The following is a 71,087-nucleotide window of genomic DNA, read 5'->3' on the forward strand; positions in this document are numbered from 1 at the left end:
CTCTGTCCTTCACTTGTTACCTGTATTAATGGCACCTGTTTGAACTCGTTATCAGTATAAAAGACACCTGTCCACAACCTCAAACAGTCAGACTCCAAACTCCACTATGGCCAAGAGCAAAGAACTGTCAAAGGACACCAGAAACAAAATTGTAGACCTGCACCAGGCTGGGAAGACTGAATCTGCAGCTTGGTGTGAATAAATCAACTGTGGGAGCAATTATTAGAAAATGGAAGACATACAAGACCAATGATAATCTCCCTCGATCTGGGGCTCCACGCAAGATCTCACCCCGTGGGGTCAAAATGATCACAAGAACAGTGAGCAAAACTCCCAGAACCACACGGGGGGACCTAGTGAATGACCTGCAGAGAGCTGGGACTAAAGTAACAAAGGCTACCATCAGTAACACACTACGCCGCCAGGGACTCAAATCCTGCAGTGCTAGACGTGTCCCCCTGCTTAAGCCAGTACATGTCCGAGCCCGTCTGAAGTATGCTAGAGAGCATTTGGATAATCCAGTAGAGGACTGGGAGAATGTCATATGGTCAGATGAAATCAAAATAGAACTTATTGGTAAAAACTCAACTTGTGTTTAGAGGAGAAAGAAACGAGTTTATTAGACGGACAGCGCATGTAGGACGTTTTGGAGACAAGATGAGGGAGGTGTGATTGAGATGGTTTGGACATGTGCAGAGGAGGGACATGGGGTATATCGGTAGGAGGATGCTGAGGATGGAGCCACCAGGAAGGAGGAAAAGAGGAAGACCAAGGTTTATGGATCTGGTGAGGGAATGTATAGATGTACAAGACAGGGGGGTGTGGAGACAGATGATCCGCTGTGGTGACCCATAATGGAAGAAGCCGGAAGAAGAAGAAGAAGTGTTCTAGTTAAAACTACACCAACGCTTTCTCTCTCACATTACTCCTCATGTTTCTCCACGTTCCTGCAAGAGATGTAATCAGCAGTACATCTTTATGCTGGATGGTTTTGTCGATGAGCACCTTCATACCTACAATAACGGGTTTAACTTTGAATAGTTTTTCCTTTAAACTTTAAGTCAAGTCAAGTCAAGTCAAGTTTATTTGTATAGCGCTTTTCACAACAGACATTGTCTCAAAGCAGCTTTACAGAAAACAACAGTGAAGGTGAATGGTGTGCGTTTGTCCCTGATGAGCAGCCGTGGCGACAGTGGCAAGGAAAAACTCCCTTCGATGATATGAGGAAGAAACCTTGAGAGGAACCAGACTCAAAGGGGAACCCAACCTCATATGGGTGACATCAAGAGTTTGATCATAAATCTTCAACAATACAGAACAGTTTGTGATCATCATAGATCCAGCATCAGCTTCTCCATGCCAGGGCCTTTAAACACTCGGCATCTACTTCTCCATGATCATCCATAGCTCCATAATCTTCACGAGGTGGGACGTGACTGGATGGAGCTGGCCAAAACTCAGGATGCCTCGGGATGGGGAGAGAAAGAGAAGCAGTGGAGAGGAATTAGCGTAGCTGCTGTTCATGATATTTACAGCACAAGTTGATAATGTGCATGTGATCACATATTCTGGAGCACAAGGTTGTGATGTGATGTGTGTGATGTGTGTTATGTGTAGGCTTTGGTAAAAAGATATGTTTTTAATCTACACTTAAACTGGGAGAGTGTATCTGAGCCCCGAACACTGTCAGGGAGACTATTCCAGAGTTTAGGAGCGAAATGTGAGAATGATCTACCACCTTTAGTGGACTTTGCTATTCTAGGAACTACTAGAAGCCCAGAGTTTTGAGATCTCAGGGAGCGTAAACCCAAACCTTTTCCAGCATTACAATGTCTCTGTGCCACTCCATTAAGCTCTGCTTTCCATAGGTTGGAGGATGTTGAAGATCTCCTGCTCTAGAGCTCCTCACCTTCTCACCGAGATCAGTGCCTGACACTGTTGTATTTGAAGGAGCAACCATCTCCAAAAAACCTAGTAGAACATCTAATCTAAGAGTGGAGCTTATGTTATGAGACGTTCAAAAAAGAAACATACCAATTTATGGTCAGGTGTCTGCAGGCTAACAAAGCAGCATGGATATTTTTATGGAGGACACCTAGATAATCTAGAAATACTAGTTCTTCAGTATTTAAAGAATTCGTCGAGTCGGGGATTTATCTGATTCGTGAAAAACGAAACTAAATTGACCAAGCAGGTTTATGATCTCACCAATATATCGACCAACACTGCAATGTTTGTGTATGAGCCATGACATGAAAAAAGCCCAGAAGCATCACGGCTTCAGACCTTCTGGCAGGGTTTATTTTTTTCCATCAGAAAACATTTGACTTTCTACATCCTCCATGAAAGTAAAAGAAAGTGAGAGAGAGAGAGAGAGAGAGAGAGAGAGAGAGAGAGAGAGAGAGAGAGAGCGAGAGAGAGACACCTCGCTGCAGCTGGCAACAGTGTGCATGATGCTTCGCTTTTCTAGCCGCAACAATGTGTGTGAGAGTATTACAGCACTGTGTGAAGATCTGTGTAGTTCTCAATCAAGGTGTGATAGAAAAGTGAGACCAACTGAGAAGGTTCTTCAGATGTTCCACCTAGATATTAAAATGCAGGGTGTGAAAAAGCAAAAGCAAATGGTTGCTGATTTACAAAATAAGGACAAGAGCTTCTGTTTCAGAAAATAGTTCAAAATATAACTTCTTGGTAAAAACTCAACTTGTGTTTAAAGGAGAAAGAATGCTGCGTTACATTCAAAGAACACCATACCTACTGTGAAGCATGGGGGTGGAAACATCATGCTTTGTGGCTGTTTTTCTGCAAAGGGACCAGGATGACTGATCCGTGTAAAAGAAAGAATGAACGGGGCCATGTATCGTGAGATTTTGAGTGAAAACCTCCTTCCATCAGCAAAGGCATTTAACCTTGGCTGGGTCTTTCAGCATGACAATGATCCCAAACACACCACCCGAGCAACAAAGGAGTGGCTTCGTAAGAATCATTTCAAGGTCCTGGCATTGCCCAGCCAGTCTCCAGATCTCAACCCCATAGAAAATCTTTGGAGGGAGTTCAACATCCGTGTTGCCCAGCGACAGCCCCAAAACATCACTGCTCTAGAGGAGATCTGCATGGAGAAATGGGTCAAACTACCAGCAACAGTGTGTAAAAACCTTGTGGAGACTTAAAGAAAACGTTTGATCTGTCATTGCCAACTAAGGGTATATAACAAAGTATTGAGATGAACTTTTGTTATTGACCAAATACTTGTTTTCCACCAAAATGTGCAAATAAATTATTTAAAAATCAGGCAATGTGATTTTCTGGACTTTTTTTTTTCACATTTTGTCTCTCATAGTTGAAGTGTAGCTATGATGAAAATTACAGGCCTCTCTCATCTTTATAAGTGGGAGAACTTGCACAATTGGTGGCTGACTAAATACTTTTTTGCCCCACTGTATGCATATATATATATATATATATATATATATATATATATATATATATATATATATATATATATATATATATATATCGATCAGGCATTTCATTATGACATTTAATCATTATGAGCGGTGAAGTGAATCTCTCCATCATGACACCTGTTACTGGGTGGGATATATTTAGCCAGCAAGTAAAAATTTTGTCCTCAAAATTGATGTGTTAGAAGCAGGAAAAATGGGCAAGTGTAAGGAAAAGGGACAGTTTTGATGTCTAGATGTCTGGCTCAGAGCATCTTCAAAACTGCAGCTCTTGTGGGCTGTTCTTGGTCTGCATTAGTCAGTATCTATCAAAAGTGTTCCAAGGAAGGAACAGTGGTGAACCAGTGACAGTGTCATAGGGAGCTGAGGCTCATCGATGCACATCGGGAGCGAAGGCTGGTCCATGTGGTCCGATCCAGACAGCAGACGAGCTCCTGTAGCTCAAACTGCTGAAGAAGTTAATGGTGTTAATGCTGGATGGGTCAGAACTGTTTTTGCAGCAAAAAAGGCGACCAACACAATATTAGGCAGGTGGCCATAATGTTATATCTGATAAGTGTCTATTAATTTATGCCTGGTCGGGTGTGCTGTGCCTGCTTAAAGAAGCTCCTCCTCATTCTCTATCTGTGTTTTAGGAGCAGAAGCGCTTCCCTGAATGCAACAACAAAAATAAATAGTTGCTGATGTCCTTCACAATCTTCTTGGTCCTTGTCCAGCACCGCTTGCTGTAGATGCTCAGCTGACTGCACTACTCTTTGGAGGGCTCATCTGTCATGCATGGTGCAGTTCCAGAATCAGGAAGTGATGCTACCCATCAGGACGCTCTTAATTGTGCAGGTATAAAAAGTCTTTAGCACCTGAAAGGGTCCCTTAGGCGTCTCAGATGGTACAGACATTGCCGGGCCTTCTTCACCAAGGTGATATGAGCATTCTGTAACAAAAACTGTCCACTCTCTTCACTGAGGTCCCGTTGATGTTTATTGGTTGGTATGACCACTTATGCTTCGTGCTGAAGTCCACTATTAACTCCTTACTCTTGCTGACATTTAGGGGAAGACTGTTCTCCTGGCACCATCTGTCCAGGTTTTTGATTTTCTGTATGTAGGCCGTCTCCTCGTTGTTGGAGATCAGGCCTATCAGAACAGTGGAGGCGGAGTTGGAAGTGGTAACATAGTCATGTGTGTACAGTGAGAACAGAATAGGGCTCAGAACACAACCCTGAGGAGTTCCAGTGCTGAGGGTCAGGGAGGATGAGGTGTGTTTGCCCCCCCTTACCACTTGTAGTCTGTCTTTCAGGAAGTTGGAAATCCATTGACACAGGGGAAGGCTGAGTCCCAAGACCGCCAACTTTGAGGTATGCTTGGAGGGAATTATTGTTAAATGTTGAACTGTAGTTCACAAACAGCATTTTCACATAATTCCCTCTTCTGCAGTCCAGGTGGCACATTGTTGAATGGAGAAGATGCATAATGGCGTCATCAGTAGAGCAATTTTGGTGATACGTTAACTGTAGAGGATCCAAATCCAAATACACTCGATTACACCCCCACACCACCCAAGAGCCATTTGTGTTACCCCCTGTCTCTATAACACTGAGGATGAGGTTGCTTCTACACTATGTTGATCATGAGTCGACTCCAAAAAGATCCAGAGCAGAGAGTCGACTCGTGGGCGATCGGCACATGAAGACAACATGGCGGACAGGCTGACGCAGCTGCAGGATGCAGTGAACTCCGTAAGAGAATAAATGCTATTTTATGGTCGGATGCGGTTTAGTGAAACTGGTTTGATGAACAAAGTTAAAGTTTTAGTAGTTTTGTAGATTTTATTTATTTTAAACTGAGTTTTATTCGAGCAGAGGCGAATTACCGGCAAAACTAATGTGTATGGTTCTTACTGAGACTCTGATATGGCCGGGATGTGTTACTGTATATAGCGTTATACCCGGTCCCTACACCTGTATATAGCGTTATACCCGATTCCTACACCTGTATATAGCGTTATACCCGATTCCTACACCTGTATATAGCGTTATACCCGGTCCCTACACCTGTATATAGCGTTATACCCGGTCCCTACACCTGTATATAGCGTTATACCCGATTCCTACGCCATTATATGGCGTCATACCCGGTCCCTACGCCAGTATATGGCGTCATACCCGGTCCCTACGCCAGTATATGGCGTCATACCAGGTCCCTGCGCCAGTATATGGCGTCATACCCGGTCCCTGCGCCCGTGCGTGGCGTCATACCCGGTCCGTATGCTTGTAAAAGCTTTATAATGAGTGTGTACTGTTGTATATGTGTATATTGTAGTTGGCTGATCAGTTCTGTAATGCCATCGGAGTGCTGCAGCAGTGCGCCCCGCCCGCCTCTTTCAGCAACATCCAGACCGTCATCAACAAGGACCAACCGTCAAACCCCACAGAAGGTAAACACACCTGTGATTCATGTGGCCCCCATCGCCCCCCCGCAGGGTATCGGTTACGGTATATATTAATTCATATTAAGGATGTCCTCTGTGCTAAATCTACGTTGCACCGTGTTACAGAGTATGCTCAGCTTTTCGCCGCACTGATCGCAAGAACAGCGAAAGATGTCGACGTCTTGATTGACTCTTTGCCCAGTGAGGAATCCACAGCTGCCCTACAGGTATCACATTTACACTTCACATGTAAACATATCACAATTAATTTAACATTCAGGGAAACAAATGACTGTTTTACTGAACCGCGTCTTCCTCCTCCGTTCATTCACCAGGCCGCTAGTCTGAGGCAGCTGGAGGAGGAGAACCATGAAGCCGCATCTCGTCTGGAGGAGGTGGTGTACAGAGGAGATTTACTGCTGGAGAAGATACAGAGCGCTCTGGCCGACATCGCGCAATCGCAACTACGCACACGCAGCGGGACGTCCAGCCAACCGGCTGCCCCTGAACCCTGAATTGAAGCACTCAAATGGATACAGACAAAATGAAGTTCACAACAGGGACGTTCCTGCTCCATGTGTGAGATCGCAGTATGGAAACCACCACATGGATTAATCTGAATCTGAACTTTGAGGTGTTAATGTCTTCTGGACGTTTTTTTTCCCCAAGTTAAGTTGCAAGTGTTTTTTTTTTTTTTAAATAATGTATATTCAGAAATGTAAAAAAGGTCACAAATGGTGCATTTTTGTTTTCATAAAATAAAAAAAATCGTTTGCAGAATCGTTGTCCAAGCTTCGGAGTCTTAAATACGATGGATAAGTGCTCTGGATTTCCTCCAAAAACGGATTTTATTCTTCAGCTGTGTGGAAGTGCAGGTTTACCGCTACTTGGTTTGAAAAAGCAAATTTAGCACTTGGTTTAGGAAATTGCTAACAAGGTATTTGTGTTTTTGATGTTGTGATATAAACAATAAATGTAATTCTTAATGGTTTTAAAATGCTCCTAAAAAGTCCCTGTGGAACCTCCAGAAACCTTGTGCTTTAGAAAATAGTTTTTGAAACGAGTGCTTTGGGTTTACAGCAGGAGTCTATAACCTGAAGGTTACTGATATCTCATATATGTCAGTTGGCTTTCTTTTGAAACATCTCCCTTTTTCTGTTCACTATAACAGCCTTTCTCCAATTGTTTTTTTTTTCTTTTTGCAGCTGGAGACCTGCACAGTACAGATGTTTTGTATGTAGATATTTAAATGTACTCGATGTGGTATTATTGTGTGTGGTTATCTGAGCTTTTTAATTTCTGAACTTTCCATCAGCAGGTTAGATTTTATTTTTTTACTTTATCACTAAAAAGTGATTAAAAAATAATTTGAGATTTCCATGAAAATAAGAAATTATGGACCTCACTTATGCACCACCGCTATACTGATAAATTGCAATACGTTTTGATAAATATAACCCTAAATCAGAGCTGTAGTGGGGTCCGAGCCCTCTTTACAAATAACACAGAGCTTTTAAGAGATCCTACCCTTATATGTTTACTTACAATGTTCTGTGAATGAACTCCACCATGTTGTTGAAGACCACGCCCTGAAGTTGCACACCTTTTCAGAAAAGATCATCATTTACATTTGCAGCATTTGGCAGAAGTTATTATCCAGAGTTACAATTCTTCTCACTTATACAATCTTGCAGCTATGGGCCTTATTAAGGAGCCTGGGAGTGGCAGCTTTGTGTGGCTGGGATTTCAATTCATTTTTTATTTGTATTGCACTTTTAACAATGAACATTGTCTCAAAGCAGCTTTACCCAAATAATGTGGTGATGAATATGTTCTTTATTAATTTGTCCCTGATGAGCGAGCCGGTGGTGACTGCGTCAAGGAAAAACTCCCCGAGACGGCATAAGGAAGAAACCTTGAGAGGAACCAGACTCAAGAGGGAACCCATCCTCATCTGGGTTGCACCGAATTTCTATTTATTGCAGATATACGATGTTGCAGGGTGCAGTGATGGTGATCAGAAGCGAAACGTAGTCCTGAGTCGATGTAGCAGACTGTTGACATTAACTACAGTCCAAATCCATCCTCAACGCTCCCGTTCTTACTCCGGAATTCCGTGAAACCTCCCAAGGCGTTGATGAGAAACCGTCCCAAGCTGCACAGAGTGGCCTCAAAACGAAGTGGACACTATCCAGAGGCAGACCTGGACGAAGTGGGAAGATCCTGCAGGAATAGTGGTCAGTGGAACCTCAGGAGCATGTTTAACTCAACCGAGAGAGAGAGAGAAGAGGGGTGATGAAAGAGAAGGATATGGATTATTATGTGTCCTTATTGTTGTATGAAAGTTAATGTCACTGTGCAGTTTGGACTCCGGCAAGACTCGCTATGGCAGCATAACTGAAAGGGAGAACCAGAAGGTAATACAGACATGAGGGATCTCTGGGATAAAAGATGACCCACCACACCACCGTCAACAAACCTGTAACGTGTGAGAGTGAGGGGACGACAGCATACAAATATCCCAGTTCGCCAAACACTCGATATCCATGATCCCTCCAGATCTGCTCCTTTACCTAAGAAAAATCTACTGATAAAAGACTTGACAAAATAAATATTTTTTACAACCTCCGAGAAGGTAAACCTAGCTCCACCTCCACTCGCATTGATTGGCATTTGGAGGTCATTTTTATAAGTCCCCATGTGTAAATGTAGTAGATCTTAAGACCTGAGATGAGCAAACCAAAGTTGGCCCTTTGGTGATCTTTGATTTGGCCTGTCATGCTAGAAATGAGAAGGGTGGATGTAGATGACACAGATCTACATTTTTGGAAGGACCTCCCTCTGTGAGCAAACTTTCAGTCTGATGAACAAATATCCAGAGTCTGTCAGTAAATCAGCTGCAGCTCAGTCTAAAAGAATCTTTCACAATAACACGTCTCAATAACACTCATGGCAACTTTCATTTTAATATAATGCAGTTTGGTAAAATGTAACATTTACCTTTGGCCCACAAATTCAGATTTTTGGACCTTCGTAGGAAAACCTTTAGGCTTCTCTCTGCTTTAGATGCTGCAAAGTCACAACTCAACTGAAGTCAAAAATTTGAGCTTATGTTTGACTTGGTTGAATATGAACTCAGATTGTGCATTCAAGGTAGAAAAAAGAAAAAAGAAGAGAAAAACACATTGTTGTCTTTTAAAAACAAGAAGTGAATCGTGATGTGTATCCTCAAATTAGTGAACTGTGGAGTCAGTGTTATTGATTTAACAGGTAAATACACCTGCAGCTGCATCAATATCGATATTTTATACTCATGTATACAGTAGAGACTCATGTACAGTTAGAAGTGCTGCTGAGTTTCTTCTCCGTGCTGCGAGCCGCCTTTTGGATTTTGACATCTCTTTTGCTGAACACTCGGGTTGAAGAGATCGTCCTGAGTTATTTATTTATTAACAAAAACAAACAAATCTAGCCCAAGTTATGAACAAACAAATAAAAGGTAACATCTCGATTTAATGAAAAACTAAAAAGAGAAAGAGAGAAAGAAAGAAAGAGTAACCATCAGGAGTTAAACACACAAACAAATACATGTTAGTCACAATAATAAAGAAAGAAAGAAAGAAAGAAAGAAAGAAAGAAAGAAAGAAAGAAAGAAAGAAAGAAAGAAAGAAAGAAAGGAATAGTAACCATCACGAGTCAAAGAAAGAAAGAATGGAAAAGAAAGAAAGGAATAGTAACCTTCACGAGTCAAAGAAAGAAAGAAAGAGAGAAAGAAAGAAAGAAAGAAAGAAAGAGTAACCATCATGAGTTAAACACACAAACAAATACAAGTTAGTCACAATTTAATAAAGAAAGAAAGAAAGGAATAGTAACCATCACGAGTTAAAAAAAGAAAGAATGGAAAAGAAAGAAAGGAATAGTAACCTTCACGAGTCAAAAAAAGAAAGAATGGAAAAGAACGAAAGAAAGAAAAAAGAAAGAAAGAAAGAAAGGAATAGTAACCATCACGAGTCAAAAAACAAAGGAAAGAAAGAAAGAAAGAAAGAAAGAAAGAAAGAAAGAAAGAAAGAAAGGAATAGTAACCATCTCGAGTCATAAAACGAAAGAAAGAAAGAAAGAAAGAAAGAAAGAAAGAAAGAAAGAAAGAAAGAAAGGAATAGTAACCATCTCGAGTCATAAAACGAAAGAAAGAAAGAAAGAAAGAAAGAAAGAAAGAAAGAAAGAAAGAAAGAAAGAAAGAAAGAAAGAAAGAAAGGAATAGTAACCATCACAAGTCAAAAAACAAAGGAAAGAAAGAAAGAAAGAAAGAAAGAAAGAAAGAAAGAAAGAAAGAAAGAAAGAAAGGAGTAGTAACCATCACCAGTTAAACAAACAAACAATCAAATAAAGATTCCTGAGCTAAAAACAAACAAACAAAAAAACAAACAAACAAACAAAGAAGTAACCATCCCGATTTAATAAATAATAGTAACCATCACGAGTCAAACTAATAAATAAATAGTAACAATCACGAGTCAAAAAACAAAGGAAAGAAAGAAAGAAAGAAAGAAAGAAAGAAAGAAAGAAAGAAAGAAAGAAAGAAAGAAAGAAAGAAAGGAGTAGTAACCATCACCAGTTAAACAAACAAACAATCAAATAAAGATTCCTGAGCTAAAAACAAACAAACAAAAAAACAAACAAACAAACAAAGAAGTAACCATCCCGATTTAATAAATAATAGTAACCATCACGAGTCAAACTAATAAATAAATAGTAACAATCACGAGTCAAAAAACAAAGGAAAGAAAGAAAGAAAGAAAGAAAGAAAGAAAGAAAGAAAGAAAGAAAGAAAGAAAGGAATGGTAACCATCTCGAGTCATAAAACGAAAGAAAGAAAGAAAGAAAGAAAGAAAGAAAGAAAGAAAGAAAGAAAGAAAGAAAGAAAGAAAGAAAGAAAGAAAGAAAGAAAGGAATAGTAACCATCACGAGTCAAAAAACAAAGGAAAGAAAGAAAGAAAGAAAGAAAGAAAGAAAGAAAGAAAGAAAGAAAGAAAGAAAGAAAGAAAGGAGTAGTAACCATCACCAGTTAAACAAACAAACAAACAAACAAATAAAGATTCCTGAGCTAAAAACAAACAAACAAACAAACAAAGTAACCATCCCGATTTAATAAATAATAGTAACCATCACGAGTCAAACTAATAAATAAATATTAACAATCACGAGTTAAGCAAACAAACAAAAATAAATAATTAACCATCCTGGTTTAATAAATAAATAAATAGTAAACATCACAATTTAAACAAACAAACAATCGAATAAATTAATCCTGAGCTAAAAACAAATAAACAAACAAATAAGTAACCAACTGGAATTAATTAAGAAAGAAACAGTAACCACCATGTATCAAACAAACAAACAAATCAATAGTAACAAACAGGAGTCTAACAAACAAATAAATAATAAAAAACAATTTATTTTATTGGTTTATTTTAATTTATCCAAATGTATCTGAATACATTTATTTGGAATTAATTTGTTCACATTTTTAAAACAAATTCAAATTCAATTTAAATTTGAATTTGAAACAAACAAAGAAACAAACAAACAAATAAATAAATAAAAGTTAACCATTATAGTTTAAGAAGAAAAAAAAGAAAGCCATAGTAACCATCACGAGTTTAACAAACAAACAAACAAACAAACAAACAAACATAAATAAACAAACGAATGAATAAATAAATGAATCAATATTAACCACCCCGATTTAAGAAAGAAGGAAAATAAATAGTACACACCACGAGTCAAATAAACAAAATCAAACAAATAAATAAATAAATAAAATTAATAAATATAAAACCCACCAGGAGTTCCTAAATAGGAATTCCTAGGTGAGGATGAGTTTTCTTTGTATTTGTCCTGCGTGAAAATTACAAGTGAATTACAAGTTCCGCTATTTGTTCCGACGTCATTTCCGGCGGCGATGACGCACGAACACATGTAAACAAAATGGCGGCGCCTGTGCGGCTGTTCGGTGTAGCGGGAGGACATCTGGTGAAGAACCTGCTAAAGACAGGTCCACTTACACAGGTACCATTGGGACAAGGGAGCAGGACAAGTGTGGGAACCGGGGAGGAGAGAAGTGAGGGGTGACACTGTATATTCGACATAAAATTCGTTGTAAATGTTCCTGGTTAAGATGTTCTCATCCTTATCACCTTCATCACCATCATGATCTCTGCTGAAAACCAGCAGCATTAAACACTTACACACCTTGTAAATGTTATAATGGGAGTTTGGTAATTTTGTATTGGATAGGGTTGATAGAAAAAAAAATGGCTTTATCTAAATAAAATCTACATGACATCATAAAAATGCGACCTCTGATTGGTGACTCAGTATTTAGTTCAGACTTGTTAAGATCAGAACAGAAAAGTGATCCTTATGGTAAAAGGTGGTGAAGGTAAAAAAAAATTTCAGCTGGCAGCTTTTAAATAGGCGTCCGATAATTGATAAATAAATATTTGTTTACTGAATACTGTACCTTATAGTAAAGTAGTTTAGTAGGATCGTGATTTTATTACCATTACATGAATGACTACTGACACATAATATATTAATATATTTATGATTTACAATCAAATGATTAATCAGTTAGAAACTAGTTGATATGAATGCAGGTGGCATCAGTCGTTTTCTTATTAATGACTTGTTAAGATCAGAAGCTCCCTGTGACTGTGCGTGCAGCCCCGTGCTGCCATCTGTTGGCATGTCGCAAAACTCGTCTCAAACGTTTTGGATACCACCTCGTTCCCATTGAGGAGCAGCAGAAGACCTTGGGTGGCATGTAGATCACATGGTTTGCACTGGACTCCAGTAAAGACCATTCGAAACACCATCCAGGAATCTGCCTTTGGTTTGATGATGATGATGATTTAATGATGGAAGATCACACTTTAATGGAAACCATGTGGTGATAGATTTAATAGTTAACAGCTGATAAGTGTAATGTGTTTAATGAAAACCATTAGAATGTTTGTGATTTTTTATTTTTATTAATTTTTGACGTCTTTCTCTCTCGTTTTAGCGTTTCCGCCAGCGGGCCTCACAAGCTGCAGCTCAGGTAGCGCTCAATGTCCCGGAGACAAAGTTAACCACGCTGTCCAACGGCCTCCGAGTGACGTCTGAGGATTCTGGACTTCCAACCTGCACGGTAAACACTGCACCACAAACACTGTTTCATTATGGGATGTGCGGACACATGACCATTATGTTACCCTTAGTCTCTAGATGTATTCCCCTTTTATATTAATCTCCACTTTTCTGTGGAGGCTTGTTCCAGTTCATTCCTAAGATGGTGTGTGAAGGATGGATTAGAAGAACCTAATTTTCTTCCTCAACCTCACTGAACATGTCTTCATGGAGCTCCCTTTGTGTTGCACCATCATGCTGGAACACTGATCCTCATTGCTCCAGTAAAGGGAAATTATAGTACTACAGCATACAGAGACACTCTGTATGGTGGTATAGAAAGGTTTGAGAATAGTTTTGTAACATGCCAACAGGTGGCAGCACAAGGCTGCACGCACAGTCATAGGGAGCACCGAACTTTGAGTCAAAAGACATCGTCCTGCGCACATCACGAGCTGTGCAACCGGTGCTAACCCGATCACGTGCGTTACCACGTCTGTGATTTAATCATGAGGTAGAACATTGTTTAAACGTAAAATTCTGTGCGACTAGTTTGCTTTTGACATATCATATGTGCTGCTGCTGTACTTTTTTGAATGTTGAATGTGTTGAATGTTGCTGCAGGTCGGTCTGTGGATCGATGCTGGAAGTCGGTACGAGAACGACAGGAACAATGGCACGGCCCACTTCCTGGAGCACATGGCCTTCAAGGTGAGGAAACCTTTTTAATGAGTTTTAATTATAATTGATATTTTTGTTTTAATTTGAGAAATCTGCTATTTTTATTTAGGGTTTTATTTGCACGTACTTGCGTTTAAACAGTAGTACCATCATTGCTGGTCATTTACACATGAGAAGAACATGATGGACAATAATTTATATAAATAAATACACAGCGGGTAAAATAAGTATTAAACATCACCATTTTTCTTTTTTGGGACGCGTTACTCAGGTGTGATTTTGGCCCATTCTTCTACACAAACACTTGTCAACAAACAAATCTTGAAGGTTCAGGTCAGGTGATTGGCTGGACCATTCTAGCAGCTTTATTTTCTTTCACTGAAACCTGAGTTTCCTCAGCTGTGTGTTTGGGATCTTCATCTTGCTGAAATGTCCACCTACGTTTCATCTACATTTTTCTGGTAGATGGCAGCAGAATTAAAAAAAAAAATTTTTAAAGTGGAGGATATAAAAGCAAATTGGAACTAAATGTTAAATGGGATGTTCAAAAAGTAGCATATACCAATTTTCACCAATCAGGTGTCCACCTGGGTTTAATCTCACCTGGACACTATACAGAAAATCCCTTAAACATAGAGTGTAAGAGTGTGATCCCAGAGAGTGGAAGTTTAAAATCAGCAAAGATCTCAAGCCTGCTGCATTCTTTATATGTGTACCCTGTTTAATCCGAAGCGACAGCTCAGGGATTTGAACTAAAATCCATCTGTAGAATAAAACATTTGTCACTGAGCGATCAGGATGCACATGCATAGAGCAGGAGCTTCAGCTGAAGGCAGAAAAGCCAGGATCAGCTCAGTTCAGGTGTGTTATTTGTCATTGCGTGAGTTTTTAGCTTTGTTTTGTTTTCTAGGGCACGAGGAAGCGTTCACAGCTGGACCTGGAGCTTGAGATCGAGAACATGGGAGCGCACTTGAACGCTTACACCTCCCGAGAGCAGACCGTGTATTACGCCAAAGCCTTTTCTAAAGACCTTCCCAGAGGTATAGTAATTATTTTATTGTAAATAATATTAGAGGTCGACCGATAGCTAGGTTTGATCGTACTTTATAATGCTGAAACAAAAAACTACTGAATAATGGGAGCGTCAAATGAATAAATACGAATGTTAATTAATAAAAATAATTAAATAATGAATAAATTATAAATTAATAAATAAATAATATATAAATCATACAGCGCTCTCCGTGCAGTGCGCAGTCTCGTGTAAAAACAAAACAGCAGCTGGTGTCAGTGATTCACCTCTAGAGGCCGCACTCGTACACTATGTAACCCTGAAAAACTATCAGTATGGATTTTTGCTGATAGTTCCAACTAAATAGTAATAGTGATCCAACTAAAACTAATAGTGAATATTAATCAGCAAAAAGGATAAATTGGTCGACCTCTCATGATTTAATAAATAATCATACAGTGAGATACAGCCTCACTTGTCCCATTACACTTTTGGCATTTTTTTTATACTTTTGATAACTTTTGTGAGGTTTACTCAGGATCATGATGATGATTAAGATGCAAGTTTTTAGGAGGAGAAGTAAAAAAAACCCCACAATTTGACAAAATTTGATTTTAGAGACAGCGCTAGGCACAAATTTGGTCACAATGTTCCCTAGATGCTCCTCGATCAATGTGCCAAACACATTTTTTGTTTTATGTGTTGTAGAAGAAAATGTAGATCCTACCATGGGTTGCCTGTTCCCCTAATGATCATCATAATCATAATACTGATCGTTCTATTAAAAATTCTGCCTGACGTGTCCGTGTTGACCCCCAGCCGTGGAGATTCTTGCCGACATCATCCAGAACAGCATGCTGGGCGAAGCGGAGATCGAGCGAGAGCGTGGAGTCATCCTTCGAGAGATGCAGGAAGTGGAGACCAACTTACAGGAAGTGGTCTTTGACTATCTGCATGCTACAGCGTACCAAGACACAGCTTTGGGAAGAACCATTCTTGGACCTGCGGAGAACATCAGGTATGTATGTTCCATATGGACACGTTTTGTAGAGAGATTTGAATCCTCACGTGTAAAGTTCAGAGCTAAGCGTGACTGGTGTGTGTGTGTGTGAGACAGAACTATAAACAGGGCTGACCTAGTGGAGTATATTACAACTCACTACAAGGGGCCGAGAATCGTTCTTGCAGCCGCTGGAGGTAAACCACACACACACACACAGACACACACACACACACACACACACAGTGTGGTTTTTATAAAATAAATAAATAAAGACAGTAGATTTGTTTATGCTTTTTTGCCACTAGGAGTGTCCCACACTGAACTCATCGATTTGGCTACGTATCACTTTGGCAAGCTTCCAGCCAGGTACAGAGACGAGGCTCCAGCATTACCGCCGTGCAGATTCACAGGAAGTGAGGTATTTAGGAACTAAAAACTTTTTTCTTAAAGAATTGCGTCACGTTAGAAATGGCACATTTTCTTCTGACTCGCTTTCTCATGCAGAGCTAATTGGTGCATTCGGTGACACCCCCCAAAAAATCGATGTAAAGTTTACAGAGCTGAATTGAGTAAACGGCAGAAACTACTAGAGGTTGACCGAATAATCAGCACCAGCAGTAGTAATAAATAATATCGGTATCAGCAACTATAGCCAGTTAATCCATAGGGATAGTTTTTCCTGTTTGCGTTATTCATGAGAGCAGCCTCTAGAGGTGAATTACTGACGTGGCATGCTGTTTATTTAATTTATTGTGTTGATGAAATAATAAAACCTTTGATGAAGAACAAACAGAATATTTCTTTTGATTGATTGTAAACAGATCCGAGTCCGGGATAACAAAATGCCGCTGGCTCACATAGCGATCGCGGTGGAGGCGGTGGGTTGGTCTCACCCGGACACCATCCCTCTCATGGTGGCCAACACGCTTATCGGGAACTGGGACCGCTCGTTCGGCGGCGGAGTGGTCAGTATTCCCACCAGGCGATGTTCAGGATTCAGAAAATGTTATATTTTGTCTCAACGGCTCTAATGTCCTCTCCCAGAACCTGTCAAGCAGACTGGCGCAGATGGCATGTCAAGGGAACCTGTGCCATAGCTTCCAGTCGTTTAACACCTGCTACACGGACACAGGGCTGTGGGGAATCTACACCGTGTGTGAGCCGAACACCGTCAGCGACATGCTGCACTTTACACAGCTCGAGTGGTCCGTGACTCCTACTACAGTGTGTATTTTAAGCATTAATAATAGCCTTTGTTTAAACAGAGTGTGTGTGTTTTAGCAGGACGTCCCTGTGCACAAGTGTGACCGAGAGTGAAGTAGCGAGAGCAAAGAATCTCCTGAAGACCAACATGCTGCTCCATTTAGATGGTAAATCTGTTTCTGCGGTCATATGTACAAGATTTCGAGCCGGATACAACCCAATACTCACATTAACAACCACCAGCCAATCACAATTTACTATTCACACCTGACTATAAAATCGTACCCCTATTGTGCCCGTCAGGTTCCACACCCATTTGTGAAGACATCGGGAGGCAGATGTTGTGCTACGGACGCAGAATTCCGCTGCATGAACTAGAGGCCAGAATAGACGTAAGTCTTTATACTTGTACAAATAAACACTGCTGTTAAAGAATTCTGAACTGGAAACATGACTTGTGTCTCACCCGTGTTTGTTTCTACACCAAGGCCATCAACGCAGACACAATCAAAGAAGTATGTACTAAATACATTTACAACAAAGCTCCAGCTATCGCAGCTGTCGGTACGTACCACAGTGTTTTTTTTGTTTTAGTTTCATCTTCTAAAGCAAATTTTTCATCCTTTTTCTGGTGTCTTGTCAATAAATCGCCAATCGTAATGATTCCACAGAGCACATAGAGTTAACGCTAGCCAATCATGCATATCGACACTTCCACTGCTTTTCTGTCTCCTTTAATTCCACCACAAACATCTGGCTGGAGAACTGTGGGTGATGAAGCTATTTACCGTAATTTCCGGACTATTAAACGCACCCAAATATAAACCGCACCCACTGAATTTGACAAAGATTTTTATTTTGAACATAAACAAGCCGCACCTGTCTATAAGCTGCAGGTGTCTACACTGAAACTAATGAACTTTACACAGGCTTTAACCAAAGACAGTGTCTGTTACACGGCTTGTATCTAAACAGTAGCCTACCAAGAAAGTCATTGTTCACTGTGTTCCTCCTTCCTTTAACAACAATTTCTCTCAGGAGTTTTTCTTTTGGCATCGTCGTGGGTTTAAAAATCACCATCGGTAAAGCTTTTCTCCCGATGCCGTGCAGCTCAGAACACAGGTGCAGTGCGTGTTTTCATGCCCGGTTGTTTTCAGCGTGACGAATGATTCGCATTTCCTGTAGACAGTCCGAGTGAGCGACAGGTCAAACGTCAGAGGAACATCATCCATGTTTATGATTTGCTGCGGCCCAATTCAGTGGGAGCGCATCCGATTTAATATAAAGAGTTTCATTGGTTCACCTTAAGCCGTTCGGAAATTTCATTGGTCTAATATTATGGGGTTCAGCTTTTTGGCTTGAAGCTTGTGAAACCGGGAAAAACCAGGAAAAATCCATAAATTAGCGGCTTCGTTGTTTAAGCCGCAGGGTTCAAAGAGTGGGGGGAAGAAGCAGCGGCTTATAGTCTGGAAAATACGGTAGCAACTATTCCCATCTTTACTGATTTCATGGAACTGGTTTTGTGCACAGGGGCATAGTCATGGTTTGGGTCTTTTAATTCAAGAAGATTTAATGCTACCACATCCAAAGGCGTCCTACACGGTTGCGCAAACGGTTTTGAGAGCAGTGTGTCCCAATACTTTTGACCCTACATAGTATCTTGTGCGACTTACACTGCAGCTCGTCATGTTCTGGCTGGTGTAAGATCAGAGCTCTATATAGAGCACGGTGATGGTGATGTTTTTATATCTTGCATTAATATTGCAATCTGCTGCGTTTCAGGGCCGATCGATCAGCTTGCAGACTATAACCATATCAGAAGTGGGATGTGCTGGATGAGGACCTGAGCGAAACAAGGAGACGTTCACGCAAAATCACAAACCGGGAGGATTTGCTCTTTTTTTTTCTCTTTTATTATAAAATAAAGAACAACACAATAACATTAAAAGAACATGAGGTTGAGTATGGACATGTTTTTGTTTTTTTCTTCTTCTTGTGCTTCTGTCATTTTTTACTCTTAGCAGCAACTTGTTCCTGGGCCGCTTTCTTCGCTTTAATCATTTCCACGAGTTCCTGCGAAAGACAGAATCGTTAGGATTTGAACGCTTACAGCTGCTTGGCCTCACTCTGATCTGGAGCACTTACTTTATATCTCTTCATGCAGTCTTTCTTGGTACGGCCAGGTACTGTAGCAGCGATTTTGTCCCACCGCTCAGGTGTGTTCACGGGGTAGGTCTTCAGGGCCTGCTCCAGGAGCTTTTGCTCCTCCGTAGTCCAGGGTGCAGGATTAGTGTCGCTTGCTGATCCTGACCAGATTCAGAGATGATGATTAGATTCAATCGCATCAGCACAGGAAAGTGGAAGAGAGCGATGTAGATGTGTGATTTAGGGGTGGGCAATATTGACATTTTTTTGGGATTGTACAGACTTTTAGTCAATATTTTGCTCAGTGTGCTATTGTGTTGGTACCTTAAGGACCACGGACAGCAGCCTCAAAAATATTTTACTCTTTATACTTTGTGGTGGTCAGTTTACATCAGTGACAAACTTATTGGAAACAATTATTGTAAATTTAATTTTTACCTTAATAGGAATTTTTTTTTTTTACCTTTTACAGAGCCATTTTTTGTCATGACTTTAATCAAATTGTTAAATTTAATCAATTAGAATGAGACATTTTGACTGTAACCAAGAAAATGAAATCAGAATAAAAAAGTCATCTCTGCAATCCAGAGGGAAACAGAAGCTGCACTTAGATGTATTAACGCACTGTTTATTGAAGCTCAGAGGGACATGTGATGCTTTAACCTGCAGTTACAAACGCATTGATAATGTTTTGATATTTTAAAGATAAAGCGTTGAATACTGATAAAGATTTTCTTTTAAATAAAGATGACTCTTTAAATGCGAAATTAAGTAATTGAGTCACTGTTAGAAAGAGAGTCATTTGCAAATCATTTAAACGAGTGATTCATTTAAGAACAAAACTCCATCATGTTGCCTGTCGCAAAACAGTGCTTTGTTTTTGTTCGTTTTTTTGGTGGGGTCTAATATTAACTTCGATTTCTAAAAGAGATATCGCATTTGGATTCGTGCTGATTTTTGGAGGGAAAATATATTTATTGATAAATATATATTTTCTGGCCCATATCTTCATTTTAATGATCATTTTAAATGCATTTTAATAGACAGAATCATGCACACAAGTCTAACCTACTAGACTTGCATGCACTCACGTATGCGTAAAATTGTAGGTTTGTTCTGTTTGTGTTTTTGCGATTTACTTGGTCAAATCGCACGTCGTTATAACAGCAATTAGAATATTATCATAGCCGATAGATATATATATCGTACTTAAGGTGAAGTTCAAATCCCAGCCACACAAAGCTGTCCCTCCTGGGCCCCTGAGCAAGGCCCCTAACTCCTCAGTTGTATTAACGAGAGAAATGTAAGTCGCTCTGAATAAACGGTGTAAAAGAACGAAACCGACCTTCAAATCGCTCCGAAGGCACTGCGTTGTCGACAGTCGGAGGAACGGCAGAATGCTCCTTCTTAAACTTCTCGAAAGCCTTCTTGTTCACTTCTTCCTTTTGGTGAGGGTCTACAAGCAAAGAGAAGAAACCTTCAGATAATACGTTCTGCTCTCCAAAACAATGAAGACTTCAACTCGTGGAAGAGGAACTCACCGAGTTTTTGTAAAGTCTTGGCTTTATTGATGACGTCTTTGGCGGTTCTTTTGATGCCACTACTTGAGTGGAGGTTCATGTAGTTGGCGATGACTTCCCATCTACAGAAGGAGACAGGACAGAACTCAGCTGAAGCACAATCACAATGAGACTGTGCCTGTGTGTGCGTGTGTGGGACCTAACCTGGCGTTGGTTCCAGCAGGAAACAGGTTAACGGCTTTGATAAGTAGCTGTAGATCCTCCTCGTTCCAGCCTTTGCTCACACCGCTTCCGGCATTGCTGTTTTCCGAGCTGCGCGCCGCCTGCTGCGTCTTGACCTCAGCCTCTCGCTCGCGCTGCAGCTGCGCATTCACTTCCTGCACCTACACAAAACACATTTAAAGTGAAACCACCAAGTCGTGTGCTGCTGTAGAGCTGCGGTCAAAAGTTCACAAGGTTCAATCTCAGTTTTTCCACAAGTACTTTCATTTTACCACACAAGTCAATCAGGGCATAGAAATGGATTTGTTTTAGCTTTCGGTTACCACAGAAATGCTGTGTGAAGGTTTACATCCAGCATTTGGATGGACCACAAAGTCTGTATGACTCCAGAAATTCATGTCATGACTAAAAGCTTTTGTTTGGGCGATTTTATATAACAGACTTTTCAGTATACTTGTGGCTGGATTGTGTGCGTTTGTGTTTAGACTGTGTCAGTGTCTTCTTGCCCTGATACCACATCACTAGCTTCTCCTTTGAAAGCAATTTTGAAGCAATTAGAGGTCGACCGATTCTTTGGTTTTGCAGACTAATTTTGATTGATGGAACTATCGATAAAAGACAATACTGATAGTTTTTCCAGGTTGCATCTGTGATGGATGAGGTTCACTGTCATTATACGGTACGAGAGCGGCCTCTAGAGGCGAATCACTGATGCCACGTGTTTGTTTTGAAACTCAGTACCTCATTTATGTCAGTTAATAGTGCATTAACTTAAATTAACATTAATAAATATTAGTATATGTTTTAATTAACAATGCATAAATTATATAAAGCATTTATTAACTTCAGTTAATGTTACAAATGGATTTACGTTAAAGGAGTTACCATTTCACATTAATCCAGTCATGCTTAAAATAGCCATCTTTAAATCTCTTCCCAAAGGCCAGAGAATTAAAATTACATTTATTTTTCATTTTTGAAATAAAGCTCTGTACAGGTTTACATGGAGTGTTCGTTCGTTCTTTTCTTTTTTTATCCAGTATCCATTTAAAAAACTACCGGTGGATTTATCAGCTAATGGAAAGTACAATCCAACCCGGCTATTAGTATCGATAAAATCCACTATTTTTTGACTGCTACAAACAACTGTATGCAAATAGAAACAATTTTACAACCGCATAGACACTGCAGTGTTACAGATGCGTTACAGATGCACATTAACCATCAATGACGTGTTTGTCTAAACCCAAAGGCGACACCAGGTAGTGGAAGTGGTGACTTTGAGGTATCAGGTATGAACCTCAAAGAATGAATTATAGTAATATGAATTATCTTTTATAATGCAGAAAAGTTGCCCGGAAACGTTAATGTTACATAACTTCTTTTTGTTTAAGGTTGCCACTTGCGGCGTTGCCGCTCCTCAGGTTTCCACACGTACCTGCTTTTCTATGGCGGCTCTGCTCTCCTCCTTACTGCCCGAAGCTAAAACCTCATTTAATGTCTGTAAGCTAGAAAAGGAAAGTAGTCATTGTTTGAATCACCAATGCATTTTCTATGAATGAAAGAAAAACGCTCTGCATCAATAACAAGATATTAGAAAGCAGTGCTACCTTATAAGTTCAAGTCGATCGCATAACTTTTCAACGTCTTCCATCATCTTTACACTCTCCACCTCGCTATCCACAAAGTAGTTACAGTTCTGGGGGAAAAAAAAAACAAAAAAAACCAGTTAATGTTACTATAAAGGGGCAATCTGAGGGGTCCAAGCACCTTTTGTGAATATAAGCCCAGTCACATAGCATTGTGATACAGCACACAGAATTTTTACTTCAGACGGTTCCTGGTAGATATTTTAGAAAGTAGGGTTAAAAATATTATGTAAATGATTGGCTAAAACTATAAAATTAAACTACAAACAATCTGTAAAGACTTGTAAGTGCTAAAACCTAAACAGCGCCCTCTTCTGGCACTCTTTTCTTCACTTCTCTAACACACTCTTGATTACTTTGCACTGTTGACCCCAGGTACCTGAACACCTCCACCTTCTCCACCTCTTCTCCCTGCAACCGCACCCCTCCACTGCCCTCCCTCTCATTCACACACATGTACTCTGTCTTACTCCTACTGACTTTCATTCCCCTTCTCTCTAGCACGTACCTCCACCTCTCCCGTCTCTTCTCAACCTGCTCACTACTCTCACCACAAATCACAAGATCATCCACAAACATCATAGTCCAGGGAGACTCCTGTCTGACCTCGTCCGTCAACCTGTCCATCACCACTGCAAACAGGAAAGGGCTCAGGGCCAATCCTTGATGCAGTCCAACCTCCACCATGAACCAGTCTGTCGATCCTTCTGCACACTTCACTGCTGTCACACTGTCCTCATACATGTCCTGCACCACCCTCACATACTTCTCTCACACACCTGACTTCCTCATACAATACCACAACTCCTCTCTCAGCACCCTGTTGTACACTTTCTCTAAATCCACAAACACACAATGCAACTCCTTATGACCTTCTCTATACTTCTCCATCAACATTCTCAAAGCAAATAATGAGTCTGTGGTGCTATTACGACAAGTTATTGAATGATTGAGCATGATTTTTGTGCAGACTCTAACCTTGCACGTTGTCCTAAGTTTCTGTCTCTCTTTCTTGATCGCTTTCTTCTGAGCCTCTTTCTCTTTCTTGGCCTGCTGCGCCACCTGTTTGGCCTCCTCTTCCTCCTTCTCTCTGGCCAACCGCGCCGCTTCCATCTCCGCCTGTCGAACCTGCAGTGATGCAAATATTTATAAATAAATCTTTTTTTTTAATTATTATCTCTTTAATAGTCTAGAAAAATAAATCACTGAAGAAGGGTCTGGAACACATTTTTCTGACATTACAGAAAAACATTCACCATCTTTATATAGTCAGGATTTTATATATATATATATATATATATATATATATATATATATATATATATATATATATATATATATATATATATATAGTCATAAGTATTTGGACAGTGATTTTTGCCTCTTTAGACCATATTATTGGATTTTAAATTAAGCACCTGAGATGTGATTGATAAAAAAAAATAAGTTTTTCACTGACCCGTTCCTTTTCCTTCTGCTCCTTCATTTTAGCTTCAGCTTTGGCCTTCTTCTCCGACTCCTTCCTGGCTTTCTCCTCCTCTTTAAACTTTTTTATCCTTGGGTCACAGCTGTAAGCCGTATCTACGACAACATCGGTCAGAACGATACGTTAAGAATCGATAAGAATCAATACGTTAGGAGCCTTTTGGCTGAGCTGCTATAATCACAATGATGATGATGGCAAAAAAAAAACCCCAAAAAAACCCAACCATCCACATCTTGGCCGAGTGGCTCTTTATCCTCACGTGAGAATGGGCGGGGCTTCTCAGGTGATCACGTGACAAAGTTTAAATTCAAACAAACAATGGTGAAAGGAAACCACATACTCCAATTGAGGAATGAATTATGGAGCCGGAGACATGAAGGATATTCGGACGTTGTTTTTTTTTTTTAAATCCACGTGACGTCAAATGAGGGCGCCAATACTTTTAGTCTTGTGAGCTTTGCTTCGTGTCCTATCTCTCATTAAACCCTTTATAATCTTATCCTTTCAAGTTTTTTTTTTTATCCATCCATGTAAGTGCTCATCAGGTGCTGGGGATGTGTGTAAATTAGACTCCACCCCCTGGAATTGATTGGCAAGTGATGGCCATTTTGTTCAGGAAGATCATGTTTTGGATAATTACTGATTTCCAGTCAGGGGATTTTAATGTCGTACCTACGAGGGTTCGTATCCTGTTCATTTCTTCTTTTTTCCTTTGAGCTCTTGACGCACGGTTCTGCTTCTCGATCCATCGACGCTCATCTCGGCTGGTTAAAAAAAACAAAAAGGAAAAAAAAAACAAAAAAAAAACACGTCCTTAAACACGTTGCCTAACGAGATCTATAGCTTGTGAAATGCAAAATGAAAAAAATAAAATAAAATACCATTCAGCTTTTTCTTTCTCCTCTTCATCCAAGTATGAAAACTCTCTCCAAGAATCGAAGTTGTACCTAAAGAACAGAATATGAGAAATCGACGTCAGCGCCAACGTCAGTTTTGTGTGTAATAGAACCTAACATACAGCCCCAAATCCAAAAAGTTGAGACACTAATGAAATGTAAAATAAAACCAGAAGGCAACGATTTGCAAATCTCATGAACCCATATATTATCCAAATAGAACATAGAAAACAGTGTTTAAACTTAGAATAATGTACCATAAAAATAAAAAAGGTCATTTTGAATTTGATGGCTTCAACACGTCTAAAAAAGTTGGGACAGCACCATATGTCCCACTGTGAAGCATCACGTCTTCGGTCTGGATACATCTGGAAACTGAGGAGACCAATTGCCGAAGTTTTGCGAGAGGAATGCCGTCCCGTATGTTTCTGATACAGGATTGTAACTCCTCAACAGTTCCGGGTGTCCTTTGTTGTATTGTTCGTTTGAGATTTCTCCAGATTCTTTGAAACTTTTGATATATCATGTACTGTATATGATGACATATTCAACTGCAAATTTATGTGGGACATTATTCTAAAAATGTTCCCCAATTTGTAGCCACAGTCACAGATTGGTTAAACTCTGCCCATTTTTACTTCCGAGATCCACGAAAAATCCTACTGACCTGTTTACAAGTTCCTCAATTTAAACATTTAATTTGTCTTTTATGTTCTATTGTGAATAAAATATTTGTTTGCGATTTGAAAATTTTTGCATTCTGTCAAGTGTCCCAACACTACTACAATTGGGGCTGTAGATGACGTGAACATATTGAGGGAATAAAATTTGTACATTATGAATTTAAGAAACGCTGCAGCGACACCACCACGACACCTCATGCAGGAGTGTATTACTGGTGTAATATTGACACTTTTGTGTGTGGGGGGGGGGGATTGGGCAATTTGACTTTAATCAACTTTTCCGAAAAAGATACTCAGGTGTTATTCGTTAGTCAAAAAGCACTAAACTTTACATAGGATTTCCCATGTAAAAAATCCATATCTCCCTTGACTACACATGCTCCTGAGATACCATTGATCAAGTCCCTTTTTGCTCTCCTGACCTGCCTGATCTACCCTGATGCCCTACATCAGTAGTTTTCTTTAACTGCAGGCCACTTGGTGCAGCTGAAGATGGTTCCACAGATGAGGTTGCTGTGGAGGATTACATTTGGAAATCATAAAGATGGATTTGAAATTAGTGTGGATGGCTTCAGGGCTACAATAAACTGCTTTACAGCCAGTGAACAGCCTGAAGATCCATGAAGTTACTGTGGAGTTAAAACTCAAAAACCATGAAGATGATCTTGACTGTAATCAATCTAATAAGAATTAAGTAATATAAACTGATACAGTGGTTTAGCAGCTGCTTTGAGCAGATTTGCATTCAAGTCTCCATCAGTGTGCATATGATAATCTTAATGATGGAACTGTAATGAATGGACATTGATGAGGAGAGGTTCCCTTCTGAGGTTTTTTTTTCCTCAGGGATAGGAAATTCTGCAGTGTCTCGACACTCTACAGGAGGGGAAAGAAAAAAAAGGAAAAAGACTTACCAAAATGAATAGAAATTATCCACTTCCTCGAAAGTGGAGTCCAGGGTCCCGAAGTGGGGGACGTGCTTTTTAGTGACAGACCACCTGTAAATCACAATCACATAAATCACCTGCCAGGGGCAAATTTTGTACTAATTTATAAACAATAAATAAATAACAATGCAAAAATACAAATAAATTAAACATTTTCACCAGAACGCAAATAAATTCTGGTTAATTTGTAATAAAATAAAAATAAATAAACTGACAGGTAGACACACACACACACACACACACACACACACACACGGCGAGCAAGCTAAAAACAAATAATTAAAAAATATATGTAAATAGGTAGACAGAAAGCCAGACAGACATACAAATGGTACAGTGATAAACAATGTCTGATGAAAAGCATGTTGTTAAATTATTGATCATGATATCGCTGTGCTCCTGCTAGCGTTAGTATTTTAGCTCTATACAGGAGAGGAGACGATACAGACCTGGCGTTGCGTTCGAACACGGGAGCGAACACCTCAAAGAACTTCTCTTTGCCTTCTGCCTTGGAGGGCACGTTGTTGTCGAAAGTGGGGTCCACACTGTCGAAGGCTCGTCTCTTCACAGGGTCCGACAGAATCTCTATTGCTGCGATTACAGGCGACAAAACAATGTACAATCTCGTTACCATGGGAACACAGCGACAGGCGGAGCAGTTCGGAACAAGAGCGAGTGGAAAACCAACCTTTTGTTATGCAGGTGAAATAATCGTTATCTCCTTTCACAATCTGCTCTCCAGCTGCTTTCCTCTTGTCAGGGTGATGTTTTAGCACCATCGCTTTATCTGTTCCAAAAAAAAGCCACCATGTACATCAGGACACAAGCATTCACTTAATAAACCAGCAGAAAGAACCTCAGAATGATGATAATTATTGTGTGTGTGAGAACTTACGAGCAGCTTTAATCTGTTTCTGAGTCGCCTTGTACCTCATATGAGCTAAACCCAGTACAGCATAATGATCCTGATTCTGTCAGACAGAAAAAAAGAATGAACCTGATCATGGACGTGTCCACATTTACTACAAAAAACAAACAAATATATAAATACAGCTGAATCCATTAATATATGGACAGCTTCTATAATTTTCTATCTTATTTCCCTGCGTGTTCGCAAACGCATCAGTGCCTATCCGTATGTTCTGAATTGTTCATGCACGGCTTCTATTTTCTGCTTCATATAGTGTAGGCAATAAAATGCGTAAATGCGTCAGATATTCAGTTTATGCTCTCGACACCTTCCAATCTTTGGGGTCCAGTGTTTTCAGCATGGGATATTCCTCGAGCTGTAATTCCTCGTCTGCTTCCTCCTCAGAGAGCTCCTCCTCCTCCTCCAGCTCCTGGAACGAAGCGGATACATTTCGATCCCTGCGCTTCAGAAAGGCTTCGAACCACCGACCTACCGGCTCTACCTGCACCTGCACGGAACCTGCGGAGAGGGGGATAGGGAGGGAGAGGAAGAAGTTATTTTAATAAGAATTTAATTAAACTGGTAAATAATAAAGCCATTAAATACTTTTAGCAGACAGACAATCAATTATATTATATTACATAAATATTATATAAGAAAATCTACCTCCAGCCAGACATACTTAAAAAAGAGAAAAGGCATGAAGAAGTAATCATGATCCAAAACACCAAAGCAAAAAGTGTGAGAGTGTGGGCCAAAGTCATAGTGCTTCAAGTCAAAGTAATAAAAAGACAAACAAAAAAACAAATACTACACATTTTTAATCTAACACTAGACACTGAAGCCTCCCAAATGTTTCCACATAAAACAACAAAAAAAAGACAATACAAAACACTACATAAAACACAATTAACACAGAAATCTCATGTTAATGATCCAGGGGCTGGGGGCGGGGTTAATTTGACACACTGGGGGCGTGTCTATGAGTTGACAGACCGGAAGCTAGGGTTTCAATATATAATCCAATATTTAAGTCATTTCTTCACATTTTTCCCGTTGTATCATTATTATTAGTATAAGTAATGGTAGCGTCGTGATTGTATACAGTAAATGGAATACATTTGGTGAAAATATAAATATGTACATAAATAAAAAACGTGATACGAATAAATTATCAATCTATCAATAGAACACACTACTGGAACGTGCACACGGTCGATTTCCGAATGGCGCACTAATGGGAATGAAGTGCACTACGTAGGGTGCAGACGCCATGAAATGTAGTGCACTTGTACAGGAAGCGCGGAGCGATTTTGGATGGAAACCGGGGGTTCAATCTGTGTCCCGGCAGCCTGGTTATCCATGGACACAGGAAGAAGTTTGCGGTGTGAATGATGGGGAATGGGGTTGGGCTTCCCACAGTACGCTCTTACACATGATCACTTAGCAGTGCTGCTAGCGAGCTAAGTGGCTAACACGCGTGTCTCACTCTCTCCAACACACACACACACTTGAACACTTTACTGCGGTTTCTCTTACCAGCGGTGGTGTTACACACCACTGTCACCTGTCCTTCCAGCGCCTCTTTCAGCATATTCACTCCGTCACACGCCACCATAAGACTCATAGGTTAGCTCGGCGTTCTAACTGCTCCGCGGGGCCGGGAACTGCTCACCTCACACATGGGCCTGTTGCTGCAGCTGCTTCACACACATACACACACACAGGCTCTTTACCGGCGTGTCACACCGCTTCCCTTCCGGACACGCGCGCACGCGCACAGCATTAGTTCCGCCCTCAACGCTTCAAGCGACTAGAAGTCGAAACTTCCTGTAAAAAAAAAAAAAAAAACAACCATAAAACTCTGCAAACTACATAATTTAACTACCACTTTCTATTTCCTACTCGTAAAAAAACTTTCCTATTCCGTGTTCCCTTTGAGTTCCCCCTCCTGCAAATGACGTCAAATCAACATGGCCGCTCAAAGTAGCGACAGGAAACACAGCACTTCTTAAATTTGTTTTTATTTATTATTAGTTTTTGATTCAATTATAAAAAAAATGTAAAAATGTAAAACACTAAAAATAAAAAAATAACAAATGTTATTAAAACTAAATATATTATATGTGTGAATGTATAATCTCAATAAATTAGAATATCATTAAAAAGTTGATTTATTTGAGTAATTCAATACAAAAAGTGAAACTTGTATATTATATAGATTCATCAACACACACAGACTGATATATTTCAAATGTTTATTTATTTTCATTTTGATGATTTTGGCTCACATTGAACAAAAACCCACCAACTCCCTATCTAAAAAAAAAATTAGTTCTTCATAAGACTTTAAAAAAAACATTTTTAGTGAATTGTTGGTCTTCTGTGAAGTATGTTTATTTACTGTATACATACTCAATACTTGGTAGAGGCTCCTTTTGCTTTAATTACTGCCTCAGTTTGGTGTGGCATGGAGGTGATCAGTCTGTGGCACTAATTAGGTGGTATGGAAGCCCAGGTTTCTTTGACAGTGGTCTTCAGCTCATTTGCATTTTTTGGTCTCTTGTTTCTCATTTCCTCTTGAGTTGATATAGTGTTCAGATGTGGTGAGTTTGCTGGCCAGTCAAGCTTACCAACACCATGATCATTTAACCAACTTTTGATGCTTTTTGGCAGTGTGGGTAGGGGCCAAATCTTGCTGGAAAATGAAATCAGCATCTTCATAAAGCCAGTCAGCAGAGGGAATCATGAAGTGCTCTAAAACGTCCTGGTAGACGGCTGTGCTGACCTTGGACTTGATAAAACACAGTGGACCAACACCAGCAGATGACATGTTTTTCCCAAACCACCACTGACTGTGCAAACTTTACACTGGATGAGGAATGGAGAAGGAGTGTGCTGGTACCGGATTTAAAAAATAAGGGAGATGTGCAGTCTTGCAGTAACTACAGGGGAATTAAGTTGATCAGTCACACCATGAAGTTATGGGAAAGAGTAGTGGAAGCCAGGCTGAGAGAAGAGGTGACTATCTGTGAGCAACAGTATGGTTTTATGCCGAGGAAGAGCACCACAGATGCATTATTTGCTTTGAGAATGTTGATGGAGAAGTATAGAGAAGGTCAGAAGGAATTGCATTGTGTATTTGTGGATTTAGAGAAATCCTACGACAGAGTGTCAAGAGAGGAGTTGTGGTATTGTATGAGGAAGTCAGGTGTGTCAGAGAAGTATGTGAGGGTGGTGCAGGACATGTATGAGGACAGTGTGACAGCAGTAAAGTGTGCAGAAGGATCGGCAGACTGGTTCAAGGTGGAGGTTGGACTTCATCAAAGATCGGCTCTGAGCCCTTTCCTGTTTGCAGTGGTGATGGACAGATTGACGAACGAGGTCAGACAGGAGTAGACTATGATGTTTGCGGATGATATTGTGATTTGTGGTGAGAGTAGGGAGCAGGTTGAGAAGAGCCTGGAGAGATGGAGGTACACACTGGAGAAAAGGGGAATGAAAGTCAGTAGGAGTAAGACAGAGTACATGTGTGTGAACGAGAGGGAGGGCAGTGGAGTGGTGGAGAAGGTGGAGGAGTTGAGGTACCTGGGGTCAACAGTGCAAAGTATTGGAAAGTGTGTAAGAGAAATGAAGAAAAGTGTCTTTTTGCACTACAAAGGTGTGTTTGTGAAAGGGCCAGAAGGCACTTAAGTAAATTGATGTTTTGCTGTTTGCCTGAACCAACAAAATAGAACTATCTGTACCATATTAAATTGCATAGCATCATGTTTTTCCATTGCATCATACTGATTTAATAGCATAGTGTTAAATCGAATCAAAATCGGTTAATAGGAGCGAATCATATATCTGCAGCTGTTTCATATGTATCTTTAATGTATCATGTCATTGGCTATGCACCGAGATGCAAATTGTGTGTGCTCCAGGGTGCTTTATTATTATTATTAATAATAAATCTATGTACTTTTCTGTAGTATTAACACCTGTTCCTTAATTGTTTTCCCATCTCTTCATCACTCCTTTATCCGTACCTTTCTGTTAACATCCCTGCACATTTTCCTTTTTCTGAGAAAGTTGACAGTTTCACAAATGTACTGTATGTTTATGTATCATGGCGATGTGACGGTATTAACTGATATAAAAAAAAAACAAATCCAGTCGGACGACCCGCTTCGACGAACACTAATAGGAGCAGCCAAAAGAAAAAGTGTTTTGTTTCCCACTCAAAACTGAGTAATCCTTCCTTCTTCTTCTTTTTCCACACTGAAGCCCTCAGAGAAATCATAACTGAAGAATTGCTGAGATCCTTCTGAAATGTCCTGAGGTCTAGCTGAAGTGGAAGAGCACCAGCACCGTTTGACCTTCTCCATATAACACGCATGGGCCAAGGTCAAAAACGATGATTTTGTAATCTGTAAAAGGAAGTATGAAGAATTCCACCAACCCTAAAATTCCAGTCCAGTGAAAAATTTCTCATATCCCTTAAAGTTTGGAACGAATACAAAAATGCAACACCAACATTTACATTTATGGCGTTTGGCAGACGCCCTTATCCAGAGCAACTTACAACTGAGCAGGGGAGGGTTTAGGGCCTTGCTCAAGGGCCCAGCAGTATGTGACCTTTCAATCCAAAGATCAATGCCTTAACCACTGAGCTAAATCTTGCACCCCCGATTTATTTTTTATTTAATTTCTATCTGACCATTTATATTAAAAATATAAAAAAATAAATACAAAGAGACGAAATGAAAACCTTCAACACAACACACCTTTATTCACAACGTCCTTTCTTTACTCAGATAATAAATATTTTTTAAATAATAATTTAATCAGTAAGCATTTTGTTTTGTTAGAAATTTCCCCACTGTGGGACGAATAAAGGTTTATCGTGTTTTACTGACGTGCCAAGTCTCAAATCAACCCCAAAATCCGCACAATCAACCCTCTGGGGTCGACAAATGCGGCGGCGTGTTTTGTGTCATTTTCGTCCTCAAAACGTTTTTTTTGCTCGTACAGATAAGAGCAATACATTCTTTGACTCGGTAAAGGGTCTACTTTTATTTGTACACACAATAACAACAAAACGCTGTGCTTCTGTCAAGTAAAGAAAACACACAGGGGGCACTCTCTGCCGTCTCGGTCATCTCTCTTCACAGCACATAAATAAAACAACCTGAATCTCATGAATACTTACCTTGCAGACATTTTAAATATATACGTATATATATATAGAAAGCTCGAAATGTCTACTTTAAAATAAACCAATTCACATCGAAAACAAATCTTCTCTGATTATGTAATTCATACGGAAGTTAGTAGAGGTATCGTTTCTCCGGTATCACCTATTTAAACGTCCGTGTGGAAACATAGCAAAAGTTCCGTTTGGTGTCCTGATGATTTATGTAATTTAAAAACACCAAAATTACTTTAAAACATTTACAAGAATATTTTGTCTTCATGCTCCATGTTTTTACGAATAATAAACATACATAAATAGAGTATTCAAAAAGTGAAAAGTATTCATTTTAAGGTACATTTATAAACAGATAAAAATGTGCGATTAAGTTGCGATTAATCACGAGTCAACTCGTGACGATCGTGCGATTATTCACGATTAAATATTTTAACCGATTGATAGCCCTGGTATTAATATAACGTGAGGATCAGGTACCAGTGTGACACTAAAACAGGTAGTAATAATGTCTACTTAATTGTCTGTACTTTTTACTTAAGTACATGTCAGAGCCCAAACTTCTTTACTTTAACTTCAGTTAAAAAAAAAAAAAAATATATATATATATATATATATATATATATATATATATATATATATATATATATATATATATATATATATATATATATATATATATATACAGTACAGACCAAAAGTTTGGACACAACTGCTCATTCAAAGAGTTTTCTTTATTTTCATGACTATGAAAATTGTAGAGTCACACTTCTTCTTCTTCTTCTTCTTCTTCTTCTTCTTCTTCTTCTTCTTTCAGCTGCTCCCATTAGGGGTCGCCACAGCGGATCATCCGTCTCCATACCACCCTGTCCTCTACATCTGCCTCTTTCACACCAACTACCTGCATGTCTTCCCTCACCACATCCATGAACCTCCTCCTTGGCCTTCCTCTTTTCCTCCTACCTGGTGGCTCCATCTTCAGCATTTTTCTACCAATATAATTCATGTTCCTCCTCTGCACATGTCCAAACCATCTCAATCTCGCCTCCCTCACCTTGTCACCAAAACATCCTACATGTGCTGTCCCTCTAATAAACTCATTTCTAATCTTGTCCATCCTCGTCACTCCCAACAAAAACCTCAACATCTTCAGCTCTGCTACCTCCAGCTCCACCTCCTGTCTTCTACTCAATGCCACTGTCTCTAATCCATACAACATCGCAGGTCTCACCACAGTCCTATAAACTTTCCCTTTCATTCTTGCAGATACTCTTCTATCACAAATCACTCCTGTCACTCTTCTCCACCCACTCCACCCTGCCTGCACTCTTTTCTTTACTTCTCTAACACACTCTCCATTACTTTGCACTGTTGACCCCAGGTACCTGAACTCCTCCACCTTCTCCACCTCTTCTCCCTGCAACCGCACCCCTCCACTGCCCTCCCTCTCATTCACACACATGTACTCTGTCTTACTCCTACTGACTTTCATTCCCCTTCTCTCCAGCGCATATCTCCACCTCTCCAGGCTCTTCTCAACCTGCTCTCTACTCTCACCACAAATCACAATATCATCTGCAAACATCATAGTCCAGGGAGACTCCTGTCTGACCTCGTCCGTCAACCTGTCCATCACCACTGCAAACAGGAAAGGGCTCAGGGCTGATCCTTGATGCAGTCCAACCTTCACCCTGAACCAGTCTGTCGTACCTACTGCACACTTCACTGCCGTCACACTGTCCTCATACATGTCCTGCACCACCCTCACATACTTCTCTCACACACCTGACTTCCTCATACAATACCACAACTCCTCTCTCGGCACCCTGTCGTACGCTTTCTCTAAATCCACAAATACACAATGCAATTCCTTCTGTCCTTCTCTATACTTCTTCATCAACATCCTCAAAGCAAATAAGGCATCTGTGGTGCTCTTCCTCGGCATGAAACCATACTGTTGCTCACAGATGGTCACCTCTTTTCTCAGCCTGGCTTCCACTACTCTTTCCCATAACTTCATGGTGTGACTGATCAACTTAATTCCCCTGTAGTTACTGCAGGTCTGCACATCTCCTTTATGCTTAAAGATCGGTACCAGCACACTCCTTCTCCATTCCTCAGGCATCTTCTTACCTTCCAAAATCCTGTTAAACAATCTGGTTAAAAACTCCACTGCCATCTCTCCTAAACATCTCCACGCTTCTACCGGTATGTCATCTGGTCCAACCGACTTTCCACTCTTCATCCTCTTAATCGCTGCTCTCACTTCCTCCTTACTAATCCTATCTACATCCTGCTTCACCAACTCCACATCCTCCAACCTTCTCTCTCTCTGATTTTCCTCATTCATCAGCTGTTTAAAATACTCCCTCCACCTTCTCAACACACTATCCTCACTAGTCAACACATTTCCCTCTCCATCCTTTACTGCTCTAACTTGCAGTACATCCTTTCCAGCTCGGTCCCTCTGCCTGGCCAATCGGTACAAATCCTTTTCTCCTTCCTTAGTGTCCAACCTCTTATACAGCTCCTCATATGCCTTTTCCTTGGCTTTCGCCACATCCCTTTTTACCTGCTGCCGCATCTCCTTGTACTCCTGCCTACTTTTCTCATCACTCTGTCGATCCCACTTCTGTTTTGCCAACCTCTTTCCCCTAATGCTCTCCTGCACTTCCTCATTCCACCACCACGTCTCCTTGTCTTGCTTTCTATTTCCAGATGTCACACCAAGTACTTTTCTAGCTGCCTCCCTCATCACTCCTGTAGTATTTGCCCAATCATCCGGCACCTCTTCACCACCACCAAGCCCCTGTCTGAGCTCTTCCCTGAACCTCACACTACACTCTTCCTCCTTCAGTTTCCACCATCTTATTCTTCTTTCAATCCTTACTTTCCTCCTCTTCTTCTTCGCCTCCAAAACCATTCTACAGACCACCATCTGATGCTGTCTAGCTACACTGTCCCCCGCCAACACCTTACTCCAATCTCCTTCAGGTTGCATCTCCTACACAGAACATAATCCACCTGTGTGCACCTTCCTCCACTCTTATACGTCACCCTATGATCCTCCTTCTTCTTAAAATATGTGTTCACCACTGCCATTTCCATCCTTTTAGCAAAATCTACCACCATCTGCCCTTCCACATTCCTCTTCTCAAAACCATACCTACCCATCACCTCCTCATCACCTCTGTTCCCTTCACCTACATGCCCATTTAAGTGTGCCCCAATCACCAATCGTTCTTTCCTAGGTACACCATCTACCACTTCATCTAATTCACTCCAGAATCTTTCCTTCTCCTCCATCTCACAGCCAACTTGTGGAGCATAGGCACTGATGACATTTATCATCATCCCTTCAACTTCCACCTTCACGATCCATTTGTGATCCGCATATTTAATTTGGCACGTTTTACGCTGGATGCCCTTCCTAACGCAACCCTCCCCATTTACCCGGGCTTGGGACCGGCACTAAGAGTGCACTGGCTTGTGCCCCCCTAATGTCTGGGTTAGTCACACTAAAGGCATCAAAACTATGAATTAACACGTGGAATTATATACATAACAAAAAAGTGAACTGAAAATATGTCATATTGTAGGTTCTTCAAAGTAGGCATCAAGAGAATGTCAAGAGTGTGCAAAGCAGTAATCTAAGCAAAAGGTGGCTACTTTGAAGAACCTACAATATGACATATTTTCAGTTGTTTCACACTTTTTTGTTATGTATATAATTCCATATGTGTTAATTCATAGTATTGATGCCTTCAGTGTGAATCTACAATTTTCATAGTCATGAAAATAAAGAGAACTCTTTGAATGAGAAGGTGTGTCCAAACTTGTGTCCAAATTTATTTAGTACTTTAACTTTTAGCCGAGTATTTTATAACATGAGTATCTGTACTTCTTGGATTTAGAGAAAGCGTAGAGTGCCGAGAGAGGAGTTGTGGTATTGTATGAGGAAGTCAGGTGTGTCAGAGAAGTATGTGAGGGTGGTGCAGGACATGTATGAGGACAGTGTGACAGCAGTGAAGTGTGCAGTAGGAACGACAGACTGGTTCAAGGTGGAGGTTGGACTGCATCAAGGATCAGCTCTGAGCCCTTTCTTGTTTGCAGTGGTGATGGACAGGTTGATGGACGAGGTCAGACAGGAGTCCCTGTGGACTTTGATGTTTGAGGATGATATTGTGATTTGTGGTGAGAGTAGGGAGCAGGTTGAGAAGAACCTGGAGAGGTAGAGGTAGAGGTACGTGCTGGAGAGAAGGGGAATGAAAGTCAGTAGGAGTAAGACAGTGAACATTAGAGGTAGCGTTACATGAACATCTGAAAAATCAGACCTGTTTAAAATGATCTAAGACCAAATTAAAGACTTTTAAGGCCTGAAATTTGTTACATTTGAGACTTTTTAAAGACTTTGCAGAAACCCTGGACACACACACACACACACACACACACCTCCCAACACACCATCACTCCTCAGTGTACGAGTTCACATGAAGCCCTGATTGTGTTCTGGACTTTATTAAAATCAGGTTTAAATGTTACGAGGTCTTTTTTCAGAATCATAAAAATTGAAAAAAAACTAACAGCAGAAAATATTTCAGCAAAAGTTCATACATTTGTTTCCATTAAAAACCTCCGCAATCTTCAGAATATTTACAAAACATTGTTCAGTCGGTCAGAAGCCGGATGTAGATTTGAAGATTGGATTATTAGATCAATCTGATATTTACATTGTTTGCTACACTACAGTGTGAGTGAAGTGGTTGATGATGTTAGCGATTTGCTAGCTGCTGGTCATGAGCCATCACTAGCCATTAGATTCATATCACTAGTGCAACTGGAACGGAGCGAAATGTTACACTCCGTACATTTCTTGTCTGATCTCGTACAATCGATTTTCTAAATATAATCTTCTACGTCTAATCTCTTGCATGCGATCTTCTGATTCCGATTTTATGCATCTGATCCCTTGATTCTGATCTGCATCCGACTTTCTGCATTCAATCATCTACATCCGATTTCCTGCATCCGATATATGATCGTTCCCTAAACAGCGTCTTAAATCATGAACCTCAACACTGTGATCATTGAACCATGGCATGGACCATGTACCATTATGAACACATCCATGCCAGTCCCACTCCATTCTGGTGTTAAAGGGTTAGAGGTTAAAGGGATGTTTGGTTAGTTAAAAACATTTTTTTTGATTCACAAATAACAAAATAAAACAAACTCAGACTTACACTGAAAGTTCAGGGTACATCACAAGAAAGCACCAAATGCAACTTCTATCCATTTCCCTCCTATTTAAAGGTGTAATGTTTCCATGTGTTTCCAGAACTTTTAATACTCCCATCACACACTATGGCCAAAAGTATTCAGACACCCGGTGTTCCCTCCCACATGTGGTCCTTCCCTCATAGTTGTACACACATTTGTATCGCAAGTCTCTAGCATGAAATTTTCCCTTCTCTTGAAACCCCAAACCTGTTCTAGCAAGAGAATGGCCCTGTGCACAAAGCCCGCTCCATGAAGATCTACTTTCCATGAGTTTGATGATCTCCTGGCCTCCTTACCTACGGAGGAGCACCTACCAATCTTTTGATCTGGTGTCCACAAACTATTGGCTATATAGTGTATATCACTTCAGGGTTTTGTTTACGTTCCCCCCCCCCAGCCCAGAAATAAGCTCAACTCGTGGCCAGAAGGTATTTTTCAGCAAATTTTAGAAAAAAACAATTTGTGTGGTAAAGGAAAAGAAGACTTTAGAAATGTTCTTGTTGAAACTGCAGAAATACAGAGGGTTTAAAATGCCGTACAGCAAGTCCACGATCCCCAGGATGTGCAGCAGGGGGTCATCCGGGGAGCTGAGGTAACACGACTACGGTTCGTAATTCAGTCTGTACATGTAGCGTGACTCGCAGACGTAGTGACGAGAAGAACGAAAGAAAAAAATAAGGAAAAAAAAAAAAAAACATACACAGTGCATTTTAAGGCATTTTAAAAACAAAACCTTGCAGCAAAATAATCTTTTTAAATCCTGAACAATTTTGGGGGGGGTTCAGGGACTTCCGTCCATGTAAGTGTGCATATGTCTGTTTGTGTGTGTGTGTGTGTGTGTGTATGTATATATATATCACACACACACACACACACACACACACACACACACACACACACACACACACACACACACACACACACACACACACACACACACACACACACACACACACACACACACACACACACACACACACACACACACACACACACACCAAATGGAATGCAAGTGAAAAGGGAAAAAGGAGGAGGAAAAAAAACCCCAAAAACAAAAACAAAAAAAAAAGCGTGCAGTCCTATCTGCATGCTGCAGCTCGGGCTGCGTTGTCGTTTGGAGGTGGAGGAGGCAAAAGGATGTTGCCGTTGTCCGTGGCGGAGCAGCTGAGCTGAAGGCGTCTCAGATACTCTGCATGGACCGGCTTGTGGCTCTGCAGGATCTTTATAGCCTCTTCTACAGGAAACCATTCTCTCTTCCGACCTGCAGAGGGAGACAGAGCACAATGCAAATACACCATACACAAATGGAACGCCAGATCTCAGCACAACTACCTCATTTATACAACATAGGGTTAGGGGCCTTCCTCAGGGGCCCAGCAGTGGTGGTGTGTGCTTTGAACTTTTGATTTTCTGATGAAAGGTCCAAAATCTTAACCACAGATCTACAACTTTCCAAAGGAGATGCCACTAAAACTTAGCACCAACTATATATAAAAAAAAAGCATATAAGCCCTGAGAAAGCGAAATGGATGTGTTAACTCTAACATCGTCCCAAAAGATTTGGAATTGACGCCAAACAATTCAATCCTGTTCCTCACTGTCTTTCAGGTGCTTAAAATCCACACACAGGTTTTATGTAATATACTGAAATACACTTATTTCTGTGAGTGTTTTGTGTCAAATAACCTTACAAATAGTCATTGGGTTCTGTGTTTTGTGATGTCATATGGGTCATCGAGATGATGTCATTCACGTGAAAATGGTACGTTGAATCCTGAAAGTTCTATAAACTTACCGATGTTGATCGAGTCCTCCCAGGCTTCCAGAGTCTCCGTCACGGTCAGGACGTAGACGTATGTGCGATGCTTCCTGTCCTGATTATGCTGCACAGAACCATTACATTGTCTCAGAAATGTTCTTGTTCTCAAGATTATAAAGCTGAAATGCGTTCTCAGAGCAGAACGAATCTTGTCCATTACTAAACTTCACGTGTGTGCTAACGTGATAAAAGGACAGGAGATGAAGTAAACCGTAAACACTGATAGATAGCAAAAGTAGAAGCTCACCTCGAATACCCCCAGGAGGCGACCCAGTGTGCCCTTCACTCCAGCCTGGAACAACAAGATACACTTCAGAGATTTATATAGAAAATTAACACGATGCTACTTCTACATGCTTTCCAACTATTTTTATTTTGTTTGATTGTACTTCCCGCTAACCGATTAATCAACTGATAGTTTTTAAAATGAATACTGAATAAAAAAATAATAATAATTAAATAAAAAACCACACAGTGTAAAATAGTACTGCACTTTAATAAAAAATGTTTCTTTAGACGCAACCCAGAAAAACTATTAATATGGATTTTTTTGACAATAGTTCCAGCAATCCAGTATAAATTGGCAAAACAGATGAATCAGTTGACCTCTAGTGTCGATGCACCGACGCATCTAAAGATTCAGCACTGTTAAGCCTGAGTTAGCATATTGCGAATGATCTCTACAATGCCAGCTGGATTCCTAGCTAGCTGCTCAAGCCAGACTGTAAATTAGCAACCCTGAAGATATGATCGGTCAAGTGATGCCAAATCAACATGTCTGCTCACTGCGGAAGTTGAGGTAAAATACGTCACTATGCATAGCTAACTCTGTACTGTGAAATTGAAATAGTACAAGGCAGGCAGACCCAGAACCCGTTTCTCTGTAGTTCATTTAATAGTTCATTTGAATAATGATGCACCTCTTCATAAACCTCCCTCACTGCTGCACCGCACGGCTCTTCCTCCGGCTCCATTCCTCCACCTGGGACAATCCACTGATCCGGATGACGACTGCTGCTCACCAACAACACCTGCAAAAGGAGATCATTTTATTGCAACGCTTGAATTAAAAACAGAAAAAAAGACCAACGTTTCACATAAAGATCATTTAGTGGATAAGATGTTGGGATTTCTGTTTAGAAGGTTATGAGCTCAAATCTCAGTACCACCAAGATGCCACTTCTAAACCCTTAAACAGGGTTCTTTAAGCATCACCTGCTCAGGTGTACAGCGGTATGAAATTGTAACTCTGGATTCTGTAAATGAAAATAAAATAAGCTAATTAAATTCATGTTTAATAAAAATAACAGAAATGAGTCACATGGTCAAATCCACCCCTCTGCCTTTTCCTCTCTCAGGCTCATGTGTGACCCGTAGCTCCGGTTCGATACTAAAACCACAACAATCTGAATTTCCACTCGTCTGAAGCCTGCAGGGCCGGAATTTTAGCTTCATGCCATACACATTCTTAATTTTTCCTTTTGCACCTGACAGACACACACACACACACACACACACACACACACACACACACACACACACACACACACACACACACACACACACACACACACACACACACACACACACACACACACACACACACACACACACACACACACACAGCTAAGTGTGAACTTGCCACTGGAAATTTGCCTGTAGTGCTGTTTAGTGTAAACAACCTCTTTTCCAGAGAAAAACACTTACAGGCAACAAAGAATGGATCAGAATCAAGACAAACCACTTAACTTTCTATTTGTACCCGTCTCTTCCTGTGCGTCTCTCCATTTGTACCTGTCTCTCCCTGTGTGTCTCTCTATCTGTAACTGTAACTCGTTGTTTCTATTTGTAGCTCTCTCTCCCTGTGTGTCTCTCTATCTTTACCTGTCTCTCCCTGTGTGTATCTCTCTCCATCAATCTGTACTGGTCTCTCCCTGTGTGTCTCTCTCCATCAATCTGTACTGGTCTCTCCCTGTGTGTATCTCTCTCCATCCGTCTGTACCCTTTGCTCCATGTGTCTCTCTGTAACTTCTCTCCTTGTGTCTCTCTTCATCTGTACCCATCTCTCTATTTGTACCTGTCTCTCCCTGTGTGTCTCTCTCTATCCATCCGTACCCGTCGCTCCATGTGTCTCCCTGTGTACCTTCTCTCCCTGTGTGTCTCTTTATCTATACCGTCTCTCTATCTTTTACCTCTCTCCATATATAGGTACCCGTCTCTCCCTGTGTGTGTCTCTCTATATGTACCCGTCGCTCCCTGTGTGACTCTCTGCCCCTCTGTCTCTGGAACAGCATGCAAATTTCCTGCATGTGTAAAGAATCTGTTCCAACCTAGATGACAGAGTAAAGATAAAACTATGCATGAGAAATACACATACATAAGGTGAGAAAGTGTGTGTGTGTGTGTGTGTGTGTGTGTGTTAATAGGAGTTCTTTGACGCTCTTCGTCAGATAACGAATCTGCACTCTGATCTGGTTAATCCGCAGGAGGCATCAGGATGGTGTTCGCTGTAATGGGATTGTGTGATTGACGATCATTCAGCCACACACACACACACACACGTTCTCATGCCGAGGTTAAGGTCAAGAGCTGCCACCTTCTTTATTTCCAGTCTGTTCTATCCATTTATATTTAACGGTTCAGGAAATAAGGGGCAGAGTGCAGCAGCAGGTGTCCAGTACACCACCAAGCCACAGACACCTATACACACACTATTGTGTGTGTGTGTGTGTGTGTGTGTGTGTGTGTGTGTGAGAGAGAGAGAGACATACCGATAAACATATAATGACACTTAGTAGGGTTGTAAGAGTGTGTAATACGAAACAATATAAATGCGATGATGTTTAGTAAGAAATAATATTTTTTTCATTTTTTCACTGTGGTGCACGAGCATTTCTAATCCAATTCAGTTCAATTCGTTGTTATTTATATACAGCCATATTTTAACAATCGACAATGTCTCAAAGCAGCTTCAGAGACATAGCAGTTATAAAAGTATGAGAGTTTGTACTTTTGTACATGAGCTTCTTCCCAAAATTATTGAGACACCTGACGTTTCCACCCACGTGTGGTTCTTCTCCAAAATATGAAAGAGGAGCACGTGAATGTGCTAAGAGAGCCAAATCTGTTCCAGCATAACAATGCCCCTGTGCACAAAGCCAGCTCCATGAAGATCTGCTTTCCATTAGTTAGAAGATATCGAAGATCTCCTGCTATAGCGCGTCAACCCTATTTGGATGAATGTGAACCCTGACGAGTATCAGAACCTGGAAGAGTAAAAGTCGCTCTAACAGAAAATGAAGACTAAATGTGGAATGTTCAATAGGAAGAACATAGCAATCTTATGGTCAGTCGTCCACAAACGTGTGCCATGTTGTGTAATTAGAATGCGCGCTGCTAAAAAGCTGATTGTGATTCTGCCCCGTAACAAAATAAAATCACAAAAAAAGTCGAGACTTCAAGCGCAATTCGAGGAAAGAAACGAGAAAAGGGTATGTTGTGATTGTACACGGACTGGAAATCCCTGCCAGCTTCTAAATACTTGTGTGTGTGTGTGTGTGTGTGTGTGTGTGTGTGTGTGTGTGTGCGCGCACGCAAACTCTCTGCGATAAGGATATGGTGTTTACAAAACTGGAATAATGCGAGGTTACGTGTGTCGGAAAAAAACAGTTGTGTATATAAAAAAAAACAAAAAAACAATCAAACATATAATGATGTTAATTATAGGGTGATTTGTAAGGGGAAATTTTAGCCTGTGCATCACACACACACACACACACACACACACACACACACACACACACACACACACACACACACACACACACACACACACACACACACACACACACACACACACACACACAGTCTTTTTACATTCTGGACTCTAGTTTTTAATTCTTTCTTATTGATTTCTCGATCCAATCAAGCTGTTTACGTCTACACACTTGATTGATTGATTGATTGTGGATCCTCTCAGCTCACACCCTCTGTGATTTTAGTCTCAGGTCTGCACTAGATGTTACGGTGTTAAGGCTCGGGGTGTGTGTGTGTGTGTGTGTGTCCACAATCAGACGACATTTCCCTCTTCTCTGCCCCTGTGAGGGGTTAAACTGGAGTCACAGATCCTTCACCCTCCTGCCACCTGCTCCATACGCTCTGTCTTTTTACACTACAGAAACCTTACACGCTCTCACACACAGATTCTGGGTCAGGGTTTAAAAATATTTTCGAGACAGAGAGACAGAGACAGAGACAGAGACAGAGACAGAGACAGAGAGAGAGAGAGTGTGATCGATAGGATAGAAAGAGAAATATAGATATAAATAAATGTACAGACAGACAGACAGACAGACAGACAGATAGATAGATAGATAAAAAAGACAGACAGACAGATAGACAGACAGATAAGATATAGAGATAAGGAGAGTGATGGAGAGAGAGATAGCGAGATAAAAAGAGAGATAGATAGATAGAGATATGGAGAGTGATGGAGAGAGAGATAGAGATGGCCTCAGATGTGTTTTCTACACAGAGAGTAACCTAAGAATTCATGTGTAATAAGCAGCCGTCTCTCTTCTCGATGTCCAGATGATTCAGCAGCAGATCTGACACACACACACACACACACACACACACACACACACACACACACACACACACACACACACACACACACACACACACACACACACACACACACACACACACACACACACACACACACACACACACACACCAGCCGTGATGAGTCACCAGCTTATCCCAGAGCACTACCTCCACAGAAGGTTTCTTCTGATCAGTAATGTCAGAAGATACCAGAAGACGTGGCTCAGGGTCTGCGAGCGTAACGAGCTCCTCGTCATGGGACGTTATTTTCATTCACATCTACACACGTCAACTGACGACGTCAAGTTTCACCTGACAAAACAATCAGCGGCTGGGAAGAGGGGAGCTGCAGCAGAGGCAACCAGTCAGCACGGTTAACGTACCGGTTCGAAATCGTTGCTATGGCAACCCTGGTGGTAAATGCACCGGGCAGCTGATCGGAAGGTTGTGAGGTCGAGCCTCATTAGGAACGTCGCTAGAAATTCCGTAACAGAGAGCAAACAGCAGGAGAAACAGTAGGATGTTGGATTTCTGATCAAAAGGTTGCGAGTTCAAATCCCAGATCCACCAAGGTGCCACTGCTGGGCCCCTGAGCAAGGCCCCGAACCCTCAACTGCTCAGGTGAATACATTATAGAATTGTGATTTCTAGAAATGCAAGACATCTGGTCTCAGAAAAGAAAAAGAGAAACCTCCAGACCACAAGGTGTAATCCTACAGTAGATGGAGGTTCAAAAGCAATCAGAAGGCACCCAAGTCCAAGCTTTAGAAACCTGTTCCACCTGAGCCTGGAGTTCAGGAGCATGGTGGCATTCATCAGGAAAACCTTCGAGGAACCTCTGGAACATCTGCCAAAATTCAGAGCCACACGGAACAGATGAACAGATGGGAATGTGTATAATGAAGATGATGAGGAGGTGCAAGAGATGAACATCTCGAATGGGTTTTTTGGTGTGGAGAAAATGTCGGATTGGATTAGACTGGAGGGATTTAGATGGCGGGGGGTTCGTACCTCGTCTTCTCGTTCGTTCCTGAAACACAGACACGCCGCTCGCTGCTTGAAGCCTTCACCATCGTAGGTTCTCGTCTGGTTGGGTTTGAACTTCATGACGCCGTCTGCGTGTGCGTTTAAAGCTCTCGAGATATCCTCAAAAGTAGACAGGCACCGCAAAGACAAACGAGTCCTCTGGATCATCAAGTGTTAAATCAGAAGATACAGAAGAACCGGCATCGATGTTCCACCAGAAAAGAGCAAAAAATGCCCTCGCGTTCCGGAGATGTTCCACCAGTCACCCATTCATACTCCTGGTGTCTACAGGGTCCATTCTTTATTTCTGATCTTGCAGGGTTTCATTTGCGAGTCTATGGTTTATATACCGTGTGTGTGTGGGTGTGGGTGTGGGGTCTCCTCCTGTACACTCCCACCGGTCTGCTCCAGATCCGCGCATGAGCGCCGCACAATCGGGCCGCGTCCTAAACCACGCACTTCTTCACTACAGAGTGGCGCAGGCGCGCTGTGAGGCACGAGCTCAATGAGCGCTGTAGGCATCTAGGGATGTAGTGGTGTAGTGAGGCACCTTGCGGTTTGGGACGCGAGCTGAGGAGGGCTGGAAAAAATGAGGTTTAGTCCTCGTGCTGGTTTTTACTTTTACAGATTATAAAAGTTTAGAAATGTGAAAGCATAAAATAAATCATTTAATAGAACACTTTTTTTTTAAATAATTAGTGTAAAAAAAGAAAGTGTTCAATTAAATGATTTATTTTATGCTTTCACATTTCTAAACTTTTATATATATATATATAATTTTATATATTTCTATCTGCTTATATTATAGTATATATATATATATATATATATATATATATATATATATATATATATATATATATATATATATAATAACACTGAACTAAAATATATAAAATTAAATATATATATATATATATATATATATATATATATATATATATATATATATAATTTATTATATATAAAAATATAATTATATAAATAAATAAATATTATATATATTTTTTATATTATAGTATATATATATATATATATATATATATATATATATATATATATATAAACTAATACTAAACTAAAACTCACATTACATATACGTGTACAGTACCAGTCAATAGTTTGGACACACCTTCTTCTTCTTCTTCTTCTTCAGTGTTTTTTCTTTATTGTTTTTTTCTTTATTTTTATTATTATTATTATTATTTTTATTATTATTGTTTTCAACATTAATACTGAAGAATCCAAAGTATGCAAGAACACCTATAAAAGTATGTATTAAACAAAAAACCCAGAATACGTTTCATATTTTCGATTCTCCGAAGTAGCTCCATATAGATTTGATGCCAGTTTGGCAAACAGCTCAGTCCATCCAAAAATTATTAAACGCTACGACAAAACAGGCTTTCACGAGGACCATTCTAGAAAAGAGAGACAAAACTGTACCTCCGAGGTAAAACTTTACTACAATTACCAGCCTCAGAAACAGCAGATTTACATAAATAAATCAAACACACACCAATACACACAGGATAATCCTCTAACAAGGTCTGTGTTGTTATTATGGTGAGTGCCTGAGATTCTGCTTTATTCTTTTGTGTAAAGAAACTAATCAAAGATTGTTAAATAAAAAGTTCTTTACTGGAAATGTTTAATACATGTGTAGTTCAGTGAGTTATTTTTTTTAAAGATCCTTTCTGACCTTTGTTTTGCTTTGAAACAGGATTTCGAGTTAAAGTGGACTTTATCCTCAACATGAACGGAAGTTTTAGAGGTACCTATCGATCCGGACCCTTGGATGACGACGTTATTGTACGAAAGTGCTTTCGAAACGTCTCCTTATCTGTAAGTGTACAGGAATGTGGTTTAATAGAGAAACTTTATTAAAGATTTTCCCACTAGAAATACTTTGTGCATATGTTTACGAAGTCATATACCACAGCCTAATTGAGAAGATATATTCGTTGGAGATGAATAATAAGCGTACACACACACACACACACACACACACACACACACACACACACACGTAATTTTGAGCATGAGCTCATACACAACAACTGAGAAACACTTGCGCTGTAGCCTTAAAATAGCTCCACGCCGCTCTTGCTAGCCTAGATACTCGAGATACTTGATCTGTGCGATCCGAGGATTCCAAGAAAATCATAGAGCTGGATCATCGCATGAAAAGTGCAATCGCTCTACAGGATCACAGAGAAATCTATTCAGAGTATTCTGATTTCAGTGTATTTGACACATAAAACGTTTGCGGCCTGTAGTCAGAAGGAAACAGCAGATTTCAGCCTGAGGTTGTTGTTTTTTTTGTACAGGAAAAATCTTCCTTATAACAAAGTAAGCTTCCTGATTGTCGTTTGTATCTGGATCGTTAATGGATTTTATACCTATGTTAAAACATGAATATATATAATCCAACAGCTACACTGTATTGACAAAAGTATTGGGACACCTGACTATTCCAGCCCTATGTTCAATTCAATTCAATACATTTTTATTTGTATTACGCTTTCAACAATGAACATTGTCGCAAAGCAGCTTCACACAGATAATGTGGTGATTAAAAGTGAAGATGTTCTTTATAAGTGTAAGTTTGTCCCTGATGGGCGAGCTGGTGGCGACTGTGGTGAGGAAAAACTCCCCGAGATGGCATAAGGAAGAAACCTTAAGAGGAACCAGACTCAAGAGGGAAACCCATCCTCATCTGGGTTGCACTGAATGCACCAAATGTCCTATGTGCTTCTTTCCCAAACTGTTAAAACACACAATGGTATCGGACGTCTTTGGATGCAGTAGCATGAAATTTTGTCCTTCACTTAAACTAGGAGACCCGAACCTGTTCTAAAGGAATCACATCTTTATTGCCAAGTATCAAGTTGCATGGACGAGGAATTTGACATGGTGTGCTATGCTGTAAAAATAGAAAAGAAAAAATATATAAAAACTAGAAAAATAAAATAATGAACTAATAAATAATAATAAAGACATTAACTATACAGTTTGTCCAGGGTATGTAAAGGGAGGCAGTGCAAATAATAATAATGTAAATGGGGCAGTAAATCGTTTTTCCCGAATAAGTCCAAGGTGCAGGGCTGCATTATAGCCAGCTCCATGAAGATCTGCTTTCCATGGGTTGGAAGATGTAGAAGATCTCCTGCTAAAGGGCTGCAACCATACAGAACATAAATGACTGTGAAGGCTGACTGCACCCCAAACCTCCTCACTTTCTCACCTTCATCAGTACCTTTTAGACTTTACTAACACCTTTGAATGAATCTCCACAAATCTTCACAAAATCCAGTGGAACATCTTCCTCTGAAAAGTGGAGGATATTATAAGGAGACTAAATGTGGAATGGGATGTTCAAAAAGAAGCACATACCATTTAGGTTTCCACATACTTTTTTTGTCCATATAGTGTATCTCTGAACACTGATTCAAACTCCATGAGCACCACTAAGTCAGTATGTTCTCCTAAAAGAACCTCTGATCCAGAAAGTTTCATCTAAAATGACTCGTGTAAAATTTTTTACCGCACTTCTCCTCGTTTTTAGTATTTTCATCTCGTGCATACATATACACGATGCAAAACTTTCCAAAACGACCAAATGTTTGGATGTAAAGCTTCTCAGAAAATGGAAAAGCTGCCATTGTGGTTGGTCGAGAGTTTCCAAGGACTATAACCGAAACCTCGAGGAAAAAAAAAACCCCGTTCGAGGTGCAGGACATGAATACGGAGGAGTTGCACAAGGTTTTGTGAGTAGTCTACACTTTTTTTCCTTGTTTACCCAATCGAGCAGTTTGACCACTGTGCATTCTAGCTGTGGTGTAAGACGGTAAACAATCAATAATAGCCTGGAGGATCGACCTGTATTTACTAAACAGTACACACTGCTGGTAAGACACTTCTCTAAAACCGAGGGATTGATCATGAGACAAAAAACAACAACAAAAAGTGCAGTGTTTTTGTAATAAGAGAAAAAGAAATAAAAGAAAAAAATGTAAAAGAAATAATCATGGATCATGGGCTGCTCTGATATCAGAATATGAGAACGACCCACTCTGTGAGCTGTTCAATGATCCTTATATGTTAGATTTAGAATGGGTTTTATTGCAGTGTGTGCACTCTAGGATAGATCAGGATGCCATACACAAAATATATCAATCTTGTACACAGATATGTGCAAGTGGAAAGAAGTGCATTAAAATCTTGGGAAAACTAAGGAAACCAGTTGCTGAAGTTGGGAGAGGCATGTTGTTCCATATTTGTCTAAAACAGGATTCTAGCTGTTTTACAGTTCTGGGTGTTCTTTGTTGTGTTTTTCGTTTCATGATGCAAGTTCAGCACCTGTACTCTTCTACTATAAAGTCGTTATTGTAATAGATAGTAAGCATTTTCTTGCTAAAATATGCAAGGCCTGCCCTGAAAAAGAAATTTTTTGAATTGATAATTTAATATGTTGCTGTATAACCAGTATATACCGTTCAGAATTGATGGAGTCTTTCCAAATGTGCAAGCTGCCCATTTCACAGCCACTAATCCTCTTTAATCCCCTTCTGAGTATAAAAGAATATATACCGCATGTATCTAATATTGCATATGAGTTTGGTTACAGTGTAAGTTAAAGTGTTTTAATAAGGTGAATTGTCTGAGAAAAAAAACTATTTTGTGTCTTGAAGTTCTACTGCTTTGTGTCAAACAACAAAATAAGTCCTTTTAGACCAGCTGCTAGGCAGGGAATTGATTTTGCATTACTTGGTTTAAAATTTTGGGCTTTATATTAGTAGCAGGTCTGTGCTTAATTCATCGCCTCCTCAGTGGTGACTCAAAAGAAAAAACAGAAATAGGAAATTACAAGCAAAGCAATATTATACCAACTCTTACTTAACTGTACCTCTGGTTAAATAGTGAATGTACTGTCAGTGAGTCTCATACTACAACATTAAAACAAGCCATACTCAAATATTCATAAAAATACAACGAGTAATAATAAAAATAGAGATTAAAACATTGTAATACATTGATTATTTATTATTTAAATATAATATAAATCATGTTAATAGACAATTCAAAATCTGGCAATATAATAGAAAGAAAATTTAAGCTTAAAATGAGTCATAAATAAAACCAAAAAGACGTAATAGGTTTAATAATTCTCCATTTGCTGTTATAATAAGATCCAGTCTTCTGGGAAGATGTTCCACTAGATTTTGCGGAGATTTTTAGCGATTCATTCACGTACTGATGTAGGTGAATAGGTGAGGAGGTTCTGGGGTGCAGTCAGTGTTCACATTCATTTATGTTCAATAGGGTTGAAGCTCTATAGCAGAAGATCTTCCACATCATCCAACCCATAGTAAGCAGGTCTTCATGGAGCTGGCTTTGTGCATAGGTGCATTATTGTTCTGGAACAGGTTTGAGTCTCTTCGTTTAAGTGAAGGGAGAATTTCGTGCAGCATCCAAAGACATCTGATACAAATGTGTGTCTACAACTTTGTGTAACAGTTTGGAGAAAAACACATCTGGCTGGAAAAGTCACGTGTCCTAATACCTTTGTCCGTACAGGGTATAAATCTTAAACAAAGCCATTAATTAGTAGGTTGTACAGACAAACATTAACTCCTAATTCCTCATGCAAATGACTAAAGTCTATCTACAGATAATGCAATCACTAATCAGAAAGCACAATCGATCAATCAGATAGATATTCTCTGTCCTGAGAGTATCTGCTAATCCTTTTTTGGTGTAGATCCGGGTAAATGAAACAGAAATAAGCAGGAACTTTGTATCCTTCATTAGCATTGATGAGATTAGCAAAATTTATTGAGCCACACTACCTCATTTAGTCTGTCACTCTGAACCACATACATACACCCATCACACTGCTGACTCTCCGTTCATCCTGAATGATTTGTATGGTTTGGGGGTGGCGCATTGTTGTGGGAGTTTGGAGCCATGGGAAAGGGGTGACAAAACGACTCTTGCCTAGAGTGCAAAAAACTCTGGAAAAAGCCCTGCATTAACGTTAGACTAAAAAGCCTTAAAAAATGCTGGGAGACACTTCACGCGGGGAAACGAGATCTTTTGTAAACCAGAGTCGCAGATTCTAGGTAGAGATTGGAGTCGTACCTTGACGTGGCAGTTTCATTACCCTTCTCATGACATCACTCTACCTATAACAAAGGCTTTATTATATAAATAGAAATAATTTGAGTGGTATTACCCAATGATAACCAACAATCCTGTTGCTGTTATGATCTACCGTTTTGGGAATTTGGGTATGTCAGATGCATCAATGGTAGGGAAGGAGAAGATCACATGGTAGTCGCCACCCTCCAGAAAAGCTTCACAATAAGTCCTAATGGGGAAGATACCATAGTACAACAGACACTCTGGCCAGGAACCATATATCCCCCAGGAGAATACACTATAATACAATTTTGCATTCATTTAAACTTGGAAACCCAAACATGTTCCAGCATGGCAGTGCCCCTGTGCAGGAAAAGAGCTCCATGAAGATCTTGCATTACATGGTTTGGAGAGAAAGATCCTGTGTGGCCTGCTATAGAGCTCTTATGGAGGCATGACACCATGAGGGACCCTGCCATCACCTCAGCCTGCAAACAGCCTAAATACCTGGTCCCTAGAGTAACACATCACTCTACTAGATATCACAGTGCAAAAAAGTGCAGTGGGAAAAGAACTGTCTAAATATAAGAAATAAAAGCATGATTTAAAAAGATAAAGACTGTAAACATGTAAGATAATTACACCTGGTAGGATTATTTTTTTGAAAAGAACAAAATGTCTTAAAATGAGCAATAAAACACTTATTCCAGGTAGTCAATTTAATTTAATTATCTCAAAACAAGCTTGTTAATTATTTTTTTTTTTAACAGTTTGCTTTTCTTCATCTGTGTGAAAACATCTGAGACAAAGCATTGAAACTTAAAAACAAGATTACCATTAAAATCAAGATAAAATATACATGAGTACAGTCAACAGCAGTTTATTCAAATGAAGATGTTCCTGTAACACACAGTAGTTCTGATACAAACACAAAGCAAAATCATTACTTGCTGCTTCTTAAAATACTTCAACTTATTGCAACATAAAACATTATTGAATAAACATTATTTGTATTACTGAACACTAAAAATATATTCAACATGAGAACTGAAATCAAACTACAGAACAACTTATAAGTACTTAAAAATAATAACCAACCTGATAATGAAAGAGTGTGGTGATGTCATACTGCAGATGTTTATCATTTGTTATTAGATTGTAAATAAATGTGTTGGTGTTGACATAAATCAAGCATTTGTAATAAATAATACTAATGAACCTAATTGTGATTGAGCATTTTTTATTGGGCAACCTTAAAACCAGTTTTTACAGTAATTATATAAATTCTTAATAGATACAAGGCCACAAATAATGTGTTAGGTGTTAATTGAGCTTAATTTCTAGTTAAAATATCTAACTTTAAACTTTAAGTATGAAAAGAAGATAAATAATTTTGAAACAATCTCTTATTTTATCCTTAAAACAATAAGATTGTAAGTCTTGACTAGATATTTGCAGTGCAAAAGCATTTCTTTCTCATGGATAGTACTTAAAGACATGCTCGTTGTATATCTCCTCAGTTGCTCCACTCTTCTGGGAAGGCTGTTTACTAGATTTTGGGGTTTGGCTGTAGGGATTAGCAATCATTCAGCTACAAGAGCACTAGTGAGCTCAGGTATCGATGTTGGGTTCAGTCAGTTTTTCAGTTCATTACAGGTGCTCATTTGGGTCTGGTAGGTCATGACTCCATGCAGGACACTTATATGATTCCACTCCAACCTTCACACACCATGTCATGGAGCTCACATACTGGAAAAGTGTTTCTCAGTTCCAGTCAAAGGAAAATGCTTTCAATACCATAGCAAGATGAAGAAGAACCACATATTGGTAGGATGGATCATTTAATGAAGCATCAAACACCAATATTAACAAATAAGCATTGAACAACACCAGGAAATCATATATGAGGCGGTATTAAAAAGTTTCGAGACTAATAATAACTAACTGGTGCTTTTCTGACCACATGCGTTACCACCTTTGGTTAGCAACAAAGAACAAATGTAAAATTCTGCATGAAACCGGGGCAAAACTTCCACACAGACGTTTAACATGACATACTTTTGACATACGGCGATGCTGCAATGAGTCGTGTTTTGAGTGGCTTGTGCACTTAGAGAGCGAAAGAACATCACCAGAAGATGACGAGAGATCAAACGAGCTCAACCCCCCCGAAAATGTCAAAACCATTCAGCAACTTGTGCATGATAATCGTCGGAGAACAATCCACATGATCTCACTTGCATACCCACCCTACTCGTCAGATTTGTGGACTTCGCCCTCTTCCTGCAGATGAAGATGCAGCTTAAAGGTTGCCTTTTTGACACCATTACGGAGATCCAGTGCGAATCACAGAAGGTGCTCTTCGAAAAGAAGACTTCCAGGACACATTTCAGAAGTGGCAGGAATGCTGGGGGCGCTGTATTGCTGTGCAAGGTTACTATTTTGAAGGTGATAGGGTGCAAACATAGATAAATAAAGTACTTTCTTAAATCTTGTTACTTTTTGATACCACCTTGTAGTAATAAAAACACACTTATCCATCCATGGATAAAGAGCAGTGAATTCCTTCTGATTCGAACCATGCTGAGTGAGATGTCAGTTCAGACTCTGCACTCATCCTTGCAAGTTCAAGCCTGTGACAGAGCATACCTGACACAAATAAAGCTCCCTGATGTTCCTCTTGGCAATCGACCCCATCGGTCTCGTGCGGTAATCTGTTTATTAAAATTTGTCCCACTATCTGCTGTCACGTCTGTGGATCTCGAGTCTGTCATGATGTTTAATAGCTGGTTCCGAACACTGCCGGCTGTAACGCTGATGGCATTTTAACATCTAATCTGTTCACCTTAAAAACATTACAGCGACGAATGTAAACGGTAATCTGCGCTGTTATGGAGCTCCGTGGAGAGAGTTGCTTGGAGGAAGCCTTCATTAAAGTTGTTTTCCTGCAATCGTGGTTGCGTACAAGGCCAAGGTTAATTAATAAGTTTTGCTTTTGACTAGAGACACTTGGGTTTGCAGTGAAGTATTGTAACAGATCTTAAATCTCAACTCATGTAAATGATTGTATTTGGTTGCTTTTAATAACTGCATCAAGCTTACGACTCAGTGACATGACCAAATTGTTGGTTCCTTTTTTTTTTTTTTGGTTTCTATGCTTTTTCCTGACTTTCTTTTTGTTGTTATGTATTTGGGGTGGGGGAAGAGGGTAAATGGGGTTCTCCTTTCCATCCTTTTGGCCAAGCTAAAACTTTTGCCTTTCCTCAATCTTCTTTGTTTTGCCGAACAATGACGTTCCTCTAAATTAGATTGGACGCATTTCTTAGTAATTTGACAGACAGATGTTTTCGTACACTTCAGAATTCTTTCTGCTGCTACCATAATTAGTTCCATCATCAATAAAGATTAGTGAACCTGTTCCAAGAGAAACCATGCAAGCCCAAGCTTGCAGCATCTCTACTATTTTTCACAGATCAACTTGTGCCCTTTGGTTCATAAGCAGATCCTTTCCTTCTCCACTCTTTTGGTCTTTCTATCACTTTGGTTGAGGTTCATTTTGGGCCCATAACTTTTGTGGCCCCTTTTCTGTGTTTCTCTATATTGCAAATTCTAAGCTGGTCTTCAGATTCTTCTGCGAATGAGCAGGTTTGTATCGTGTGATATGGCCGCTATATTTCTGCTCATAAATTTAAAAATGGCATTTTCATCAAAAAAAATGCTCCACATACACACTTTCATTTTCAATCTTTCTCCCCCCCCCAAAAGTGGCTTTTCCACACTGAAAGGTCTGGAAACGCTCACGTCCCTGAACTGTGCACAAGCAAAACGTAAGACACTTCCACCTGCGTCATTTCCGCCTGGGGTTTCTTTACTTTAGCGCTTCTTAAAAACGTTGCGCTGATAACTAAAAATGTGTCATTGTTTTCAAAAAACCTAAGTTTTCAAAATTATCCACTTTGGAAAGCATTTTTAAAACGCTACATTTTCTTTGACTGAAAACTCCATCTCAGTGTGGACAAAAATATGTTTTTAAACAAAACGCATTAGCGTGGATGTGGCCAAAGTGTCAAATGGTGGATTGCATCATCTTCACTTGGCTCTCAGACTGTTCATCATCAAGATCATCCAAAGGCTCTGATTTGTTTTTACCTTCTTTTTCTTCCATAGCTCTCTGGTCTTTGTGTGGTTTATCCTTTTTCAACAACAAATGCAATCTTCACAGGAGGCAAAGACCCAAGAGGTATACATTCAGAGAGAACAGGATACACCAGCCACATGTTCCAATATTTTTGCACAGCTAAAATTGGGTGGTCTGACACAAAATGTGCAAAGTTCAATGACATTCAACACATCAACATAGTGTAAAGATTTTTGAATCTGTTCCAATAGTATTGGATGGGGCTGTGTAGTGTATAGGATTAGGACCAGATTTAACAATATGAACTCAACAATGAAAACAGTGCTCAAATTAAAAGGTATGACTGAGAAAACTCTGAGATTGTTAATACCATTCATTATTTAACACCTACAGTAGGTATACACATAATGACATGTTATGCTCTGAGGTAAAATGGAGAAAGGATCATTTTCTTTTCTTATGCTTGGTACCAGTCATGCCTGCGACAAGCTAAGACATTAAGCACTGTTTATGAGTACGGGATAAGTCGTACATCCAACAAAAAAAAAGAAAAAAAAAGAGACATTACAGTATAGCCAAGTGTCGGATCATTCCTAATGAGACCTTGTGCTTCAGAACACAACGGGTGGAGATTAAAGCTGTGTGTAATCACGTCAAGCTTTTAGTTAGAGACACAAACACACTTCTCGGATATGGTGTCATTCAGATTGTGGGAAAGTATGACGGAGAGAAATATTGGTATTACATGCGTCATAACCACAGGCTTGTGAGAACCGTCTGATTCATTCCTGGTTTAATGTGGAATATTATTAATTAGACGACTGATTTTTTTCAGTTTCATGACCACTGAAACTAATCTAGAGGAGCAATAGGGCTAATTCTGCAACAGGTGTCATCAATCCCAACAAGCTAGGTTATGTACACAGCATTCAGACACGATGACTTGGACTTCCTAAAAAAAAACCCTGCAGTGAAGTCAGGGTGGAGCCAGAGTTTCTGAAGGTTACATAATAATCCGTTTATAAATCAGAAGAGAGAGCGAAAGAGAGATCAGAGGAAAAGTAGGGTGAGAAGTAGTAGTACATGCTTTCATGTTCCTTCATGTTTGAACACTTCATAAAGGAATGGAATCTCAATCTTATTATAATGAGGAAAATTCTCAGGATTATGGAGAAAACTATGTAGCTTCTAGAAGTTTCTCTGACTGGCTGAGGTAAGGACATGAGATCAGAACATGCCGTTCTCGGTTCATCAGAAGATCGGCGACTCTGAGAGGACACTCCTCTTACTCTTTTATGACCTGCTCAGAAATCAATTCACTTTTTAAATTCAAATTAACAACAGATGTCACAGACATCCAGAATCAAGACTGACAGGCAAACCAGAGGCAGCGGTGGCAAGCAAAGGCACACTGATGCCCTCTGCCCAGTGGTTAGGATGTTGGACTTCTGATCGGAAGGGTGCGAGTTCAAATCCCAGCACCACCAAGCAGAAACCTTAAGATTTTGAAATTGCAAGTTGTTCTAGATGCCATTAATGTGATCTAAACGGCAGGACACGAGTTGGAAATTCATTAGGCATCAAAGGGCCACATTTCTATTTTAAGAATTCTATTCACCAAGACGTTCTTCACTCGCACACCTGACCATGAACCACTAATGGTATGAAAATTAAAAACAAAAAAGGTCTTAATGGTAATCCCACCCCTTTATTGTCTATCCTCAAGGCAGAACTGGCAAGATTACCTCAGGATTTTCTCTCAAATAATTTACCTCAGCATGCTACCTCATTTTATGAATATGTTACCTGAGCATGGTACACATATTGAGATATTATCTAATGGGACACCTGACTTTTGTTAAAAAAAAAAAAAAAAAGGAGACCCAAACCTGTTCCAGTATGACAATACCCCTGTGCACAAAGCCAACTCCATGAAGATATGCTTTACACACTTTGGAGTGGAAGCTCTCCTGCTATTGAGATGTTTGTGTACACCTGAGCATAAGCTTTCTGAACATCCCATTCCACATCTGGTCTCCATTTGCTGTTATAATAACCTCCACTCTTCTGAGAAGTGGTTTTCATTAGATTCGTTCAGCTACAAGCGTGTTAGCAATGTCAGGTATTGATGTAGGTGAGGAGGTCTGGGGTGCAGATCAAGTGAAGAGAAAATGAAATGTTACCGCATTCAAGGACGTCCTATAAAATTGTGCCTCAGATTTTGTGCTAACAGTTTGGGGAAGAAACTCTGGCTGCTAGATCTGCATATATACGCTATGTGAAATGAGATCTTCTGACCTGGGATAAACACAGGACAAATTTATTATAAAAACACCATTTAATAACTATAAGTATCTATGTGAAATGTCACCCAATAGTATATTTTACTGATAACTTTATTACAAAAATATAAAATCAAAATAAATACATTTCAATGCTTTGCTACTTTGTAAAGACATTTAAAGACGGTCATTTTAAGCAAATTTATGTGAAATGGTAACGCTTTAAAGTAAGATTCCATTTGTAACATGAACCAAAGTTAATAATTGCTTTGGAAGTGTTGTTTATTGTTAGTAAATGTTAAAATTAACAAACCCAAAAAATTTTTATGTACTGTGGGGGGGATGTTTTCACTCTTACTTTGGCCAAAACTTTCACTGTATTTCAGCAAATGGGAAGATTTTTGGTGACAAACCTTAATTTAACATCAATTTTGGAAATATAATTTTTTTTTTTTTTTTTTTATAATAATACACTGCCCTTCACTACCCTTTTGTTATGTTTAGGATCAGAACATCCACTAAAATAAAAACTGCTGTAAAAAATAAAAAGCGAATTTTTTCTTTTTTAAATCTGTTATCCTCATTTCTGATCAAAACTTCAGGAATTGCTATTGCATGCCTTATTGCCTGTTTGTGAATACTGCTGAAAGCTGCTGAAAGCTGTAAATTTCCCATTGGGATGAATCTATCTATGAAATGCTCGTCTTTTCTTGATGATAAATCCAGTTTGAAACCACCGTAAAATCATTTTCCATTTGTTCTGTACAAAATCTACCATCAACTCCTGTGAACATAATTTATTAAAAACTAAAAATGAAAGAAAAACCTCAAATAAATTGAGCAATGGTACAAAAATAAAGGATTTATAAAAAAACAAAAACAATGCTTGTTTACAAATGTGTGTTCAGCTTTTACAGCAGGACTCGCAGCATATCACCTGGTGGGCTTTGCAAATGTATTTGCCGCAACAGATACAAGTGGTAATAGTTTTTTTTCTTTGTTTTGTGCACCTTATGCAAAGTCCCCTCTTTATCCCCGAGCTGTTGGTGTCTACTGATGTCTCCTTGTCTGGAGTGGCAGAAGACCGGATCTCTTTTACCAGTGCAGCTGCAAATGGTGAGCGAGGAAGGCGCTCTCTCTTCAACATTTCAGAAGAGACCAGAGCACTTCCCAGCTCTTCCAGGAAACGTCTCCTCCTACAGCGCTTTTTTTTGTTACAGGAGGGCTGCACAGCTTTGAAGATGACGTACGCGTTAGATGCCGAGATGTCAATCATATTCATGAATAATGTTTGTGACCAATGTTTGGCCCTCGTTCTGCAGCTGTAGGTGCTGACAACCTACAAAAGATAAAAGAACAGTCCTTTCATTCTAAAGCTGCACATGGCAATGAGAATATTCATGCACCTAGTAACAAATACGTAATGGCCCATACCTTAGCTAGAGTTTTGAAGACACCCTTACAGCGGTTGTAGTAGGTGAAGATCTCCGGCTTCTTTTTTAGTCCCTCTGTCAAGTCCGCTTGTCGGTGCCTTGTACTGATGAGGACCACGTTCTTCCCATGTTTTGGAACGTAACTCACTGCCGTGGTGTTCTTTGTGAAGGCGAAGATGGAGGAGAAGGGAGCTCGTTCTTTAACCTGCAGCAGCTTGGGTGGCAGCTCTGGGTTATTATTCCTGATCTTCCCAACCAAGGTTTTCTTCTTCTTCAGCAGCTTCTGACCAAGTGAGTAGGAGGTAAAAAAGTTGTCGCAAACGACCGTGACACCCCGGAGTTTTTTTGTCATCTCCAGGATGATATGCTTGCCCTGGTCCACCTCTGTGGCATCGTCGGCCTTTCCCATGTTAACGTCACACTTCCAGGCATACGATGTCGCGACATCGGTGGTCACCCACATTTTAAGACCGTATCCGCACGCTTTTTCCGACCTGCACCTGCCTTTGAATGAAACAAGCTGCTCATCCACTGTGACATCTCTCCCGGGAGTGAATAGGAGGGGAAGGCGTTGCGTCCACATGTCCCACAGGGATCTGATGGGGGCGAGCTTGTCGTCTCGAAGACGTGCCGATGTCTGCAGCTCGTCGTCAAAACACAGGCTTCCGTTAATTTCGCAAAATCTATTGAAAGACATGGTGGCTCTGAAAATCGGACGACCACTGTGACAATTCCACAAACTGCGCTTGGACTCCCCTCTGGACCGGTACACTCCAGCCAAAATCAGTAGCCCCATGTAGGCACGGAAATCCGAGGAGTCCACCGCGTTCCAGTTTTTCACTGTGCGCTGCCCGTTTAGGTTGGTCATTCTGACAACGAGGTCAAGCATCTCCTCTGTGAAAAAGAGGTCGAACGCAGATTCCACGTTGGTGACGCTCGAGGTGGCGTAACCCGTCGGCCCTGGAATCACGCCTGTGTCAGGCTGCACGAAGGGAATCGTCTCCTCGTTGGTGGGAAACCACACCTGGTTGTTTTTCGCAACCCATCCAGATCCATGATCCTCTGATTCATCATAGCTTTCACTTGAAGAAGAGGACGATGAGGATGACGCAACACAATCGGACTCTCCTGATTCGCTGCCTGAGGAGGAACATGACATATCAGGCAGCTCGCTGGAGGGGTCCTGCTGCATGCTCGTTTCCATGACGTCGGTACACGTGAATTGCAGCAAGCAAGCAATCACGGCATCACGTGATCAGCAGGACAGCACGCACGGGTTTAATTCACTCACTTTGTTTAGTTCTGTATTTCCATAAGACGTTCATAAACTTACACACGAGACAGCACGTGCATAAACTTACACACGAGACAGCACGTGCATAAACGTACACGCGCACACTTACTTTGTGTTTACTCCGTGCAGGGGCTGTAGTTCTTAGAGCTGCAGTGCAGATCCTTGTTTTTTTGTTTTTTTTTTGATAAATCAAGGTCGCAAAGATCTCAACATCTACAATAATCCCAATAAAATTGAAACCGCTTCCGTCTAAACTGAAATTAAAAGATTACGTCCCTATTCTGCGCATGCGCACATAACACGCTTCGAACCGCGATATTTCCGCCCGCCGTTTTACTTTCCGCCTTTTCTTTTTCAAATTATACATACCCAAAGCAAGTAAGGAAGTACATACACGATACAGGACAAATGCGAAAAGGAAACGCTTAAACAAAACATCAAACAAAACAACGCTTCCGTCTAAACTGAACCCGCAATGAAGACTGAAAAAGATTACGTCCCTGTACTGCGCATGCGCACATAACAGGCTTCGATATTTCCGCCCGCCGTTTTTTTTAACCCACCACCCCCCTTCTTTTCTATTTTCTCAAATTATACCAATGGCAGGCCGTGCATTTGGTACGTGGGCCTTCAGTGGGGATTTACCCGACTTAATCCACCTCTTAATACCCCCATTATCACGTCACAATTATAGTAACCATCAATACAATGCAAAAGCGCAATATAACAACGCGTGGCATTACAGAGAGAGAGACATGTTCTCATATGGAGGGTGAATACCATTTTACTAAAGCAAGAAACCCAGTGAAGACTCCAAACCTTTTCACTACAACTGCAACTGTGCCACCTACATCATCTGGAGCAGTTCAGAATCTATATTTGTCAAATAACATGGCAAAACCATAAAAATTGTAATTAAATACAACCCACTCACAGAGATGCAGAATCCAATATCCAATCAGGAGACGGAAAAATGCTGACACTATTCTGGGCCAGCTAGCTGCTCTGTGAGGCGAAATTAAAATCTGTTTGTTTAAAGAAACAGGTCCATTGCTGATAGAGACTAAGGTAAAAAGGCCAGCAGTACTGATTGTGAAGGCCCTGGGCAGATTAGATTGACATGGCAGCACAGAGGCTGAAATCTGATTGGACAAAAAAATCTAACATCCACATACACGTACTGGAAGCAATGCAGCCAAAAGAAATGCTACGAAAAGAAGAGAATAAACTGTTGGGAATAAATAATACAAGTTCAGGAAGGAAATATTAGAATTTAGGTTGTAAATGTAGTTCAGTGATTATGATAGTGTTTAGGTGAGCAGAGAAGCCTTTGCTGGCCCAGACGGCCCGTCACCGAATTATACATAACCAAAGCAAGTGCAGAAGTACATTAAAAAAATATATTAGATACAGGACAAATGCGAAAAAGAAATGCTTAAACAAAATGTTGAACAAAGCAACACGCAAATGATAAACAAATTACAGAATGTAAACCTAAAAATAAGCGAAAACGGTTCAACAGGTTTATTTTCTTAACAGCTTTTAAGTTCTTTGAGGATGAAATAGCTTGGATATAGCTTGCTGGACTTACTTTACAAAAACAATGAATATGAGATTTAGCAATCAGTAATAAAACAACAATAATAAAAAAGGTGTTCATCATCTTTGCTGTTTACCTCTCAAATTATAGAAACCAAACAAAACATCCTTAAAAGAAGAGAGGAATCTGAAAGCAAGTTACAATTTGAAAAATATGCAGAGCCGATTCATTTGGGGCGTCACAAAAAGGAACAGCTCGGGTCTATGTCTGACTTGATTCTCTAGATATGCTTTAGCTGCAAAAAATCTATGCAAAAGTTTTAATGAAATTTTCCTCTTTAAAACTGCATAAATTTTTCTTCTTGTTTTCTCGTTATCATGACTTCATTTTCTCATGATCTTGACAAACATTGTTTCCTCGTGATCAGTACTTATTTTTTCCTGTGTATTCGGCATAGAAGCATTTTCTAGGGGCATCATTATGGATTATAACCATAACCATTATTTGCAGCGGGTGCATGAATTACAAGAAAACTCAGCCATTTTATAACATTATGCATTGCTGCTTAGGTCTTCTATAGAAACCACCAACAACCAAGAATGCATGATTATATAGCATTATGGCTGAGCAGTCAATACATTTCGGTACAATTGCAGTCAATGGGACAGAAACATCCACAAACTGTAAATGAGTGAGGAAAAAAATAAAATCTGATGCTGCACCAAAAATAACAATGCATCAAAAGTCAATGTTGTTACTAATCTTTGACATATCCAAGACTGTGATAAAAAGGTAAAAAAGAATATTGATAATAAAAAAAAGCCCTAAAAAATATGAAGTGCATCCTGAATTTACTAAAGTTTTTACTTCATGTTGCTCCAAATGGCTAAGCAGGCTGGAGAAATCGTCAAAACCTCATTGCTGAAATTAACTGGAGCTGCCTAGGACGTCCATGCAAACTTCACTACACATAAATAATACACTAATGTCCTGCAAACATTCCACAGTAAGGGGAAATCTAAGATCTAGAATAATGAGATGACTGACATGCTCAGTGAAGTAAGGAACGTTTCCCTAACCTTTAAATTGTATGAAACTATTACAAAGGAGAACAAAAAGCATTTAAAAACAATAAAAATACAGAACATTATGCACAGATCAGGAAATAGGGCTGGACGTGGAGGCAGAACATCAAATCTGGAGATCAGTAAATGCAGAGAACACGAACTAAGCTGTAGATGAGATTAAAACCGAGATTGCAGCCTTTAAATGTATTCGCACAAGACAAAATCACCAGCAACTTTCCAAGAGACATGTTGATAAATTACTAATTTACTAAATTACGGAATATTTGCCAGGTTCCTAATTGATAGAGTTCTTCCATGCTGCCAACTTTATGTCAACTCGGGATTTTTAAAATAAGTTTTGGAATGGGAAGTAGAGTAAATACAAACCTTGCTGAATGGAACATTAGCATGTTACCACGACAGTATGTTACCCAAGTACATTCCTTGGAAATGGTACCTCAGTATATTACCTTAATATGAAACGGTAGCACATTAACTAGACATGTAAGGTCCTGAGGTAACATGCCTGGGCAACTTCCAGAGGTAACCTCAGTTAATGCCATAGCCATGTTACCTCAATGTGTAGCATAGGCCTGTCATCAAGACATTAAATCAGTAAGTTGCCTAGGCACTTTACCCAAGTACATTACCTCAGTTGGTGCCTAGGCATGTTACATTAGAATGTTACCGTGGAACATTACCTCAGTCTGTTACATAGGCTTGTTACTTTGTCATGTTACATTAATATTTAACAGTGGCACATTACAATGGCATGTTACCTCAGGATCCTACCTCAGGAAGTTGCTTAGGCATGTTACTTTAGCTGGTGCATGGCATGGTACTTGGGTGCGTTACCTCAATATGTAACTTAGGCATGTTACGAAGACATTGCATCAGTAAGTTGACTAGACATTTTACACTAGTATGGTAAAAAGAATGTTCTAGAAATAAAATGTTACCTCAGTACATTACTTTAGTTGGTGCCTAGGAATGTTATCTCAGTATGTTACCTCTCCACGCTACCTCAGTTGGTGCGTAGAAATGTAACCTCAGCATGTTACCGTAGTAATTTGCTTAGGCAAGTTACCTCAAAATGTTACCTTTTAAATCACATTATTCATCTACTCTTTTTTGACCAGATTAAAAGTTCATTCACATTGAACTCTACAGGTTTATTCCTGCTGAAATCTATACAATACAGTTTTTAATTGCCTTTGAGCCATCAATTATTTTTACCATATATAACATTTACATATACAATTTGTGTTGTTTGAATGTAACACACAAATGGTGTTTTTTGGAACATGGTTGCAACGCAACTCCACGGAAGTGCTTATTCGTGTATGCCCAGATGCGGAATGCAGCAGAATAGTCTACAAGCCATCAGAGGTGAAGACACTGATGAGTTTTTCTCAGCAGTAAGATAAGAATACCAGTCCAATTCTACCACCCAAGGAGATGCAATGACACCGGAGCAGAGCCACGGAAGTGCAGCGCAGGAACAATGAGTCTCGACTGGTTATAGCTTAGAATTTCCTTTTGTGAAGTTCTTCCGCCTTCCACTTGAGGTCAGTTACGAGCTGAATTTACCGCCTTCACCGTCCTGTTGTTGACGAAATCTGTCTTCCTGTAACCAGCCTGTAGCATATGCACACAAATTAAACAGTTACACCCACACACCCACACCCACACAGCAAGACAAAAGTTTATAAACATTCTTTTATAAAACAAACAAACCACCTTTTTGCAGCATGACTTGCAGATTGTCTCAGAACCATTATATCATGATACACAGTAAATTATGTAACTTTTGTAAGGTATGTTCCCAAGCACCTTTTTTTTTTTATACATTTGTATATATAGAAAATGTAATTTATTTTTAAATTATATTTCATTAGATTTATTTTTCCTTGTAATCTGAAGCAGACTCTAGCAAAATAATTTCCTCGAGTTCTATTTTTACCTAGCTTTATTTTTCTATACCTAGCCTTTTTTTTTTTTACCTTACCTAGCCTTTACTTACCTAGCCTTACGTTACTTAGCCTTTCTTTACCTTACCTTAGCCTAATCTTAATTTACCGATCCTTACCTTACTATTCTAATCTTACCCAGCCTAACCTTACCTTACCTAGCCATACCTTACCTATTCTTATCTTACCTAGCCATACCTTACCCATTTTTATCTTAGCTAGCCTTACCTATTCTAATCTTGCCCAGCCTTATCTTACCTTACCTAGACTTATCTTACCTAGCCTTACCATACCTAGCCTTTCTTTACCTTACCTAGCCTTACCATATCTTACCTAGCCTAATCTGAATTTACCTAGCCTTACCTTACCTAAACTATTCTTATCTTACCTAGCCCTACCTTACCTATTCTTATCTTACCTAGCCTTACCTTTCCTATTCATACCTTACCTAGCCTTCTTATCTTACGATACCTTACCTAGCCTTACCTTACCTATTCTTACCTTACTATACCTAGCCTTTCTTTACCTTACCTATTCTAATCTTACCTTATCTTGCCTTATCTTACATTACCCAATCTTACTTTGCCTTGCCTTGGGTTCTTGATATGATATTTTGATATTGTATGTTGACATCGATATGATATTGATATGATATATTAAATCATTCCACCCTTAATTGCACTAATGTAAAACCCTGCGGTTTTACCAACCTTTAAAACTACTTATTTTTATTATTTCCTTGATTCCATCTCAAGTGAAAAGTATTCTGTAGGTCTTAAATTGGAGAAATCTTGGTTCAAGAAAGAGCCCAGAATAAATCAATATGGACCAGATTCCAGATGCACCAGTTGTCCTAATATAACACATTTGCAATATATAAATACAATATACTTGTTCATATAAAATAAGTGGCTTAAACTTTAAACTCACTGACCTTCTTGTAGCTGCCATGAAGCTCAGAATGTCTCCAGAGTGTGTGCAGGAGAACACTAGCAGCCTGGCCAGCATTTGTAGATCCATGCCTACACAGTGACAAAAACAGACAAACAATAAATATACATTTAGGCTTAGGGATTAATTATGGTACACTAATGTGAAACTGTTTGTTCTGTTGCCTGCATTTTAATCATTAAGAAGAGAGTTGTTTTCAGCAAACAGATCCCTGTGATCTGAGATGAAGAAAACAACAAGCATTGCATTTGCATTCATGGCCTGGAGCATAAGAGAGTTTTGACAAATAGCAGATCTTTTTCACTGATTTCATATGAGCTGCAGAAGTTGGCACTGTTCAACAGCAAGTCTGATGTGTGTAACAATGAGTATGGAAATCTCTGACACCAAAGACAAGACAGATTATTTGGGAACTCTTAACCTGGAGTTCAGCAATGACATGAAATCAACATAGCTGCCTACAGCATGAACCGTAAACACAACACTTTTGAAACCAATCACTGGATAGCCATAGCTATATTTAGACAGATCACTATATTCATTCCAGAGTGAAATTTAACACACGTTTTTGCATGTTAAAACTGTCACTCATCATGGTTAGCTAACTCACTTGGTGCTTAAAAACAAATATTGAGGGGTGTGTTTTTCCAGCACTGTAGCTGCAACACCATTTCAAACCATGTTTATTTTGAAGCAAGACAATGGATAATTGTGGACAACTGACCGTAAGATTAGTGTGTTTTTTTTAACGTTCCATTCCACATGTACTTCTTATTTGCTGTTATAACACTGTGGGAATTTACAGACTGCCTCAACCCAGATTCCACACCAAGATAAATCGGAATGAGTTCATCCACAAAAAGGCTTCAATATAACAAAAGTATTTATGTAGTTGTTCCTAACACACCATTAGGGTTGCACAAGCCAGTTCACTCTTAGTGTCGGTCTCAAGCCTGGATAAACAGGGAGGGTAGTGTTAGGAAGGGCATCCAGCGTAAAACATGTGCCAAATCAAATATGCGGATCAAAAATAAGAGTTTAATACCGGATCGGTCGATGCCCGGGTTCCCAACAACCGCCACAGGTATCGTTAGCCAACAGGGTACTGGTGGAAATTGGGCTACTGTTGGCTGAAGGAGTAAAAGGAGAGGAGGAAGATGTATACAGAGACAGCAGGAAAAGGAGAAGTGTAGGAGAGTGGAGGTTCGGGTTGGTACTTTAAATGTTGGCACTATGACTGGTAAAGGGAGAGAGTTAGCTGATATGATGGAGAGAAGAAAATTAGATATGTTGTGTGTTCAGGAGACCAAGTGGAAAGGCCAGGAACATTGGAGGTGGGTTTAAACTGTTCTTTCATGGTGTGGATGGAAAGAGAAATTGTGTAGGGGTGATTCTGAAGGAAGAGTACAGTAAGTGTGTAGTGGAGGTGAGGAGAGTTTCTGATAGGGTGATGAACGTGGAGCTGGAAGTTGAAGAAGTGATGATAAATGTCATCAGTGCTTATGCTCCACAATTGGGCAGTGAGATGAAGGAGAAGAAAAAATTCGGGAGTGAGTTAGATGGAGTTGTAGATGGTGTACCTACAAAAGAATGATTGGTGATTGGGGCATGTAGACTTTAATGGGCATGTAGGTGAAGGGAACAAAGGTAATGAGGAGGTGATGGGTATGTGGAAGGGCAGATGGTGGTAGATTTTGCTAAAAGGATGAAAATGGCAGTGGTGAATATTTATTTTAAAAAGAAAAAGGAACATAGGGTGACGTATAAGAGTGGAGGAAGGTGCACACAGGTGGACTATGTTCTATGTAGGAGATGCATCTGAAAGAGATTGGAGACTGTAAGGTGTTGGCAGTGGACAGTGTAGCTAGACAGCATCGGATGGTGGTCTGTAGGGTGGTTTTGGAGGCGAAGAAGAAGAGGTGGAGAGTGAGGACTGAAAGAAGAATAAGATGGTGGAAGCTGAAGGAGGAAGAGTGTAGTGTGAGGTTCAGGGAAGAGGTCAGACAGGGGCTTGGGGGTGGTGAAGAGGTGCTGGATGACTGCAGAAGTGATAAGGGAGACAGCTAGAAAGGTACTTGGTGTGACATCTGGAAATAATAAGAAAAACAAAGAGACGTGGTGGTGAAATGAGGAAGTGCTGGAGAGCATAAGGAGAAAGAGGTTGGCAAAACAGAAGTGGGATCGACAGAGTGATGAGAAAAGTAGGCAGGAGTACAAGGAGATGCGGCAGCAGGTAGAGAGGGATGTGGCGAAAGCCAAGAAAAAGACATATGAAGAGCTGTATGAGAAGTTGGACACTAAGGAAGGAAAAAAGGATTTGTAGCGATTGGCCAGGCAGAGGGACCGAGCTGGGAAGGATGTGCAGCAAGTTAGAGCAATAAAAGATGGAGATGGAAATGTGATGACTAGTGAGGAGAGTGTGGAGGGAGTTGAGCAGCTGATGAATGAAGAAAATGAGAGAGAAAGAGAGAGAGCGAGAGAGCGAGAGAGAGAGAGAGGGTTTGATCATGTGGAGATGGTAAAGCAGAAAGTGAGAGCAGCAATGAAGAGGACGAAGAGTGAAAAGTGGGTTGGACCAGATGACATACCGGTAGAAGTATGGAGATGTTTAGGAGAGATGCAGTGGAGTTTTTAACCAGATTATTTAACAAGATTTTGGAAGGTGAGAGGATGCCTGAGGAATGGAGGAGTGTGCTGGTACCAATCTTTAAGAATAAGGGAGATGTGCAGACCAGCAGGAACTACAGGGAAATTAAGTTGATCAGTCACACCATGAAGTTATGGGAAAGAGTAGTGGAAGCCAGGCTGAGAGATAAGGTGACCATCTGTGAGCAACAGTATGATTTCTTACGACAGGGTGCCGAGAGACGAGTTGTATTGTATGAGGAAGTCAGGTGTGTCAGAAGTATGTGAGGGTGGTGCAGGACATGTATGAGGACAGTGTGACAGCAGTAAAGTGTGCAGTAGGAACAACAGACTGGTTCAAGTTGGCGGTTGGACTGCATCAAGGGTTGGCTCTGCGCCCTTTCCTGTTTGCAGTGGTGATAGACAGGTTGAACAAGGTCAGACACGAGTCTCCATGGACCATGATGTTTGCGGATGATATTAATTTGTGGTGAGAGTAGGGAGCAGGTTGAGAAGAGCCTGGAGAAGTGGAGGTACACGCTGGAAAGAAGGGGAATGAAAGTCATTAGGAGTAAGACAGAGTACATGTGTGTGAATGAGAGGGAGGGTGGTGGAAGAGTGCAGTTGTAGGAGGAAGAGGTGGAGAAGGTGGAGGAGTTCAGGGGGGACATGGGGTATATCAGTAGGAGAATGCTGAGGATGGAGCCACCAGGAAGGAAGGAAAGGAAAAGGGCCAAGAAGAAGATTTATGGTTGTGGTGAGGGAAAACATGTAGGTAGTTGGTTTGAAAGAGGAAGATGTAAATCAGGAATCCAAATATAACTGTGTGCCTCAGAACGTGTGGTAACAGCATTGGAGATTAATTGGCACAGATTGTTGATTGCTGGAACTATAGGCCGATATCCAATACAAATCAATAGTTTTTCCGGATCGTGTCTGGTGCTGGAGCAGCTGAGAAGGTCCACGGTCACTATACAGGAGGAAAGCAGTCTCTATATAGTTTATATTGACTATGTGGTCAATATTTTTTCCGGCTTCTGGCCCGCTGTCATTAAAAGAGCGGCCTCTAGAGGCAAATTGCTGATGCCACATGCTGTTGATTTTGACGTGTGATTGTGTGCTACATCTTGTCTGTTAGTTCGTAGTGCATCAACTTCAGTTAACAGATAAAATTTAAATGAAATGAATGTAAAAATTGTATTATCAACCATTACCCATCATCAACCAATAGTGGATTTTACATTTCTCTACGTTGTGTAACCATGCAAAGCCACGTCATATTTTTTTTTATGTTCATGTTTTTGTCTGATATAGAGATGCACTACCTCTCTTTGCTGCTGATTTTGATGATCCTTGGAAGGATGCCGTTGTTGAGGACAGTGCGGGCATTGTGTAGGGAGGCCTGGCTCAGGTTGTTGAGAATCTGACAGACAGATGTGACCTCGGCGGTCCGCGGTCTGTCCGTGTCTGAAGTGTGAAGCATCACAACCAGCTCGGGCAACACCTCGTTAACTAGAGAGAAATCAATACCATTAATGCAATGTTTCAATTTAGACATGATACAGAAAATGTTTCTGTTCCAAAAACTGGAATAAATGCAAGCACTCTTTGGTTACTGTGCGACGCTCTGTGTTGGTCCCTCACATGAAATCCCAATAAAATAAATATTTAAAGTTTGTGGTTATAACGTGACAAAAATGTGGAAATGTTCAAGGGGTATAAATACTTTTGCAATGCACTATATCAAAGATCATGGGTAGACAGACAGATATATAATTTTATATACATAATCTTCAGATCACCAGAAAATAAAGAAATAGCCCACAGTCTTTTGGACTTCCACAGACTGTGTGTGAGCGATGTAGACGAAACGCTTACTGATATCAGAATGGAGCTCTTTGTAGCGTGACAGGTTTTTGAGCAGATAAACGGCAGCTCTCTTCACATCGTCCTCTCTATCCTGGAGCACCTTCTTTACCTGCTGCAGGCCTCCTTCTCTCTGTATGATGGTGTGGGCCATGGCTTGTGACACCTGAACACAGTGGAAAAGGGTTAGGGTCATAAGAGCAGAACACTGGAGCCCGAACTAACCTGCATTTAAGTCACTGGAAGATCTTCAAGTGATGAGAACCAGAACAGTCTTCTTCTTTCGGCTGCTCCCATTAGGGGTCGCCACAGCGGATCATCTGTCTCCATACCACCCTGTCCTCTACATCTGCCTCTTTTACACCAACTACCTGCATGTCTTCCCTCACCACATCCATGAACCTCCTCCTTGGCCTTCCTCTTTTCCTCCTACCT

The 71,087-nt window shown here is 40.1% G+C and overlaps 6 protein-coding genes across 9 annotated transcripts in view; 2 read left to right on the plus strand and 4 right to left on the minus strand.

Annotated features, from left to right (window-relative positions):
• Positions 1-5,068: 5,068 nt before the first annotated feature.
• med21 (mediator complex subunit 21) lies at positions 5,069-6,671 on the plus strand. Its single transcript, XM_083547359.1, has 4 exons — positions 5,069-5,199; positions 5,783-5,897; positions 6,018-6,118; positions 6,227-6,671. The coding sequence occupies exons 1-4, from the start codon at positions 5,158-5,160 to the stop codon at positions 6,404-6,406; spliced, it is 438 nt and encodes a 145-aa protein (XP_083403485.1). The 5' UTR covers positions 5,069-5,157; the 3' UTR covers positions 6,407-6,671.
• A 5,145-nt stretch (positions 6,672-11,816) lies between these two features.
• Positions 11,817-18,929, plus strand: pmpcb (peptidase, mitochondrial processing subunit beta). The gene is made up of 13 exons (XM_083546411.1): positions 11,817-11,960; positions 12,958-13,083; positions 13,686-13,772; positions 14,653-14,782; positions 15,574-15,772; positions 15,872-15,951; positions 16,063-16,175; positions 16,579-16,722; positions 16,802-16,962; positions 17,042-17,127; positions 17,264-17,352; positions 17,449-17,524; positions 18,743-18,929. The coding sequence occupies exons 1-13, from the start codon at positions 11,880-11,882 to the stop codon at positions 18,805-18,807; spliced, it is 1,437 nt and encodes a 478-aa protein (XP_083402537.1). The 5' UTR covers positions 11,817-11,879; the 3' UTR covers positions 18,808-18,929.
• Positions 18,851-29,721, minus strand: dnajc2 (DnaJ (Hsp40) homolog, subfamily C, member 2). The gene is made up of 17 exons (XM_083546336.1): positions 28,958-29,721; positions 27,747-27,937; positions 27,404-27,479; positions 27,197-27,295; positions 26,958-27,099; positions 26,476-26,559; positions 24,864-24,929; positions 24,655-24,746; positions 23,956-24,077; positions 23,475-23,624; positions 22,458-22,546; positions 22,286-22,355; positions 20,830-21,008; positions 20,647-20,747; positions 20,451-20,561; positions 19,106-19,266; positions 18,851-19,033 (listed from the first exon to the last, which is right to left on the minus strand). The coding sequence occupies exons 1-17, from the start codon at positions 29,043-29,045 to the stop codon at positions 18,965-18,967; spliced, it is 1,890 nt and encodes a 629-aa protein (XP_083402462.1). The 5' UTR covers positions 29,046-29,721; the 3' UTR covers positions 18,851-18,964.
• An 8,556-nt stretch (positions 29,722-38,277) lies between these two features.
• On the minus strand, positions 38,278-45,947 carry nudt4b (nudix (nucleoside diphosphate linked moiety X)-type motif 4b). Its single transcript, XM_083546533.1, has 5 exons — positions 45,328-45,947; positions 40,629-40,739; positions 39,956-40,000; positions 39,685-39,772; positions 38,278-39,150 (listed from the first exon to the last, which is right to left on the minus strand). Exons 1-5 carry the CDS (start codon positions 45,508-45,510, stop codon positions 38,969-38,971), a joined length of 609 nt encoding a protein of 202 aa, XP_083402659.1. The 5' UTR covers positions 45,511-45,947; the 3' UTR covers positions 38,278-38,968.
• A 12,741-nt stretch (positions 45,948-58,688) lies between these two features.
• On the minus strand, positions 58,689-61,163 carry LOC310728635 (piggyBac transposable element-derived protein 4-like). The gene is made up of 2 exons (XM_083546372.1): positions 59,341-61,163; positions 58,689-59,245 (listed from the first exon to the last, which is right to left on the minus strand). The coding sequence occupies exons 1-2, from the start codon at positions 60,541-60,543 to the stop codon at positions 58,811-58,813; spliced, it is 1,638 nt and encodes a 545-aa protein (XP_083402498.1). The 5' UTR covers positions 60,544-61,163; the 3' UTR covers positions 58,689-58,810.
• A 979-nt stretch (positions 61,164-62,142) lies between these two features.
• pkp2 (plakophilin 2) overlaps positions 62,143-71,087 on the minus strand; it is a 29,633-nt gene continuing 20,688 nt past the window's right edge. For 3 of the 4 annotated variants that reach the window (XM_083546276.1, XM_083546275.1, XM_083546277.1), the window contains exons 10-13: positions 70,665-70,818; positions 70,112-70,298; positions 66,145-66,232; positions 62,143-64,878 (exon numbers count right to left, since the gene is read on the minus strand). In XM_083546276.1, coding sequence (XP_083402402.1) covers positions 64,810-64,878; positions 66,145-66,232; positions 70,112-70,298; positions 70,665-70,818 — 498 coding nt within the window. In that variant the 3' untranslated portion in view covers positions 62,143-64,809. The remainder of the gene's footprint in view (positions 64,879-66,144; positions 66,233-70,111; positions 70,299-70,664; positions 70,819-71,087) is intronic. The other variant, XR_014534289.1, reaches the window with a different exon arrangement.

The sequence above is a fragment of the Silurus aristotelis genome, assembly GCF_946808225.1.
Source record: "Silurus aristotelis genome assembly, chromosome: 7".
Taxonomy (NCBI): Eukaryota; Metazoa; Chordata; class Actinopteri; order Siluriformes; family Siluridae; genus Silurus; species Silurus aristotelis.

What these genes read in the sequence shown, in the direction of transcription:
- med21 (XM_083547359.1), top strand. Translation starts at nt 5,158, where the DNA reads ATGGCGGACAGGCTGACGCAGCTGCAGGATGCAGTGAACTCC. An exon ending in ACCGTCAAACCCCACAGAAG is followed by an intron (nt 5,898 to 6,017) that starts GTAAACACACCT and finishes ACCGTGTTACAG; the next exon opens with AGTATGCTCAGCTTTTCGCC. An exon ending in AATCCACAGCTGCCCTACAG is followed by an intron (nt 6,119 to 6,226) that starts GTATCACATTTA and finishes TTCATTCACCAG; the next exon opens with GCCGCTAGTCTGAGGCAGCT.
- pmpcb (XM_083546411.1), top strand. Translation starts at nt 11,880, where the DNA reads ATGGCGGCGCCTGTGCGGCTGTTCGGTGTAGCGGGAGGACATCTGGTG. An exon ending in AGACAGGTCCACTTACACAG is followed by an intron (nt 11,961 to 12,957) that starts GTACCATTGGGA and finishes CTCTCGTTTTAG; the next exon opens with CGTTTCCGCCAGCGGGCCTC. An exon ending in CTGGACTTCCAACCTGCACG is followed by an intron (nt 13,084 to 13,685) that starts GTAAACACTGCA and finishes ATGTTGCTGCAG; the next exon opens with GTCGGTCTGTGGATCGATGC.
- dnajc2 (XM_083546336.1), bottom strand. Translation starts at nt 29,045, where the DNA reads ATGAGTCTTATGGTGGCGTGTGACGGAGTGAATATGCTGAAAGAGGCG. An exon ending in AGCAGAAGGAAAAGGAACGG is followed by an intron (nt 23,625 to 23,955) that starts GTCAGTGAAAAA and finishes GCATCACTGCAG; the next exon opens with GTTCGACAGGCGGAGATGGA. An exon ending in GAGCCGCCATAGAAAAGCAG is followed by an intron (nt 21,009 to 22,285) that starts GTACGTGTGGAA and finishes TGTTTTGTGTAG; the next exon opens with GTGCAGGAAGTGAATGCGCA.
- nudt4b (XM_083546533.1), bottom strand. Translation starts at nt 45,510, where the DNA reads ATGATCCAGAGGACTCGTTTGTCTTTGCGGTGCCTGTCTACTTTTGAG. An exon ending in GGAACGAACGAGAAGACGAG is followed by an intron (nt 40,740 to 45,327) that starts GTACGAACCCCC and finishes CTCCTTTTGCAG; the next exon opens with GTGTTGTTGGTGAGCAGCAG. An exon ending in GCCTCCTGGGGGTATTCGAG is followed by an intron (nt 39,773 to 39,955) that starts GTGAGCTTCTAC and finishes GGTTCTGTGCAG; the next exon opens with CATAATCAGGACAGGAAGCA.
- LOC310728635 (XM_083546372.1), bottom strand. Translation starts at nt 60,543, where the DNA reads ATGGAAACGAGCATGCAGCAGGACCCCTCCAGCGAGCTGCCTGATATG. An exon ending in TCTTCAAAACTCTAGCTAAG is followed by an intron (nt 59,246 to 59,340) that starts GTATGGGCCATT and finishes TATCTTTTGTAG; the next exon opens with GTTGTCAGCACCTACAGCTG.